The sequence below is a fragment of the Coregonus clupeaformis genome, unplaced genomic scaffold, assembly GCF_020615455.1.
Source record: "Coregonus clupeaformis isolate EN_2021a unplaced genomic scaffold, ASM2061545v1 scaf0358, whole genome shotgun sequence".
NCBI lineage: Eukaryota > Metazoa > Chordata > Actinopteri > Salmoniformes > Salmonidae > Coregonus > Coregonus clupeaformis.
In genome coordinates this window covers 102,746-165,324 of record NW_025533813.1, presented here as the reverse complement: position 1 = coordinate 165,324, position 62,579 = coordinate 102,746, and the positions used below count along the sequence as shown (strand labels likewise).

The following is a 62,579-nucleotide window of genomic DNA, read 5'->3' as shown; positions in this document are numbered from 1 at the left end:
GCCTTGATGGGTAACTGATTAATACAAAATAAACAAATAAACAGAAAAATAAATAAATGTGACTGGTCAATTTTATGAGTCAGGGGCTGGGCCCAAGACACATTTTTTATCCAACCACAGGAGCTCACGCTCAATGTTCAAAATACACCAGAGAGCTTAATTTAGCCACAGAGGATCAATAGTTTCAAAAAAATTACTGTGGATTAAGTTTAAGTTTAATCACAAGCACATACAGGTAAATGCCGAGCCCTTTCCCAACAATGCAGAGTTCAAAAGTAAGAAAAAAATTTGCTAAGGAAAATAGTAACACAATACAATATCAATAACGAGGCTATTTACCGAGACAATGTGCAGGGGTACAAGGTAGGTAATTTTGGTAATATGTACATGTAGGTTGGGGTAAAAGTGACTAGACAATCAGCACGTGTGTAATGTTGAGATGGAATTGCCAATCAGTAAAGCAGAAGCCAAGGGGTTAATAAGAACAGTGGTTAAAATCAAATGGTAAGAGAGAGAAAGGGAAGACGCCTTTATAAGATCCAGGAAAAGGTGGAGGCAGGGAGGTCCTTAGGCCGAGAGAGAAGGGAGGAAAGTGTAGTCACAAGGTTGAGACTGGGACACACAAGGCTCAATGGTACATTGAATCTGGTGGGGAAATATCAGACTGGGAGGTGTGATCATTGTGCCAGAAATATGTGAGGGAAAGGGAGCGATTGTTATTCATTTTAAGGAGTAATGGGGTTGAAGAGCCAGGATTAAGTGAACTGCTGGGGGAATCTTCAGAGGATGTAGTATTTAAAGATGTATTTCGTTTCCTTAGGGAGATGAGAATATTGGGCAGGATTTAGACCTTCACTATCTCTGGTCCACACTCCAGTCCAGTTGGTGGCGGTATTGCACTTTAAAGTTGGTTGCCAACAACTAAATAAAATGCACAGAAGATAAAACCCATATTTATGTTTATTTATTTTCCGTTTTGTACTTCAACTATTTGCACATAATATGACATTTTAAATGTCTTTATTCTTTTGGAACTTTTGTCATTTTAATGTTTACTGTTCATTTTCTTAATGTTTAATTCACTTTTGTTCATTATCTATTTCACTTGCTTTGGCAATGTAAACACATGTTTCCAATGCCAATAAAGCCCTTGAATTGAAATTTAATTGAGAGGAAGAGATAGAGCGATCTTCTGCACAGATTGTGCCAGACCTGGGCCCTGACAGTTAATCTCAGTAAGACCAAATGATGGTGTTCCAAAAAAGGTCCAGTCTCCAGGACCACAAATACAAATTCCACCTAGACACCGTTGCCCTAGAGCACAAAAAAAACGATACATACCTTGGCCGAAACATCAGTGCCACAGGTAACTTCCACAAAGCTGTGAACGTTCTGAGAGACAAGGCAAGAAGGGCCTTCTATGTGTAGTAGTGTTATGTTGTTCCCCTAGATTATGCACCAAATTGCACACAAGGACCAGTTCAAGTAGGCCAGATCAAGAGGGGATGTTAATAATTTAGTAATAATAATAATTCAATATGTTTTCTTTATTTAATTACAGCTGCATAGCTAATGTTATTTTTCGGTGTACAATATTTTTTTGATATCTATATTGTAAATATACCTAATTGTAAAAGTTTGGTATATTTTGGTTTGGTCCATCGCGGGTTATCTGTACTTACGTACCCTCTTATTATTCTCTTTTGCCTGACCTTCAACTAGCAAGGTATGCTGTCCTTGGCTCCGTAATTGGTCAATATAAAACTGTGGTAAAGTTACACAAAGTGCTGTTACGCAACTATAGGTTTTGTTACTATGTGGACAATATAAACGATTTATGTTAACAACTTTCACGAGCTTGCTAATTAGGGTACCTATTGTAACTCGTGAGTATTTGGGACAGTGTTTGAGTGAGTTTCTATGTGCCTGAGAGCTGTGACTGCACCAAGGGCTGACATATTGTGTGTTGTCTCTTCGTGTGCAGGTCGAATAAAAATGATCCAACCATCAGAAGTAAAAGTACACAACGCAGAACGAACCACGCTACAAATGCCATCAAAAGGAACATCAAATTCAACATACCAATTAGCATTACCCTCCCCTGGAATATTTTTTTTTTTACAAAAATCTCCCCCTGACTGAAATTGAAAAAGCATGACACTCCCCCGGGAAATACAGTAATTGCATACATTTCTGCTTGTCCCTAAAGTATAATGGATTTATACTATAGTCCAGTTGGTGGCGGTAATGCAAGATATTGGATGCCAACCACCATTAATGCCCACTGAAGAAGGAGGGAAGAAGAAGAAGAAGATCTGGATGTTTTGTTTTGTCGTTGTGGCCCAAATGGGAGAGCCTCATAAATGGCGTTCCTTGAGAAAGCAAGAAACGGATGTATGTCAGGAGAAGTGCAGTATTATCATAAGGAGACGTATACTTGGAGGGAAAAAGAGAGGCAGAGGAGATCTAAGAGAGAGAGGGAGGAAGATTGTAAGGTTGAGTCGGTTAAAAATGGCAGAAAAAAGGGAGAAGGTTTGTTAAAGAAGAATGGTAGAAAATGTAAGCAGAGTGAGCTGAAGACAGGAGGAGAAATGGAAGGGAATGAGGGTGAAGTATCGGAGGTGGTTGGTGTGGTGAAGTACTCAGAGGCCGAGGCTTGCACAGAGGGTCAGGATAAAGATGACAGTAGGAGTGAAGTTTTTGGAAAAAGTGGACCCTTGCCTTTTGGCTGATCCATTTGTGGTTTCAAGATGGGTGAAAAAAGCTTTGTGTATAGTGGAATCGGTGAGGGTAACCAGAAGTGGTCTAGTGATAATTGTTTGTGTTTCGTTGGTCAGAGGGAGAAGGTGCTCAGATTTACACAAATGGGGGAAACAATAAGAAAAGGGCACCATTGAAAGGAGTGATTACTGGGGTAGCAGTAAATGTAAAAGTGGACCAACTGAAGGGGAAGATTCCCGGTGTTTGTGATGCTCGTCGTTTGGTGCGACGCAAACAGGGTGGTGAGAGTGGGGAAACAGAAGAGTCATTGTCTGTTCTTTTTAGTTTTGAAGTTGAGTCTTTGCCTGACAAAGTGAAGTTAGGATATATCAGTTATCCTGTACGAGCTTATGTGCCAAATACATTACAATGTTACAGGTGTCAAACTTATGGGCATGTGGCAGCAGTATGCAGGAGGGAGGTTCCAAGATGTGAGAAGTGTGCAGAAGGGCATGAGACAAAGGAATATGGAGCATTGGGGAAAGTAGTGCTATGTGCCAAATGTAGGGGTGCCCATGGGGTCGGGGTTCAGAAATGTCCCGTGCGAGAGAGGCAGGTTGAGGTTTCCAGGGTAAGAGTAGTGAAAAAGTTGTCGTATGCTGAGGCAGTGAAGAAAGTAGAGGAAGATGGGTCAAGGAGGAGGAGTGGTGAGTAGTAGATGTGGTCCTCTGTAGCTCAGCTGGTAGAGCACGGTGCTTGTAACGCCAAGGTAGTGGGTTCGATCCCTGGGACCACCCATACACAAAAATGTATGCATGCCTGACTGTAAGTCGCTTTGGATAAAAGCGTCTGCTAAATGGCATATTATTATTATATGTACCAATACAGAGGGATAGGCCAACAAGTGATTATATGTTTCAGTAAGATTAGATTTTTAGCATTTATAACAATGATTATTAATTGTACTGCAGGGATGGAACGTAAATCGAAGAAAATGGAGGTTGTGGTGGCAGCTGCAGAGAGGTATTTGGGTGTGCGAGACATCAGAAGAGTTACAGGGAGTGTTAAGTGGTGATGTCCCATCATTTCAGGTTGAGGGCATGAGGTAGGAATGAATATATTTAAATAGTGGAGTAGGGTGGTGTTAATTATTAATAATTTGTGATTAGTGTTAGATGGTAGGGTATTTCTTTACTTTATTTTATTTTTCAAACAGAGTATAAGGGAGTTGTACTCCAGTCTAGTAGGTGGCGGTAATGCAACCGCCGTTAAACCTCAACGAAGAAGAAGGAGACGAATTTCGTCATTGCAAATATTTTCCTATACGTGAGATAATTTACTTGTTCTCTGTAATATCGTATAGCGTTGGAATCGTGACATTATCTAGTGTGGAGGAAAAGATGCAGGTTTCTAGACTCATACCCAGACTCTGAGAAGGGATTGCGTGACGATTCGTTTGGCACCCGCGTGACCCAACTTGACAACGTGAACGCGAATGTCCGACAGTCTACTGGGTGAGGCGTTATACGTTCCTCCATTCATTGCCGAATGGGATTCCTAGATCCTCCTTTCTCTAATATCTCTGCAACGAGCTCTTAAATCGAGATAGCTGTGTATTTTGCTATTGCATGACCAGTGTGAGCCAGAATGTCTGATGAAGAAACAATAATAGCTTTCCCAATGGATCCGGTAGGTCGGGTTTCCTTTTAACATTATAGGCCTGCTGTATAAAATGTACAGGCCTAGTTTTTATAATATTTGTCCCCTGTAGCTCAGTTGGTAGAGCATGGCGCTTGCAACGCCAGGGCTGTGGGTTCGTTTCCCACCGGGGGGGCAGTATGAAAATGTATGCACTCACTAACTGTAAGTCGCTCTGGATAAGAGCGTCTGCTAAATGACTAAAATGTAAATTTGATCCTCCACATTCATCTGTTTCGAGTTAATGGCTGGACAAAAAAAAGACTGTAAAACTTGATGGGATTTTTTTCCTTCAGCAAGGTAACCTACTACTATATCATGGGTAGGAATCTGTGTCTAGTACTTAATGATCTCTCCTTCCTCCCAAAGTGTGTACTTGTTCACCTCCACTGATTTGAAAATCAGATTATCCATTATATGACCAGATACACGGAAGTGGCCACTCGCAATGAAATACACCATCTTCTGTGGGATGTATCGGCGGTTGTCATCGAAAGTTATGGTGCATTACGCCACCTACTGTAATGGAGTGTGGGCCAGAGACAAGGAGCGAGGAACTAAATCCTATATGACAGCCTTGTTTCTCTTAAAAAATGTAAATATTTGAGACTGTATCTAACCATGCTCTACACAGTATGCTTATCAATCTCAATTCCTGTACCCCATTGTCCCTCATACTGTATCAGTCTCTCTCTTTCCCTATCATACTGCCCACACTGTATCAGTACATGCTCCACTGTCTCTGTTTCCTGGCAGTAATCACACCTTCCTGTTGGATGATTTCCTATCACATTTAATGACTTATTCAGCTGGCTGTGTCCCACCCTTAGCCTTGTAAGGATGGCCTCCTCTCTTCTGTCCATTCCTACCATCCTCCCCTACTTTACTCTGTACCTGGAATAGGGGCGGCAGGAAGCCTAGTGGTTTAGAGCGTTGGGCCAGTAACCCGAGCCGACTAGGTGAAAAATCTGTCAATGTGCCTTTGACCAACTTAACCCCAATTGCTGGAAAAATGGAAGGCAGTAGTTACCACAGCCACAAAGTCAAAAATATAGATCATATAAATTAATGTAACAGAAATGTGCTTTTTTTTTAAGGTTAGGGTCAGGTATAAGGTTAGCAGTGTGGTTAAGGTTAGGTTTAATATTACATTTTAAGAAAGTAAATTGTTGAAATAGGTGTGGTTTAGGAATTTGTGGCTGTGGTAACTAGTGTCGACCTGGCACTAGTGTTTTTCTCAAAGTTTCTGTCATGTCACGTGTCCTACTTTTATCAGTACACTCGTAACAACCTAATCATTACGAAATGTATTTTCAATCAAATAAGCCACAAGTCGCCTCTTCCTCTCTGTTTTGAAAGGAAATGACTGGTATAAGAAATATGGTGGAAACTCTGACTAGCCCATGCCTCCACCAACCCAATGCTATTAGATTTGTGGGAAGTAGTGAATGATTGAACATTTCAGGAAAAATGAGATATTCTAGGGATGCACCCAAATCAATCAGAGGTGTAGACTAAATTAATGAAATATTTGGTTTAATGATAAACTGTTTAATATTTATTGTGGCCAACAGGACAAAGCTAGCCCATTCCCCTCCACCCTCCCGGAGTCCCCAGGTCAAACACCTCCCGGTACCGCTTTACTGCTGGGTCTGGTCGACTGCAGGAAAACACCGGGGCAGAGTGGAACTGAGAGAGGAGGAGGAGGAGGAGAAGAGAAGGAAGATGGAGATTTGATTTCATTAAGTAAGAACCATGGTGTGTAGATTAGACTACAGTCTGCTTCTGTAACAATAGTGGAGGTGCATAAAGATGGCGGCCCGCATGTACTTACCACAAATTCCTCGTTTTGCTAAGTTCACTGTATTGTACATTGCTCTCCTTTACTGTTTTTTGGTTTAGTCATTAGCACAGTAAACATGATCCCAATTTTAGCTTCAAGACACCGGAAATGTGAAAATCCAAAGAAGTAGATTGTGTTGATTTTATTGGAACATTGAACAGTGTCGCGCACCGTAGTTTCAAAACTCAGTGGAGAGTGCTAAAACAATGGCATCATATAAGAATTCTGCCATCTTTATGCAATTTAGTCATTAATTGATTAATTATATATTGATGAAAATACCTGTAAAAACGTAATAAAAAAAACATGTTTTACCTTCTCAAGACATTTAATAAAAATATTACTACACTAAGTGCCTATGTGCCAAATAAAGTAACAGTGTTGACCGTAACAGGGGACTACTGAAAACAACAAAACCACCAGATTACATGGGTAAAATAGTCTTTTAAATCAGCCATAAAACCCCCTGTGACAGGAGTAATGGAAGGTTGTTTTGTGAAACGGAGCGGCAATTGAATACAATCGTCACAAAAAAAAGTAATTGTTAAAACATTTCTAGGATGTCTATGTATGGGTAAAAGGGTTGACTTGCTCAGTTTTCCACCACAAAACAGCAGTAAATTGACAAAAAGAGTAGAACCAGCTCACCTGCTTTTACTGTATGATTTGACTATTAGATGTTCAATATTTATTTTGGAAACATGTTTTTTTAAGGAATAGTTTCACTATATTAAAACGAGAGTAACAGGGTTTAACTTAAAATGAGGGACAGACGTAAATTAATTACTAATCACATTCATAATAATCTTCAGAAATTACTTTGTCAAAGCAACAAAATAACTAGTGCTTTACAATGAGTATGTTTGCATGTGATAGTTTTTACTCTGTTTGTTCAGGACAAACAGAGTAAAAACTCACAGACAACTAGAAAAAGCTCAAACCAAGTTACTTCACCCACTGGTTAATACAGCTGCAAAGACAAAGACATGATTACACATGCACGTATATTTATACCCTCCTACTAGGCGGAGTCAACTCCTTGCACATCTAGACAGCCAATACATCTCTGTTGCTAGGCAGGAACTTAATTGGTTCCTCTCACTGTTGTAGTCATGCCCCTGCCTGATGCTAGAACCTTTGTGGGCGTGGAAGTATATGTGTGTGAAATATGACTGTTTCTTCTCACTTCATCTGACCTGACCTCAGGATGAATTCCTCACTCCTCCCTAATCCACGGCTGTCTTACCTTATCAGTGACTGAAACCAGACTGTTGCCCTTTGCCTCCCTCCTTAGGAGCCATGATATTTAATAATAACATGTTTCGACATAATGTAAATTTTCTGCACTCCCCCTTGTCTCACTCAGTAACTTTCCAAACACTTAGTTCCTATCCACCCTCCATTGACCCCAACATATACATTCCTTATACATGGAAAGTAATCAATAAGTTCTAGTATGGTAACATGAATGGGTTTATTTCAAGCTAGAATCCAACACATGCACACTCATAATTTGACGTTAAACTAGTTATAGCAGTAGGCCGAGTATGGCATTAGTCATGTAAACACCTTACTTTGCTTATCTTAATTGGCTTAAGGTGACAATCGAAGCAACGCTGTTAAAAACACCTGGTTTTCTGAGCAATCTTTCAAATTATTTCGGACACGTAAATATTTTGTCTGCACATGTGCTAGCACGAGCAGTGCAAGCTTCCTCCTTTTGCGCGAGTGCGGTGAGTTCGGGAAAAACTGAAAGTATGCATCTTACAAAGTTTGTATGTGAAAACTATTTCTATGTCCTAAATCGGAATCAAATATGCTTCTCAAAAATTAAATGGTCGCTGTGGTAGTACGTTTATTTAGATTGGCAATTTTCAGCATTTATCAAAGTCCCATCAGGTAGCCTGATTTCAGATGTCCATGCTATTCAATATCTTTGTTTCACAGGGGAAATCCCTAACCATTGCTCTCTGAGTGGGAGGGGCTTATCATCTGGGGAGCCTCAACAACAACATGATGCTGACAAGAAGTTTCTCCAGAAGAGTCTCTCCAGATCAGAACGTCTCAATAAACACCAGCAGAGACTTCTAGGAAATAAACTTTACCACCGCTGCTTTGACTGTGGGAAGAATTTTGCTAAACATAGAGAACTGATAATTCACCAGCGGATTCACACTGGAGAGAAGCCTTATAGCTGTGATCAGTGTGGGAAGAGCTTCAAACAATCAGGAGACTTGACTATACACCAGCGCATACACACAGGAGAGAAGCCTTATAGCTGTGATCAGTGTGGGAAGAGCTTTATTAAATCAGGAAACCTGTGTACACACCAACGCATACACACAGGAGAGAAGCCTTATAGCTGTGATCAGTGTGGGAAGAGCTTCAATCAATCAGGATCCCTGATTATACACCAACGCATACACACAGGAGAGAAGCCTTATAGCTGTGATGAGTGTGGGAAGAGCTTCAATCATTCAGGATCCCTGATTTCACACCAACGCATACACACAGGAGAGAAGCCTTATAGCTGTGATCAGTGTGGGAAGAGCTTCAATCATTCAGGAGACCTGACTAGACACCAGCGCATACACACAGGAGAGAAGTCTTATAGCTGTGATCAGTGTGGGAAGAGCTTTGCTCTATCCGGAAACCTGACTACACACCAGCGCATACACACAGGAGAGAAGCCTTATAGCTGTGATCAGTGTGGGAAGAGCTTCAATCATTCCGGAGACCTGACTACACACCAGCGCATACACACAGGAGAGAAACCTTATAGCTGTGATCAGTGTGGGAAGAGCTTCAGTCAATCAGGAGACCTGACTACACACCAGCGCATACACACAGGAGAGAAGCCTTATAGCTGTGATCAGTGTGGGAAGAGCTTCAATCAATCAGGGCACCTGACTAGACACCAACTTATACACACAGGAGAGAAGCCTTATAGCTGTGATCAGTGTGGGAAGAGCTTCAATCATTCAGGATCCCTGATCACACACCAACGTATACATACAGGAGAGAAGCCTTTATGGTAGAATAATTACAAAATTGTTATCATACTGTTTATGCATCGAATGGTTGTTTTATGCAATAGAATAGGGTTCTTGGAACTCTTTCATCTGTGTGTGAACTCAGTTGAGCCTCTGAAGCTTGGGCTGGCAACGGATTAAATGATGACTAGGTGATAAAACCAACATCAACATACCATTCTATTATTAGTGGTGTATGACAGGGAGATGTCTCCGGTCTGACTGAGCCTGCATTTCATAGACTGAATTGGTGTCTGTGTGTGTAAGGTACCAAGGATGATATCTGTTATGAATAGCTGATAAGAAGAACCTCGTCTTGGGGGCTAAACCCTAGTTTCCATACAATGAGAACAGTCTTCACAGCAGGTACTGTCTGCTGTGAGTTATTCATTTCTTTCATACAAATCCTAACCTTTTGACCCATTCCACACAGCTGTTTGTTATGTATTCAGAAGGATGTGTCTTTTCAATAAAGAGCTGTAACCCAGTTCTGCTCTTTGAGTTCTCAGAGACTACCTCCCGGGTGGTTCCTGACCAACTCCATTACTACAGTAATTAAATAATAAAGTTTAATTGTTTTGAAGAAATCTAAAAGTCTCTCCTTGATTAGACAATCCCTTCAACCAGGTTTTAGTGTAGCTGATGGGACATACGGAAGAACAGAAGCCATAGGCCTATTAGTGTGGTCAAATTATGTTGTTGCATTTATTTTAAATGATTTTAATTGTGATATTTTTCTATTTCCTTATTGTATATTAAGTGTTCTCCAGAAAGATGTTCACACATTTTTATTGTGAAGCGAATGATGTGTTGGTTGTTAGGAAGAGGCATCATGGGGGCAGGAAGCCAGCTCTGCCCATCAGTACTTATAGGTCATGTCAACCACAGACCTCACACTCTTCTGTTTTCTCACGGCCAGTAAGGTCTCCTACCAAACTTCTCTCTATTCACTCTGGAAATACACTTGATAATATCTTATACCTTACCATTCTACTTTTTATTGGTAATTTGTTACACAGAATTAATGTATCCATGTGAATCTTATTGTAAAACGTTTTGTTTTGCATTGTTACTATTGTTATGAGTGGAGATCCCACCTACTGCTACTCCTACTGCTACTTTGTAGTTGATTGATGGCTTACCTGCCAATCAGAGGAGAGCAAAAACGCAACACTATTTGTTTTAGCATGTAATAAGAGCATTTAATATATATTTTTTAATGTTAATAACATGATACCGAGTTGCAGTAGTCCAGACAGGAGATGAGAAACGCCTGGGTTAGGATCTGCGCCGCTTCCTGTGTGAAGTAAGATCGTACTCTACGGATGTTGTAGAGCATGAACCTGCAGGAGTGAGTCACAGCTTTGATGTTTGCAGAGAATGACAGGGTGTTGTCTAGGGTCACGCCAAGGTTCTTTGCACTCTGTGAGGGCAACACTGTGGAGTTGTCAAATGTGATGGAGATGTCTTTGAGCGGGCAGGCCTTCCCTGGGAGGAAGAGCAGCTCTTTCTTGTCCAGGTTGACCTTGAGGTGGTGGGCCGACATCCAAGCTGAGATATCTGCTAGGCACGTGATGCCACCTGGGTGTCAGAAGGTGGGGAAGGAGAAAAGTAGCTGAGTGTCATCTGCATAACAATGATAGAGACTGTGAGGAAATGACAGAGCCGAGTGACTTGGTGTAGAGAGAGAAGAGGAGAGGGCCTAGAACTATTTGCGCGTTCTAACATGCATTTGCGTATGTCCGTTAGGGAACGCCTACTGTGGGTGTGTGAAATATCTCAATTTGCCTTTGCACTCCTAAACAACGCTATTTTTTAAAACTTTGGCAAAGGGTAAAGTCTACAAAACGTAGTCCACTCTGTTCGTAACATATTCTTGTTTTAGGAACAGAAAACTGTATGTTTCATCGATGAGAAAATTAGCAGAATGTCAGCCAAAATCCATCTCGTTCCATCTTCTCGCTTTGCCGGTCACTGGGCTTCCTCTCACTACCATATCTGTCTCATTGTTCTATCTGTGATACTACCACTGATAGAACAATTAGACATTTCATCAGATGTATAAATGTCCCAAATGGTACCTTGTTCCCTCTAGTGCCCTATGTAGGGAATAGGGTGCCATTTTGGATTCAATCAAAGTTGCATTATCGACAAGCATACTGCCCTTGAATTTTAAAGGTAATAACACTTAAGCAAGCATCTGCAGCATTTACCTCGAATGCGATCACTGCAAACGTCAGGAAAATTGTCTGCAGCTCTATCCTGGATGGAAAGCTATCTATCCAGGAGAAGGCAAAAAGTGTTCTTTTAATGGTAGCTTTTCAAAGAGTAAAGATATACGCTGTGGTGTTCCTCAAGGAAGCTGCCTAGGCCCACTTCTCTACTCTATCTTTACTAATGAACAAAGCAAGAGTGGTAATGAATGCTGATGACTCTACAATGTATAGTGCAGCATCAGAATATAATGAGCTAACAGATGTACTCAGTAGTGAACTAAGAATTGTGTCAGAATGGGTTGATATGAACAAATTGGTGTTGAACATTTCTAAAACTAAATGTATTGTATTTGGTTCAAGATATATGCTTGTTGATGATCCCCAATTGAATTTGTCGATGAATAGAACGCATGTAGAGCAATTTAAAAAAAATCAAAACCACTAGGCGCAGCTTTATCATGGTCAGAACACATAGATAATATTATTAAGATGAGTAAGGGAATTGCTGTTACAAGAGAATGTTCAGAGTATGTAACATCTAGCACTCTGAATCAGGTGATTCAATCCCTAGTCCTATCACACTTAGAGTACTGTCCAGTTATATGGTCATCTGCAGCAAAGAAAGATATATAAAAAAGCTCCAAATCGCTCAAAACAGAGCTGCCAGATTAGCTCTTCATTTCTCTAGGGCGGAGAGGGGCCACGGAGAATAGAGGATCATGGAAAAGAGAACCTCTCATGACATCACAGACTGTACTGGAGCAGGGAGAGGAGATGAAGACAGACGCAGGAGGGTGGAGCGACGAATCCTAGAGGGAGAAAGAGAGCGAGAGAGAAATGGAGTGAAAGTTGAGAAAATAGTATTTTTCATTTATCATGTTCTCTCCTCTAACATGTCTGACCAAACAACACCCTTTACATGTGACTATATTAATGATAACACAACTTATTGCGCCTTAATGCTTAATCATGCACCAATGTTTTACCTGCAGCACCGCTCCAGAGGTGTCAGGATAGAGGGTTCATCTTTAGAGTGACGTCCAAACCTGTAGTCCGCACAGAGACAATGTCAATGTTACAATCAACTAACGTTAGATAGCTAGCATTCGAGGGTTGACTGTTCTCAAATATTTGTGCAGTGTAAAAATACAATTTTGGTAATTGGTGTAGTCTGACTACTGCAGTAGGCTACTGCTTGTCCATGTGCTAGCTAGCAGCAAGAAACCCAGACGAGAGAAACGTGAAAGCATCCAGGCAGCAGAGATGAGCTTGTCATTAGCTAGCTATCGTTAGCTATATTGTAGCTATAAAGCATTTTATTGTAAACAAGTTGTATACGTAGACAGAAGGGGTTTAGTTATAAATACAGTATATTTGGCTCTAGCTTAGTTTAGAAGACGTACGTTTATTTTTGACCGGATAATTAGTTTTGATGCACCCGTTGTAAAGACTTGTATAAATAGCTCGTTGTCCTATCTGTTCTGGTAGTGTACAGCAGCTGCCATTATAGCAGCAGCGAATAACCGGAACCAGTAATTCCCAGACACCCCCTCAGGAGAGAGAGGTCTGTTGAGATACTCCCTCTTTGCGCATGTGTTCCAAATGGCTGTCAGGTTAAATTAGACGATAGCAGACAACAGGATTCTTAGTGAAAGGGGTGTTGATGAACATTTTCTTGACTTTACTCAACTTTTATAGATCACGTAAAATGTTATCCATGAACTTTCTGAAGTAAGATTAGGCTACATGACACGGCTACATGACACATGAGATGTTTATTTGTCCTAACTTAATTCAGTTTTGATATTTAAATAGATGTTTGATTGTTCAGGTATAGTGGCTCATCAGTTGCAGCCTTGAGAATGGAATTATCTATCAGCAACTCCCTAGTCATTATCTGAACACTACAACAAAGTAGTCTAACACCATTTACACAGATGGACAGAACATACTGGGTCAGCATTTGTAGTGCAGGAATGTGGGGTGGCAGTCAGGAAACGTATTACAGATCATCTGGCTGTATATACGGCGGAGCTGATGGCCATACTGTTGGCCTTGCAGTGGGTGGAGGAAGTCAAGCCAGACAGAGTAGTTATTTCCTCTGATTCATGTGCAGTGTTAATGAGTCTGCAGTCCTTTACCTCACGTAGCAGACAAGACCTGCTTCATGAGGTGCTACAAACCCATGGGAAGATTATACAGATGGGTATAAAGATACGTTTTACTTGGGTCCCAGCCCATGTGGGGCTGGAGGGGAACGAGGCAGTTGATGTACTGGCTAAACAAGCACTTAGTAGTGGGGATGTTGATGTTGTAGTTTCAATGAGCAAAGCAGAGGCAAAAAGCCTGATATGGACAGTGATGGTGCAGAGATGGCAGGAGCAATGGAATAGAGATACTAAGGGCAGGCATTTATTTCAAGTACAGAGGAAAGTCGGGGAGGGGAGGACGGCAGGAAGAGACAGAAGAGAGGAGGCTATGTTTACTAGATTAAGGGTGGGACACAGCCAGTTGAATAAGACTTTAAATATGATAGTAAAGCATCCAACAGGAAAGTGTGATTATTGCCTGTTATGATGTGTTTCTGGTATTGAAAAGTTCAAGATGCAATAATTTACTTAGACATTCTGTGGATATTTTATTTAGTAGTATTTATTGGATCACGAGCTCGTGGGTTCATCTAACACACGGACATGGTTTTGCCCTTCGTCAGTTGAACTAACCTGAACAAAGGAAACACTCTACCTTATATACCTTCTATTCCCCTCTTCCTGGCATACATCTGGTAAGTCTCCATGGGCACTCCCTGTCTTTGATGTTCATCACTCTTTACCCCAAGTCACTATCCTGCCCATCACTCATGCTATCCTAAACATCACTAATCTACCTTGACATAAGGAATGTAGACATAATGACCCCAAACCACTTATCTCGTAGCTCTACCTCTGTCCTCACAATACTATGACATGACATCATTACAATCATTTTTTCTTCTTTTGTGGTAAGTGACATGACTTAACCCCAACAATTCACATATAACTTTATATAAAATACAACATTCTCCAATCAGTAGTACATATATCTCTGACTAGATCCTAAACTATGCTAGATAACTGAGAATTGATCCCTTCAACCTTTCATACCTGAATCCAACTTGATTCTCCATATATTTAATCAACAAAGGTATACATTCTCAGTCATCTATCTTATGTGATATCAAACCTCTCAAACCTCTATAAACTCAGTCTGAGTAAAAGATAAACATAATTAACCACTATATATTCATGCTAATAATCTATGTAGTCAAAACCTTATTTTTATATATATATGAAAATATCCCACATAGACATCCCCCCCTTTCAAAATGACCCCTTTTTCTGAGCCATGCAACCAAGAAAACATACATAGAAATAAATTGTTAACATAATGACATCAACAATACACAACAATTATACATAACCATTACTAAATCACAGGAATATTATAATCTATACACATGAATATAAAAATAACAAAAACACTCGTCTTCATAATTTCTGCACCGTCAGAGGAACCCCAAGTTTTTTCCCTGGTCACAAGGGGCGCTATCTGATCTATCAAAATATTCATCTGTCCACATCTACGATCCTGTAAACCTTAAATTCCATGTTATACATTTTCAACTTAACATTCCTTTTTCTCAATCAACATTATTAATAGACTCTAAACAGGAATAAGACAACATAAAAGAAGAATGTGTCCTCTCCCTCCTTGTATTAACATTAACTGATACATCTCTAGCTGTAATCACATGCATGTTAGTAATCGTTTGTACAGATCTTAAAATCCATCCCCTAAAAATGTGAAAACAACACCCCATAACTATTGCTACAATAATGACTATGGCCACTAGAGGACCTAGAATGCTTGCCATCCATGTTCCTATGGAATTACCACTAAAAAAACTTTGAAAAGACTTCAACAGCATTTAAATGACCATATCCTCCTAATCTTAATATAATAGCATCCAATGCTATGTGATTATCAATTACACATTCTAATGATTAAAATCTCAGGCCCAATTCTTAAAAACCCATGATTGTTAAAATATACAATGTTCAACTCCGACTTTGTTCTCCTATTATTCCTGATATGACATACACATTATAACACTCTATTATCACTCCCTGTTAAATCATCACATTCCTAAACTATTCCTGCTTTAATAATTCAACCAAATTCAGATCATATGAAAATATCATAACCCCATGATAATAACCAATTAAGTACTTGCCTATCAACATAAATATTTACCACTGTAAACATCCATTTCAATATCACCCAATACTTCAAATCTATATCATTACTAATATGTTAATACTTTAACCCAATTATTCAACATATTCATGATTTCATTCACAATCCTCACATTAACTTCCATGATTCAAACAGTATGATTCAACAATGTCTACTCAAAATAAATCATATAAATGTATCCTAAGACATTACCATAATGTATCACTGTTTTAACCCATAACATCTATATAAAACAGTTCTAAATTGTACAGTCAATATCCTTCATTTTGAAAATAATTATACTAATACATACTAATAATTTACTTAAATTACTAATTAATCTTATAAATTATAACCAACCAAATTACTTAACTCAACCAAATTTAAAATACCCATTGTTATTGCTTCACTTTATCCTTATCTATTGAAAATTAAAACCCTCAACTTAATCACCCATTACAACTTTCAGAATGTATACTTATATTATCATACATTATAAACATCCATAATTCAATTATGACCTTCCTCATCCTGATAATAATAATACAGATCATTATCTCAATGCATTCTTAATACTATTGTAGTGTATTGACAATACGATGGTGTTAAATGTTTTTAAATGGAACTGAAAGTATGTTGATTTTTGGTATCAAGAGGGAAGGTTTTAGTGTGACTCCACATATGACACCGGAAGTGTGGTGTAGATACGGGGATTGGACAGTAGAGGGAGCCACCCACATCTTGGAAGGCTATATATAAGGGGGGCACAACGACGGAGTGGCAGAAAGCATTAAGATTCATTTGGGACTGCTTCTCCGGATCTCCGCGGTGTCTGTTAACTTACGCTGTAACCTCGTGGTTTTAATAAAGGCCTTTGAACACGATACAGCCTAAGCAGACTCCTTGATTGACGGTAACACCTACGAATAACCGACACTACACTATTAATTTGGCAGTGTATATACCTACTACCCAAATTATCAAATTTGGATAAATCCAATTTTATTATCAACAAACAACCCCTTTATTCCTCCCGGCACTTAAATCTTCTGGCGTCTCTACATTATGTTCTTCAGACAGCTTCATAGTTCAAAATTACTTGCCCATGACAATGTCACAACTACAATGTCTCATTCGATTCACCACCAACTCCACAACCTCAATGTCATTTCCATTTACCAACCATTATACCAACAACATGAGAAATGTTGCATTTGAACAGATCTTTCTCCATTCTCACTCAATGGTGAACTCCTTTCCCACTCCTTCGATATAAAAACATGAGAAAATCCTTTGATATCTTCAATTGGTTGTTGTAGACCAGTTGCATGTAGAAGTGGTATTTTACAAAAACATCTTCAACGCCTCTGATATTCATCTTCAGCCGGTTCATAATTTGTTACTTTTATTTATATATAGGTACACACCATTCTATGCCAAATTATCCCTTATTATGCATCAAGATACCATCTGTATTTACCTCACTAGAAGACAAAAACACAACAGTTTAATTGATTTCATTTCTAAACCAATAACTCCATATAAACATTCACCATATGACAAATTATTATGCTTTAACAATTATTCCTAATACCAATTCCTAATATACTTCCCAATTTCTATTAGATAAACCTTTTAAATACGTATAACCGAATGGAATGACAGCCAGTTCATTCCTGAAAAATCTGGAAAATCTTGAAATTATTGGAGGTCTATAGCTCTGTTCCTCCACTGAGGTAATCAGCCATAACCCACATCTCATCAGTATCATTCCTCAAACATCGTCCTCCATCACCTGATAATTGTCATCAACAGTATTCTCATCTCTAATCGTCAGTTTCCTCGTAGCCATCTGTTGCAGTGGTTGACCTGATACCTGTTCAATCTCCCCTCTATCCATACCTCCGTTGGTGTAGACTGTGTGATGATGCATGAACCTTCTTCCTTCACTAGTTCTATGATCATGCAGAGTCCTTCTCCATTTATCATCATCTCTCTGTGGATTGTGTCCTTCTATCAGCGTACCAATATTCCCTGCTTCCAAAAACACACAAACAAAACAAGACAATGCTCCGCCGAAGCGGTGCCATCTTCCTCCTCTGCGTTAGAAAAGTCCTACAATGGTACATACAGATCTAGGAATCTCTCTCTCTTACTTGCCCCTCCATCAAGGTAGCCATCAACACCTATTACTAACCTTCCCACGTGGGTGTTGTCCATCAATTACTTCCTTAATCCTTTACCACCACATAGTCACCAAGTTGCAAAAAATGTCCAGATTCTCCTGGTAGGTCTGGCAGAGAAGCCTTCACCTTTTCGAAAGAAAGTCTGCATAACATTGTTAGTTGAGACACAGCATGCTACTTCATCCTGTCTTCTTATCAGTCCTGATAAGCCTTTTAGATTAGGAAGTGCACATTCTTGCAGCTTGTTATAGTCACTAATGTCATAGAAAGGCCTCCTCTAAATTCTGCCTTATACCACAAATACATTTTCCCCTAAAACATTTAATCTAACCCATAACCCATTACTTACTACTGCTCATATTCTTAATACAATATGCAAATATACCAATAATTCCTCTTACCATCAATACTACCCCCTTTTTTGAACACGAGTCACAACGTGATTCATGCTTTCAAAAACAAAACACCAACATTGTTTATTAAACCCTAATAACAATGAAATTAAAATGACAACATTGGATAATACCTCAACTTACTTCTATCCCGTAAAGTAATCCAAGATTAGCTATCAACAGGTATCCCTCATTCAGGATAGCTCCCTCTCTCTTTAGTTATTTTATGGTTTGATTCATATATATTATTACCAAATTATAAACTTCTTCACAATTATCCTTATCATAACTAACCCCCAATTCAGCATGCCTCTAGGATTTACAGTGCGGGTGATCAAGTCACACTATAAAGCCAGGAGAAATTGCAGAGGTCATTGAAATCATTCAATGAATTGTTCCATCCAATAGTATACTAAACATTACCACATTAAAAACCTTTCATAAATGTTATGTACCCCAAGTGTACATTAAATCCTCATGACATTTATTCTCATAAGAAATCATGTATACCCAAAACTCAGTCAAAAAATTAAAACTTCATAAAATTCACTGTGTGTGCTCCTTTAAGGCATATCACCTTTGACCTGTTGAAACTCCTAACACTCAAAATAACAACCTTTTATAAACATCATACTAGGTGTGTTGTGTTTTATATGAAAACCCCAATTTAAAAACAACAAACAAAAATAGCCAGGCCATACTTAATTTAGTAGCTCCCTTTTATGACCTAAAAATAAGACTACCTAATTTTACTAACTGTTCCACCCTAGCCCTGGGCAATATTTGAATGAGATAAGGAAATCCCCTTGCTCCTGGAATAGAAATTATACATGTTGTTAACATTCAATTACAATCAATAATCCAATAGTAAGTACACACACAACATGATACAGCTATACACAGTCCTATCTCATCATTAATCGTTTATATCAAACTAATTCCTCATAACTACTCCATAAAAAGATTATATAAAACCTTTCACAATATTAAAACCACTCCAATTTCTTCAAGTATACAATGATTGTTTAATTGATTACCCTTCAGATCATATCCTCTTTAATTCTCACAATAATTATTAAACCCCACATCTGCTCCTTATTATCCAATATCAAATGATCCATTATCGTTTACATAATCAACAACAAAATAAAATCCATGTCCTTTGCCATTGTTCCTGTCACCCCTGTAAATGTCATATTTCATTCATTAGCCAATACCCTCACTTTGTGTAAGACTTTATATTTTATCCCAGGCATCTATTTAAAATGTGTTCGCTACGTTGTCTCCTACTCTCCCCTTATCATAATGCTATAGGAGACTTCCATCAATCCTGGAGAAAAAAAACGCCCCCTCACAAAACACTGGATAATACCACGTTTATTAAGTTAACTACACCTTCTACTATAAACCTATAACCCCTTTCTAGTAATTTAATCATCGCAAACTGTTGCATTGATGTTTTAAAATATAAACCTATTGTTTCATAATCCAAAACCCACAAAAAGATGTCTACTTAATCCATCAGGCCAACAGCAACAACTATCTCCCATCGTTCAACGTACTATACACAGATTATCGTTATCAGAAGTAATGAACCGTCGTCATAACTCACCTCTGTTTAAACAGACTATATAATGTCAGAATACTAATGATCAATTATCAAATATCATTCCTTATTCTACTATCTAGACATGTTCTTCATTAGTAAATCGTCTCCACAAAGCAATACTACCTAATAACATATTCTCATTCACCTAAATATAAATAATTACTTCTATTAAACAATCCCATTCAACATCAAGTCAACCTGTCTCATCACCCAATTAACTTACTTACTTTTTAAACCCTCTACAATATCTATCATACTCTACCGCTAATTTTCCTTATAACGGTACCTCAACAGATGACAAATTACTGTGAAGTTATAGTCAAAACAAATAAAACATCCAATTCAAAGCTATGCAACTTTAATTACTATGTTGTACTATTTACTATGTGTCGGTAAGAAAATCCCTTTCACAAAATGTTTATCAAGTCACCTATTAATCTATGTCAATATCCTCAATGTAAAAGTTTTGCTTTCTCTCCCTCTCTGGGTTTGAACCAGGGACCCTCTACACATATCCACAACATTCACCATCGACACACCATACAAAATCTGCAATCCTTGCAAAGCAACTACTTCCAGTTCATAGAGCAAGTGACGTCACCTAATGAAAACCGCACTAGCTCTCACCGCTAACTAGCTAGCCATTTCACACCAAACATTCAACCCCCTATGACTTCCTTCTCCACAGCAACCATTGATCCTTGTACACCTAACGTAACCCATAATGTCCCTTACAGCGCTCTCACGTTTCAGAAAGCCCCAATGGTTAACACCCACAGACAAAACATGGACATTCTTCCATGTTTTACTAGTAGACAAATTAACACACTCTCAAACAGCGTTCTACATTAACCTCTATCACAGGGTTTAAAAACTAACGTAACAACATTAACCATCCTAAATTGCTCTAGTAACGTCATGTATGTTCAGTTTATTTATTACGATAGTATGTCCATAATACTTCTAACAAAGCTATATTATCCCTAGTTTAAAAAAAAAAATATTTCTATAATTGTCTTAGTTCCCTTGCTTCACTTACCATGAATATAAGACATTCGCTTTTCTGTGCGTCCTAAATTACATTCAATTTCTCTGTAATCAACTAAGATCATAGCCACACAATGAAACCATCACTCCGCCATTATCAGAATGAATGAGATCTAGTCAACTATTCTTTCTAAGTAGGCTACAAGTAACACCAAACACTTGCTGTAGTTTACCATCATATATTGAAATCATCCATTTATCACGATCCAATTTATTTATAGACATATTCCACCATTGTCACTCGTTTAATCTAGCAAAACCTTATTCAATGCCCCAAAAAAATTACTACCACGCACTCTTCTCTCCATACCCGTTAACATTTTTACATTTTAGTCATTTACCAGATGCTCCTATCCCGAGCGACCCACAATTAGTGAGCTCATACATTTTTTTATAGTTATACTAGCCCCCCTTGGGAATCGAACACACAACCCTGGCGTTGCAAGCACCGTTCTCCACCAACCGAGCTACAAGAGTCCTGCTATTTAAACCACACACGCTTCAAATCATACATTCAACATCACCAAACCAAATACTCCTTCGTACCTATTCAATCAACACATCAGCAGTGGAATTTACACTCATAAATGCAGATTGTTACTCCATGCCATTGAAATGATAAATAAATTCCACAAATAGCGCCATTACAATGATTTCTCATCTTACCCTCTGATACAAAATGAAGTTCCATCGCTTTACTAAGTTAGCTCTACCATGATAATTAGTTCAATTGAACCCTATATTGGCTTTGTACTATATTATACATTACGTCTAAAACAACATTACTTATGGTCAGTTTATTCCACTATCACATGATCCAGCAACGGTATAAACTTAGAAAAACCATATTAATTACTTTCCCACCCATTACGTACGTCTACGTTTGGGTGAGCAAGTTTAATACAGACATGGCACTCTAATTATGATTTTGTCATTACCATTTACAAATCGTCACAACTCCTTATAGAACGTTAGAAACTTCTAGATACTCACATCAAATAATCCCTTCGTAGTGTTTTTAACCATTCCACCACCTATTTTGGCCATTTTGGTGCTATTATTCAATATGTTACATTGCATTGGCTCCAACTCCTGGCCATTTTGAGTAATTCATCAAAATATTAATTCAAAAAGGGCCTCAAACCCACTCATTTATAATGTTTTTTTTAACCATTATGAGTTAAACATCACAATAAAAGGACTGAAACCTTTATTTCTGCTCTGTTGGGGACTCGAACCTCACAATGCTGCACTAAGGACTGTAACCTTCAACCGTAGGCCTATATACATGGCCTCAAACCATATCCTTAATGTCCTTAAACATTCATGATGTCGTACTCTGTATAATCTCGTCATGTCTACCAAGGATGTTTATCGCTGAGGACTTGAACCTCGCATCTTTCTACGTTCGTCTACCAAAGATGTTTATCCCTGAGGACTCGAACCTCGCATCTTTCTACGTTTGTCTACCAAAGATGTTTATCCCTGAGGACTCGAACCTCGCATCTTTCTACGTTCGTCTACCAAAGACGTTTATCGCTGAGGACTCGAACATCGCATCTTTCTAATGTCTATCCTGTCGTCACGGGACTGACATAACCCATCTACCTTACTTTAGGACACTAATCTAACTTATCATAATAAAAGAGCCTACACCCAATGTTGTCAAAACCCATTCTACTACTTCTGTTTTATGTTTGGTCCTTTACTCAGACCAAACCATGTTTAGAATAATAGCACCCTATTATCGTCAAATTTAATTAACCCCTTACATCTCATTACATAACTCAATACAACTCATCGTCCCCCTTTAAAAATATTGAATTTTAAACGTTCGTTACAGTTCAGCTTTACCACAGATAAGCAGATTTTGACATAATCAAAAAAAATGAAAGTCTGCTTACCTGTTAGTTGAGCTGTAGATTGCATCCTGTTCGTGAAGACGCCAATCTGTTATGATGAGTTTCTGGTATTGAGAAGTTCAAGATGCAAGAATTTACTTAGACATTCTGTGGAGATTTTATACCAAGTATTTATTGGATCACAAGCTTGTGGGTTCATCTAACAAACGGACATGGCTTTGCCCTTTGTCAGTTGAACTACAGTGGGGGAAAAAAGTATTTAGTCAGCCACCAATTGTGCAAGTTCTCCCACTTAAAAAGATGAGAGAGGACTGTAATTTTCATCCTAGGTACACGTCAACTATGACAGACAAATTGAGAAAAAAAGTCCAGAAAATCACATTGTAGGATTTTTTATGAATTAATTTGCAAATTATGGTGGAAAATAAGTATTTGGTCACCTACAAACAAGCAAGATTTCTGGCTCTCACAGACCTGTAACTTCTTCTTTAAGAGGCTCCTCTGTCCTCCACTCGTTACCTGTATTAATGGCACCTGTTTGAACTTGGTATCAGTATAAAAGACACCTGTCCACAACCTCAAACAGTCACACTCCAAACTCCACTATGGCCAAGACCAAAGAGCTGTCAAAGGACACCAGAAACAAAATTGTAGACCTGCACCAGGCTGGGAAGACTGAATCTGCAATAGGTAAGCAGCTTGGTTTGAAGAAATCAACTGTGGGAGCAATTATTAGGAAATGGAAGACATACAAGACCACTGATAATCTCCCTCGATCTGGGGCTCCACGCAAAATCTCACCCCGTGGGGTCAAAATGATCACAAAAACGGTGAGCAAAAATCCCAGAACCACACGGGGGGACCTAGTGAATGACCTGCAGAGAGCTGGGACCAAAGTAACAAAGCCTACCATCAGTAACACACTACGCCGCCAGGGATTCAAATCCTGCAGTGCCAGACGTGTCCCCCTGCTTAAGCCAGTACACGTCCAGGCCCGTCTGAAGTTTGCTAGAGTGCATTTGGATGATCCAGAAGAGGATTGGGAGAATGTCATATTGTCAGATGAAACCAAAATATAACTTTTTGGTAAAAACTAAACTCAGCGTGTTTGGAGGACAAAGTATGCTGAGTTGCATCCAAAGAACACCATACCTACTGTGAAGCATGGGGGTGGAAACATCATGCATTGGGGCTATTTTTCTGCAAAGGGACCAGGACGACTGATCCGTGTAAAGGAAAGAATGAATGGGGCCATGTATCGTGAGATTTTGAGTGAAAACCTCCTTCCATCAGCAAGGGCATTGAAGATGAAACGTGGCTGGGTCTTTCAGCATGACAATGATCCCAAACACACCGCCCGGGCAACGAAGGAGTGGCTTCGTAAGAAGCATTTCAAGGTTCTGGAGTGGCCTAGCTAGTCTCCAGATCTCAACCCCATAGAAAATATTTGGAGGGAGTTGAAAGTCTGTGTTGCCCAGCGACAGCCCCAAAACATCACTGCTCTAGAGGAGATCTGCATGGAGGAATGGGCCAAAATACCAGCAACAGTATGTGAAAACCTTGTGAAGACTTACAGAAAACATATAACAAAGTATTGAGAAACTTTTGTTATTGACCAAATACTTATTTTCCACCATCATTTGCAAATAAATTCATTAAAAATCCTACAATGTGATTTTCTGGATATTTTTCTCATTTTGTCTGTCATAGTTGACGTGTACCTATGATGAAAATTATAGGCCTCTCTCATCTTTTTAAGTGGGAGAACTTGCACAATTGGTGGCTAACTAAATACTTTTTTTCCCCACTGTAATCTAGTCCGACTATTCCCAAACTGGGGCACGCGTACGCCCAGGGGTACACGCAATACAAATGTGATTCACATTTTCAAACAGTCCATTTAGATTTTCTAATGGGGTTATACATTTGGGTAATGTTTTTTTCTCGCCTGAGTAGCCTTGTTTCACTGCCAAAAATAAAATTAAACAATCTAGTGTTCAGCGAAATAATAACACAATGTCAAATACAGGTAGCCTAGTCAAATAATTAACATCCAATCACATTAACCGTTACTCTCTAGTGGGAATTCCACTAACGGTCCATATGTAGCCAAACGTAGCTGCTGCTCATTCCGTTTGCTCGAAAATGGATAAATAGTTTTGTAAACAGTACGGCCCGCGTCCATAGAGACATATACCAGCTCTACTGGTAGTACTGCTACTACCAGCAGTACTACACCTGCACCTGTCGACGACACAAGTGGTTCTGCTTCCACGAGCACATCCAATGCTAGCATCAATAATTCTACATTTGTTGCTAGCACAGCTAGCATGGACACTGACAGTTGTGAATCTGATGCAGCTGAAGAGCAACTGCCCCCTTACCCGGGAAAGCAACGAACAACAGACAGGGACATTGGACCATTGAAGAGGCACAAATATGATTGATTTGGGGTTCACTTATATTGGGAGTAGTGCCTCAGCCACAGTGTGTTATATGTGCAAATGTACTATCTCACAACTCGATGAAACCTTCACTCTTTCGCAGATATTTAGAAACGAAACATGCCAATTTGAAAAATAAACCACGGGAGTTTTTTGAGCGAGAATTAAGACGACTTATGAGTAGTAAGACATGTATAAATGCAACAGATACCATTAATAAGAAGGGGCTAGGAGCGTCTTATATGGCGAGCTACCGAGTGGCTAGGACAGGCAAGCCCCATAATATTGTGGAGGACTTAATTCTTCCTGCTGCCGCGGATATGGCTGGGACAATGCTGTGGGGAAAAGGCCAAAAAAACTATACAGACAATGCCTTCATCAAACAACACTATGGCAGGAGATGTTTTGAAACAATTACTGTTTCGCATACAAGCCAGTGAATTCTATGCGTTACAGCTGGATGAGTGATAGATTAATTTGTGTATTAAAAATAATGACTAAAGGATTTCACCCCAAATACAGTAGAAATGTGTATACGATATTCGAATTATCATGTAGTGTCAACCCACTAACAGAGGGGGTACTAAACATTCAAGGGTAAAGGAGAAGGCGGGAACTGTTTAAAAAAGCCACCTAAAGGTGGGAGGAGCATAGTGCCTTTGTTTGTCAAGAGGTATAAAAACAGTATGTATGTGTTTTTAGCGCCAGAGCTCTCCATGAATAAACTTACAAAAAATCCTTCTTCGTGGTTGTGGACCTTGAATCATTGATGATTAAAACCAGAGCCTTACAACCTCTGGTAATGATTCAAGCTTAGGTTGAATTAGAGATAGAAATTCACATGACAATGAGTCAACAGATGTGGCGGGCCTGGCACAGCTCCTGGTAATGTCCGTTACGTTTATGGGGGATCAATTAAGGAAGACATCCTCTTCTGCAAATCACTGGAAACCAGGACAACATGAGAGGATACTTTTGAAGTACTGGACAGCTTTGTGACATCAAATGGACTTTGGTGGTCAAGATGTGTTGGTATCTGTACTGATGGCACAAAAAAACATGACAGGGAGACATAGTGGAGTGGTAACGCGCGTGCAAGTAGTTGCTCCCGACGCCACTTGGGTACACTGCAGCATCCACAGAGAGGCTCTTGCTGCCAAGGGAATGCCTGACAGCTTGAAAGACGTTTTGGACACTACAGTGACATGGTTAACTTTGTTAAAGCAAGGCCCCTGAACTCTTGTGAATTTTCTGCATTATGCAATGACATGGGCAGCGACCATGTAACGCTTTTACAACATACAGAAGTGCGCTGGTGATCAAGGGGCAAAGTATTGACACGTTTTTTTTTTATTGAGAGAAGAGCTTAAAGTTTTCTTTACTGACCATAATTTTCACTTGTCTGACCACTTGCATGATGACAAGTTTCTCACACGACTGGCCTATCTGGGTGATGTTTTTTCTCGCCTGAATTATCTGAATCTAGGATTACAGGGACTCTCCGCAACTATATTCAATGTGCGGGACAAAATTGAGGCTATGATTAAAAAGTTGGCGCTCTTCTCTGTCTGCATTAACAAGGACAACACACAGGTCTTTCCATCATTGTATGATTTTTTGTGTGCAAATTAACTCAAGCTTACAGAAAATGTCAAATGTGATGTAGCGAAGCACCTGAGTGAGCTGGGTGCGCAATTACGCAGGTACTTTCCTGAAACGCATGACACGAACAACTGGATTCGTTATCCCTTTCATGTCCTGCCTCCAGTCCACTTACCGATATCTGAACAAGAGAGCCTTATCGAAATTGCAAGAAGCGGTTCTGTGAAAATTGAATTTAATCAGAAGCCACTGCCAGATTTCTGGATAGGGCTGCGCTCAGGGTATCCTGCCTTGGCAAATCGTGCTGTTAAGACACTGATGCCCTTTGTAATCACGTACCTATGTGAGAGTGGATTCTCGGCCCTCAGTTACATGAAAACCAAATACAGGCACAGACTGTGTGTGGAAAATGATTTAAGACTGAGACTCTCTCCAATACAACCCAACATTGCAGAGTTATGTGCATCCTTTCAAGCACACCCTTCTCATTAACCTATGGTGAGTTATTCACAGTTATTGATGAACAAATAAGGTTTTATATGTAAGATGGCTAAATAAAGAGCAAAATTATTGATTATTATATTATTATCATTTGTGCCCTGGTCCTATAAGAGCACTTTGTTACTTCCCACGAGCCAAAACTCACACTCATTCTTATGTTTAATAAATGTATCGTATAGTGTGTGTGTGGCAGTCTTACAATGGTGTCCAAAAACTACATTTGAGAGTGTGCTGACCCTGGTGCTAGAGGGGGTACACAGCTGGAGGTTGAATGTTTGAAGGGGTACGGGACTATACACATTTTGGGAACCACTGATCTAGTCTAAGTCATTATATTATTGGTGGAAATGAAGATGATTGTGCTCTTTTGTCTTCATTTACCCCTTTTCAGACTTGCAGGTGAAGGAGACTCCTGCCACAGAGGAAGGGAAGGTGACACTGACCTGTAGCACCACCTGTACGCTAACTGACAACTCCAACCCCACCTACATCTGGTACAAGAACAGACAACGTCTCACCAACCCAAACACCCAAGATAACTACCTCTCTGTCACGAGTTACAAAGCCAGAACCCAGAAGCAGACCAGGACAAGGTAAGTTGAAACGAAGGTGAGTGTTTATTTACAAAGTCAAGAGTGATGCTGAATAATCCAGGGAACAGAGCGGGCGGCGTTGATTAGTTGTTGGGGGTGCAGTGGTTGATCCAATCATGGCTCGGCAGCCGCCGACCACCAGGCAGAGGTTGGATGAAGGTTCCGGACGAGTGACTGCAGATGGAACAAACGGAGGTAAGTAAACAACAAACCAACAAGGTGCAAAACAACAAAACTAACGCTAGAAGCTCTAAGACTGATACTCTGGTAAACCTACTGTTCATGGCTAACGATCCGGCAGGGAATGGATGTTAGGCCAGAGCCTAAGAAGGGTGATGATCAGGACCAGGTGTGCAGATTGCTGATGGGATGCAGGTGCGGAAATCAAGAGAGCTCCCCGGAGCGTTCCAGAACCCTCGGGAAACTGGAGATCACGAGCAGAAAAACTAGTCCACAGACAGGACCCGACTCAGACTGCCGGGATCGTTACAGTACCCCCCTCCGACGCAAACGCCACCGGGCGGACTCCCCGGAGCGCCAGGATGGAGGCGGTAGAAGTCACGGATGAGGTCAGCATCTAGGATCTGTCGCCGCGGAATCCAACTCCTCTCTTCAGGACCATACCCCTCCCAGTCCACGAGATACTGGAAACCCCGGCCCCGCCGTCTGGAATCCATGATGCGTCGCACCGTGTAGGCAGGACCACCTCCGATCATCCGAGGAGGAGGAGGAGGAGGCGGAGGAGGCAACAGAGGACTGAGGAAAACAGGCTTGAGGCAGGAGACATGAAAGGTGGGATGGACTCTGAGCGTCCTCGGGAGTTTGAGTCGAACTGCCACCGGATTGATCACCTTCTCCACCACAAACGGACCAATGAACTCGGTAACAACTTCCTAGACTCAGTCCGTAAAGGAAGATCCCGTGTGGCCAACCAGACCCTATCTCCGATGGTATAGGTGGGAGCGGGGATCCGGCGACGATTCGCCTGGAGCTGATACCGGTCCGAAACTCTAAGGAGTGCCTTTCTGGCCCGATGCCAGGTCCGGTGGCAACGACGAATATGGGCCTGAACAGAAGGCACTGAGAGCTCCTTCTCCTGAGAAGGGAACAAGGGAGGTTGGTAGCCATACAGGCACTGGAAGGGAGACATCCCAGTGGCAGATGTAGGGGAGAGTATTGTGGGCATACTCAACCCAAGGCAACTGAGAGACCCAGGAGGTGGGGTTGGAAGAGGCCAGGCAGCGTAGCGTGGATTCCATCCTCTGGTTGGCTCTCTCCGCCTGACCATTGGATTGGGGGTGAAAACCAGATGTGAGACTGACTGTAGCTCCAATGGCCAAACAGAAGGACTTCCAGACAGCAGAGGTAAACTGAGGGCCACGGTCGGAAACGATATCACTGGGCAAACCGTGGACCCTGAAAACCTCCCTAACCAGGATCTCGGACGTCTCCGAGGCAGAGGGAAGCTTGGCAATTGGCACAAAGTGGGCGAACTTGCTGAATCTGTCCACGATAGTCAGAACGACCGTGTTCCCCTCAGAAGCGGGCAACCCAGTGACAAAGTCCAGGGCCAGATGCGACCATGGTCGCCGGGGAATAGGAAGGGGGTGAAGTAGTCCAGAGCTGGGCCGATTGGTACTCTTATTCTGCGCACACACTGGACAGGCAGCAACATAACCCCGAGTATCCTCGGCCATGGCAGGCCACCAAAAACGTCTGCGAAGAAACGCCATCGTCCGAGCCACGCCAGGGTGACAAGCCATCTTGCTGGCGTGGGACCATTTGAGGACCGCAGGACGAACCGACTCAGGCACAAACAACCGACCGGGTGGACCGTTACCGGGACCGGGCTGCGTCCGAAGGGGCCGCCATCACCTCCTCCTCAATCTTCCACCTAACAGCTCCCACGACGCAGTTCCGGGGGAGAATTGTCTCGGTCTTGGACCCACTCTCCTCCGTCTTGGAGAACATCCGAGACAAGGCGTCCGCCTTGCCGTTCTTAGATCCAGGTCGGAACGTCAGGGAAAAATTGAATCGTCCGAAAAACAACGACCACCTGGCCTGACGGGGAGTTGAGACGTCTAGCCGATTGCACGTAAGCAAGATTCTTGTGGTCAGTCCAGACAATAAACGGTTGCTCCGCCCCCTCCAACCAGTGGCGCCACTCCTCCAAGGCAAGTTTCACCGCGAGAAGCTCCCGGTTACCCACATCGTAATTCCTCTCCGCAGGCGAAAGGCGACGAGAGTAGTAGGCGCAGGGATGGAGTTTACTGTCCGTGGAGCATCGCTGCGACAGGATGGCGCCAACTCCCACATCAGACGCGTCCACTTCAACGACGAACTGACGGGCCGTGTCCGGTTGAGAGAGAATCGGTGCGTTGGTGAATCGCCTCTTCAAATCCAGAAACGCTCGATCCGCCTCCGGATTCCACTTGAAGCTCCTGATACTGGAAGTCAAGGCAGTTAACGGAGCGGCCACACGGCTGTAATCCCGGATGAATCTGCGGTAGAAATTCGCAAACCCCAAAAATCTCTGGAGCTGCAATCTCGTACCGGGCTGGGCCCATTCCAGAACCGCTCTAACCTTCTCCTGGTCCATCCTAATCTCTCCCCTGGAGATGATGTACCCGAGAAAGGATGTCGTGTGGGCGTGAAACTCGCACTTCTCGGCCTTCACGAACAGGCGATTCTCCAACAATCGCTGCAGAACCTGCCGGACATGCTGGACGTGGTCGGAAGGTTCCTTCGAGAAGATCAGAATGTCATCCAGATAAACAAACACAAAGAGACCGATCATATCTCTCAGGACGTCGTTCACCATACTCTGGAATACCGCTGGAGCATTGGTCAGTCCAAACGGCATCACCTGATACTCGAAGTGACCCATCGGTGTATTGAAACCCGTCAACCACTCGTCTCCCTCTCTGATCCGGACCATGTGATACGCATTGCGTAGGTCTAGCTTGGTGAACACCGTAGCACCCTGTAAGGAGTCGAAGGCAGAACTCATCAAGGGCAGGGGATACTTGTTCTTGACCGTGATGTCGTTCAACCCCCGATAATCAATACACGGTCGAAGAGAGCCATCCTTCTTACCCACAAAGAAGAATCCTGCCCCCAGGGGTGATGACGAGGGACGAACGAGACCAGCAGCTAGGGACTCCTTGATGTAGGTCTCCAAAGCCTCACGTTCAGGGCGGGAGATACTGTATAACCTTCCCTTGGGGTAGACAGCTCCAGGGAACAGGTTGATGGCACAATCATATGGTCGGTGGGGAGGGAGTGACAGAGCCTTCTGCTTACTGAACACTTCCCCCAAATCGTGATATGTCTCGGGAACCAGGGACAAATCTGGGGGTTTAGCCTCAATCACCTGACTGGGAACCGAATGGGGACAGGCAGTCTTGAGACAGTTAGCATGACAATCAAGGCTCCAACTCGTTACCTTGCCCGTCACCCAATCGAACGTGGGATTGTGTTCCTTCAGCCAGGGGTATCCAAGGACCAGAGGAACATGGGAAGACGGCAGAATGAAGAATGAAATCATCTCCGAATGATTCCCCGACAACAGCATCTTAACCGGTTCAGTCCTCATCGTGATACGTGCCAGACTACTGCCGTTCAGAGTGGTCGCTTCAATGGCTTCCGGCAATTGCTCCTTGGAAAGCCCCAGCTGTTCCACCAACTCGGCATCAAGAAAGCTTCCATCGGCACCTGAATCGATAAAAGCGTTAATCGCTAAGCTCTGATTCCTGTTCACAAGGGTAGCCGGGAAACGGGGTCTGACAGAGGTATTGAGAGGTCGAAACTGGCTCGCTAAAAGTCCTCCCAACTTTAGCGAGCCGCGCAGTTTGACGACCGCCGGGAACAGGTGGCGAGGTAATGTCCCGAACCACCACAGTAGAGGCAACAGTTAGTCCTACGTCTGAGTTGGCGTTCCTCCTTGGTTAACCCGTGCCGCCCCTACTTGCATTGGTTCCGAATCGGGAGACAGGACCTCTCCACTAATCCTGTGTGGTGGACGATGATCGACGTATTCTGGTCCAATCCCCGACCCGACTGGAACCTGAGAAGCTGATCGATTGGACGGACCCCATTGCTTCTCCCTCCTTCGCTCTCGGACTCGATTATCCACCCGAATAGACAAGGCTACCAAGCTGTCCAGGTCACTAGGCTCCGGATAGGAGATCAACTCATCCTTGAGCTGCTCCGACAGACCCTGGTAAAAGGCCGCTTGCAGAGACTCCTCATTCCACCCACTCTCCACAGCCAACGTCTTGAACTCGATCACGAAGTCGGCCACGCTGCGAGTTCCTTGGTGAAGCGAAAACAGGCGCCTAGCTGCGTCCCTCCCTCGGACGGAATGGTCGAAAAGCTTCCTCATCTCGGCCGTGAACCCCTGGTATGAAGCCATGCAGGGGTCTTGTCGTTCCCAAACGGCTGAAGCCCACTCCAGCGCTCGACCACGCAGCAACTCAATCACAAAGGCTATCCTAGCCTTGTCTGTGGCATAAGAGTAGGGCTGTAGATCGAACACTAACCCACACTGCATAAGGAAAGAACGGCATCTTCCCAGCTCCCCCTCATATTTATCCGGCGTCGGAACCTTGGGCTCACGGAAGGACACCGCTCCAGACGCGGCAGGCGAGATGGGTGAAACCGGTAGTGGATCCTCCACCGGAAACTTGCGCTGGTTCTGGACCTCCGTCAGACCGGTAGAAAGGTTCCGAACTGCCAACGCGATCTCCTGTAGCTCCGTGCTATGATGGCCCAACATCTTCTCCTGATGGGTAATGGCATGGCGAACAGAGTCCAGGTCCGCTGGGTTCATTACTGGCCGGATCGTTCTGTCACGAGTTACAAAGCCAGAACCCAGAAGCAGACCAGGACAAGGTAAGTTGAAACGAAGGTGAGTGTTTATTTACAAAGTCAAGAGTGATGCTGAATAATCCAGGGAACAGAGCGGGCGGCGTTGATTAGTTGTTGGGGGTGCAGTGGTTGATCCAATCATGGCTCGGCAGCCGCCGACCACCAGGCAGAGGTTGGATGAAGGTTCCGGACGAGTGACTGCAGATGGAACAAAACGGAGGTAAGTAAACAACAAACCAACAAGGTGCAAAACAACAAAACTAACGCTAGAAGCTCTAAGACTGATACTCTGGTAAACCTACTGTTCATGGCTAACGATCCGGCAGGGAATGGATGTTAGGCCAGAGCCTAAGAAGGGTGATGATCAGGACCAGGTGTGCAGATTGCTGATGGGATGCAGGTGCGGAAATCAAGAGAGCTCCCCGGAGCGTTCCAGAACCCTCGGGAAACTGGAGATCACGAGCAGAAAAACTAGTCCACAGACAGGACCCGACTCAGACTGCCGGGATCGTTACACTCTCCCTAGACCAAATCAGCAGTGAGGATGCAGGCAGCTACTCCTGTGCTGTAAAGGCTATGATAATCTCTGTTCTGCTGTTACGTTTGTTGGGGAACCAAAGTCTTTGTAGAATGCAGTTGTAGGAATCATAGTGGTTGTTCTGATTCTCATCCTCTGTCTCTCTGGGTTCATGTGGTTCAGGTGAGTGAGAAGAGGAAGGAAGGAAGGAGAGAGAGACAGAAAGAAAGAGGGAGAGAGGGTGAAAGGAGGATCATTGTTTTACCTGCAGCACTGCTCCAGAGGTGTCAGGATAGAGGGCTCTCTATAGAGTGGTGTCCAAACCTGTACTCAGCACAGACACAGTACACAAGGTTCAAGATAACAAAGAATAAGCCAACGCAATAATTCCACGCAATAATTCAAATGATCTACAGCCACGTTATTACTAGATTTCACGACCGCTGGTCACATTTTCAATGCTAATACTGTAGAATCAGCAACGACACTGGTCCAATTAATGTTTTTATTTTCAAACACTCAGCATATAATTATTATGTTTTCTTAAACTGTTTTTTTAATCCTAACTCAACCCCAGAAACAGGAAGAGGATTTCCAGTACGCTGCTGTGGAATTCAACCTCCCCAGTGCTGCTCCATAGACTGTGTTTGAGTCAAATTAATGGCTGTTGTTGTTGTTAAGATGCCAGTAGAGAGCGCTGTAGTACAGTACACTGGAAACACCAGGTTTTAGTGTAGCTGGTGGGACATACAGAACTACAGAGATACCATAAGTCTATTAGTATGGTCACATTATGTTGTTGCATTTGTTTTAAAGGATTTTAATAGGGATCTTTTCCAACTTTCCTTCTAGTAGGAAGAGGCATCATGGGGACAGGAAGCCAGCTCTGCATTACCCTTCAGTCCCTCAGTACATCTAGTTAGTGTCAACCACAGACCTCACACTCTTCTGTTTCACACAGCCAGTAAGGTCCCCTACCAAACCTCTCTCTCTTCACCAGGTAAGTACACTTGATAAGACATTATACCTCACCATTCTAGTTTTTATTGGGAATTTCTTCTGCAGAACACATGCTTGTATGTGAATGGTATTGTAAAATGTACTGGAGTGTGGTTTCATATATTTTGTTTTGTTTAGCATTGTTTTTTAAACAATTTATTTTTTTAATATTTAGTTTTATTATGTAGAAGAGACCAGGATATGTTGTTGCCCTGTGTCCCAACACTCAATGTTATAGTCATGGTCCTGAGAATAAAACAGGTTTAATACCAACCATCAATAGAGAAACACGTGTCTTACAGTGCTAAAGGTCTGTTTTAATATGGGATTTTTCCTGCTTAATTGGAGTATAAGGTTTAGTTATTCACCAGTTATAAAGTATATTTTAGTTGTTTACCTTCATGTTTCTAAGACTGCAGGGAGGGAGATGCAACAATGGGCTTGAGAACAGCAGGAATGGATACATAGGCCTGTGGTTTACACACATCTCTCAGCAACTGTGTAACAAACTGCATCAGAGTTAGCCTAACCATTTCCGGTACGCTACCCTATAATAACCACAATATAGTTAGCCTATCCATTCCCAATACGCTAGCCTATAATAACCACGATACAGGCCCTATACACCGGTACAGGACTAATGATGATACTAGTCTATAATAACCACGATACAGGCCCTATACACCGGTACAGGACTAATGATGATACTAGTCTATAATAACCACGATTCAGGCCCTATACACCGGTACAGGACTAATGATGATACTAGTCTATAATAACCACGATACAGGCCCTATACACCGGTACAGGACTAATGATGATACTAGTCTATAATAACCACGATACAGGCCCTATACACCGGTACAGGACTAATGATGATACTAGTCTATAATAACCACGATACAGGCCCTATACACCGGTACAGGACTAACGATGATACTAGTCTATAATAACCACGATACAGGCCCTATAGACAGGTAGAAATATAAAAAGCTGTATAAAAGCAATCTCAGAGGTCAGCTTCAGGTGCTCCTCTAACGAATTGGATGGTCTCACTTCCCTTCGTCAGGGCCTCATCCCTCTTTTGCACAGCCTCAGGATCGGCACTTGGCAGTTGCAAGTTGGTCGCTAGTGGGATGACAGGGATTGAAGCCCTCAACGTCACCAGCCACTCCATTGTCAGCCGTCTCCTAACTGCATCTAAAGCCTGTCTCCTCTGTGCTCTGTTGAGCTCTATGTGTGAGTCCATGTGCCGGTCCAGCCTGCTGAAATGGGTGGAGCATCCCGTCCCTGCACACAGCTCCTGCCTGATATTGACATGTCCCAACTGCCAATGACAAAGGAGCACCCTCTCCTCTGTGTTCCTCACATTGTGGCCAGACATGTATCCATGAATCCATTGTGGTTGGAGTCCTGGGTCTCTTCAAGGGTTGCCTGGGTCTCCTCAAGGGAGGCCCGAGTCCTCTGGAGGGTGGCCCCATGTGGGCAAAATGAACCATACGCTACAGATTAGCTATACTCACACCCCTGAGAACGTGTGCCAAATTCCATCACTCAGAGTCAAACGGATCAAGAGATATAAATATGTGCTTGTTGTAGCGCCACCGTGTGGTCGATCTGAATGTGCTTAGATATGTTGAGTCTTGACAGTATTTGGAACATGTGTATCAATATCCATGTCTGATTTATAAGCGTATATCTGCCACACCACGCCCAAATGAATGCTGATTGGTCAGTAGCGGCCATTTTGTTAATCCACAATAATGGCATTATTTAGTGCATGTAGCTGTACTCAGTCTCTCCTTTACTTTTAGCCAAGAGAGACTGGCATGCATAGTATTGATATTAGCTCTCTGATTACAGTAAAGAGAAAGACAATAACTGCTTAAGCATCCTGTTTTGAATTCATGATGAAATAACTGAAATTGTATTAATCACATGCACCAAATACAACTGGTGTAGACGTTACCGTGATATGCTTGCTTATGAGCCCAGAGTTATAAAACGTAATAGTAACACAAAAGGAATAAAATACACAAGATGGAGCTATATACAGGTTGGTTGTCAACCACCATATAAAATCCACAGAAGATAAAGAGTGAGAGACAGAGACAGAAACAGACACAGAGTGAGAGAGAATACACTCACCAACCGAGAATTCACAAAATGGGACAAGCATCAAATTGAGAATCTGCATGCTGAATTCTGCAAAATTATCCTCTGTGTACAACGTAAAACACCAAATTATGCAGGCAGAGCAGAATTAGGCCAGAATTAGGACAATACCCACTATTGATCAAAATCCAGAAAAGAGCCGTTAAATTCTACAACCACCTAAAAGGAAGCGATTCCCAAACCTTCCATAACAAAGCCATCACCTACAGAGAGATTAACCTGGAGACCCATGTGGTCCTCTGTAGCTCAGCTGGGAGAGCATGGCGCTTGTAACGCCAAGGTAGTGGGTTCGATCCCCGGGACCACCCACACGTAAAAAAAAATGTATGCACGCATGACTGTAAGTCGCTTTGGATAAAAGCGTCTGCTAAATGGCATATTATTATTATTATTAGAAGAGTCCCCTAAGCAAGCTGGTCCTGGGGCTCTGTTCACTATCACAAACAGACCCCACAGAGACCCAGGACAGCAACACAATTAGACCCAACCAAATCATGAGAAAACAAAAAGATAATTACTTGACACATTGGAAAGAATTTACAAAAAAACTGAGCAATTTAGAATGCTAATTGGCCCTAAACAGAGAGTACACAGTGGCAGAATACCTGACCACTGTGACTGACCCAAACTTAAGAAAAGCTTTGATTATGTACAGACTCAGTGAGCATAGCCTTGCTATTGAGAAAGGTCACCGTAGGCAGACCTGGCTCTCAAGAGAAGACAGGCTATGTGCACACTGCCCACAAATTAAGGTGGAAACTGAGCTGCATTTCCTAACCTCCTGCCAATTGTATGACCATATTAGAGACACAGATTTCTCTCAATTTACACAGACCCACAAATAATTTGAAAACAAATCAAATTTTGATAAACTCCCATATCTATTTGGGGGAAAGCAACAGTGTGCAATCACAGCAGCAAGATTTGTGACCTGTTGCCACAAGAAAAGGGCAACCAGTGAAGAACAAACACCATTGTAAATACAACCCATATTTATGTTTATTTATTTTCCCTTTTTTACTTTAACCATTTGCTCATCGTTACAACTCTGTATATAGACATAATATGACATTTGAAATGTCTTTGTTCTTTTGGAACTTTTGTGAGTGTAATGTTTACTGTTAATTTTTCACTGTTTATTTCATTTTTGTTTATTATCTATTTCACTTGCTTTGACAAAGTAAACATATGTTTCCCATGCCAAAAAAAGACCCATGAATTGAATTGGTAATACATTATGTAAATTCCAAAATGGTGACAAATACTGACATTTAATCAATTACAAATTACATTACCCTCTCCTGGAATAAATAAATAAAATACTAAACTCTCCCACTTACTGAAATTGACCGGGAAATACAGTAATTGCATACATTTCTGCTTGTCCCTAAAGTATAATGGATTTATACTATAGTCCAGTTGGTGACGGTAATGCAAGATATTGGATGCCAACCACCATTAACGCCCACTGAAGAAGAAGAAGAATTTCGTCATTACAATGTAAACGCGATTGTTCGACAGTCTGCTGGGTGAGGCGTTATACGTTCCTCCATTCATTGCCAAATGGGATTCCTAGATCCTCCTTTCTCTAATATCTCTGCCATGAGCTCTTAAATCGAGATAGCTGTGTATTTTCCTACTGCATGGCCAGTGTGAGTCAGAATGCTAACTAGTCAGCTACATTTCAGTCAGTAGTTGTACTTCCAAATGCGGTGGTCACTGGATAAACTAGCTATGAGTTGAACATGTCATAAAACGAACTAGTAGCCAGTTGTTGCCGCCCATGGTGGAATCATATCTAACCCACTAGCTCTTGAAGCATATGTTATATGTTCCTACACGAGCTCTCATCTAGCTAATGTCGCGATTGAGCATTTCGCTACGTAGCTAAGCTGTTTTATAACAAAACGATGATATGAATCAAACACTAGCTAATTTCCCCCCAACATCGGACACTCTCTAGCGGTTGGGGGACTAAATCACCTCGAGCTCAACATTTAAATGGACTGGAAAATAACGGTAAGTTTTGCGACTAGAGACACCCTTCTAGCTAGCTGACCACCGATTTTCAGTGCAATTTATGTAAGTTAAGTTAGGTTTTAGAGTTTTCAAAAAAGTTATATATGTACACATTTTGTGGGACACGCTGCATATTGTAAAATTCGACTGCGCGACAGACCACACCATTTCATATCCAACTTTTTACCTCTGAAATATAGCTAACGGATTTTCTAATGTTGCTAGCTTAGTTGCTAAATGTTGATAGAACTGCTAAGACAGCAAAAAGGAAAGAAATTGTAAGCATAGATAATACATATCACGAAAACAGCTGAATGTTGTCAAGCTTTACCGTATCAAAATTGGAGTCCTCTGACGGAGGCGTTTTGCACAATCTGCAAAAATGTATTTGGAACTTTGAACCATGAACTTTTTGACACCTATCACTGTTGGCTATGTTTCATCTTACAACAGCTACATAGAGGCAGTATTTAGTCAAATGTTACAATGTATGCATCAATATTCCCTATTCCCCCTCAGGAGACTGAAAAGATTTGGCATGGGTCCTCAGATCCTCAAAAAATTCTACAGCTGCACCGTCGAGAGCATCCTGACTGGTTGCATCACCGCCTGGTATGGCAACTGCTTGGCCTCCAACCGCAAGGCACTACAGAGGGTAGTGTGTACGGCCCAGTACATCACTGGGGCCAAGCTTCCTGCCATCCAGGACCTCTATACCAGGCGGTGTCAGAGGAAGGCCCTCAAAATTGTCAAAGACTCCAGTCACCCTAGTCATAGACTGTTCTCTCTGCTACCGCACGGCAAGCGGTACCGGAGTGCCAAGTCTAGGTCCAAAAGACTTCTCAACAGCTTCTACCTCCAAGCCATAAGACTCCTGAACAGCTAATCATGGCTACCCTGACTATTTGCACTGCCCCCCCACCCCATCTTTTTGCGCTGCTGCTACTCTGTTAATTATTTATGCATAGTCACTTTAACTCTACCCACATGTACATATTACTTCAACTACCTCAACTACCCGGTGCCCCCGCACATTGACTCTGCACCGGTACCCCCCTGTATATATAGCCTCCCTACTGTTATTTTATTTTACTTCTGCTCTTTTTTTCTCAACACTTTTTGGTTGTTTTATTTTACTTTTTTATTAAAAAGTTAAGGGCTGTAAGTAAGCATTTCACTGTAATGTCTGCACCTGTTGTATTCGGCGCATGTGGCCAATAAAATTTGATTTGATTTGATTGAGTATTAAACTAATTGGGAGACTAATTTTCATTACAGATAACATCAAACAAAAAACGTGGGTACACTTCCAGTTATATTTTCTTATCTACCAAGGTGCATGGTGGACCTCGGAAGACCCTGGCGGACAGGCTGAGGGGCCGGGTGACCCATGGTTGTCGCAGTGGACCACCCACATTGCTTGCACCAGAGGATGAAAATTCTCTGCTGCAGTACTGTATCTACTGCGCCAGCCATGGGTTCCCCTTCACCAGACAGAAGCTGATGAAATACGCCGACAAAATACGCAGGTATTTGGTGTTCTATGTGTTTATGTATGTAGATTGGTGGACTGACTGTTCTCAATGTGTGTGATGTAAATGTGGATGTGTATGGTGATGCCAAAACAAACATTTTCATCCTGGATGGACAATTATATATTCTATTCTATTGTAGGTTTCGGCACCCAGGGGAAACAATCCCACCACTGGGGAAAAGGTGGTGGGAAATGTTCAGGAGGAGGCACAAGAACCTGAGCATGAGGAGGCCGGACACCCTGGACAGGGGGAGAGCTGAGTGTGCCACACGTCCGACGATGGACACCTTCACTTCTTATGAGAAGCACTTGGAGGAGAGTGGGTTGAGGGAGAAACCCAGACAAATCTATAACTGCGATGAGTCTGGGTTTCGTAGCGACCAGAGTAGGCACAAAGTGCTGGCTCCCCAGGGCGCAAAACACGTATACCAGCAGGCTCCTGGGACCAAGGAGCACATCACAGTGCTGGCCTGCTTCAACGCAGCTGGTGAGGATGTCCCTCCGTTTATCATCTACCCCAAGTGTTTCCCCGGTGGCCACTACACACTGGGAGGCCCCCCCCCAAGCCTTGTATGGACGGTCAAGCAGTGGCTACATTGACGGGGACCTGTTCAGGAAGTGGTTTAAATAACATAACATAACATGCCATTTAGCAGACGCTTTTATCCAAAGCGACTTACAGTCATGCGTGCATACATTTTTTTGTGTATGGGTGGTCCCGGGGATCGAACCCACTACCTTGGCGTTACAAGCGCCGTGCTCTACCAGCTGAGCTACAGAGGACCACAAGCATGCATTGAAACACCACATTAAGCATGCAGTGAAAGAGCGCCCTCTCCTTCTCTTCGATGGGCACAAGAGCCACATGGACCCGGAGGTGCTCGCGGCGGCAATAAGGGAAGGGGTTATACTTCTTTGTCTTCCACCACACTGCACCCATGTCCTGCAGCTGCTGGATGTGGCATACTTTGGCCCTTTAAAGGCTGAGTTCTCCAAGGTAGCTGGAGACCTTAGCCATTTTGACCACTCCTACATGGTAAACAAATCAGAATTTGCCAGAGTATTCCGCCTCCCGTACCAGCGATGCAAGGACATGCGCTATGTGGTGTAAGGGTTTAATAACTGTGGCCTCTTCCCTTTTGACCCTTCAGCCATTGAAGGGTCCCGTTTAATGCCGTCTCAGTCACTACCGGGTCCCACCACCACCTCTCCTGGAACCAGCAGCACTGTGCCGTCCATCAGCACCTCCTCCCCAGCGACCACAGGAGGACCCTCAGCCCCTGCTCCAGTCCCAGCCCCTGCTCCAGCCCAAGCTCTAGAAGAGCACCCCCTAATAGAGGGGAGGCTGATAGCGAAGGACCTGGGGCACATCCTTACTGTCCTGAAGTATCGGCTGGACTGATACAGAAGACTCCCTGTGGTTGCCACATGCCTCACCAGGGAGGAATACACGCGCCAGTGGCAGGAGAGGGGTGAGAAGGAGAGGGCCGAGGCAGAGGAGAAAGAGCATCGGGCAGCCCTCAGAACACAGAGGGCACAGGAGAGCGCTGCCATGGATGAGACCATTGACGCCATCGCTTCTGCTGGACCCCCTGCTGGAACCACTCCTGACAGCTGCATCACCACTGCCAGTGCCTCCCAGTGTGCAACACCTGTGGGAGCTGCCGGAGTCCCCAGCTGCAGAAGAAGGCCACGTGCCTACTCTCCCGGCCACACCATTGTCGGCACCTCAACCCCACCATTCCAAACACCAGCTCCTCCAAGCCATCGTCAGCGGTTTTGTCCACCACCACCACGATGCACACCACCCCCCCTGTCTGACACCACCAACACGGCCTCCTCTGGACCAACTGCCTCCTCCGTCTCCCCTGGTCACACCACCATAGCAGCCTCGTCTGGTGTTCCTGCCCCCTGCAATTTGAATAGCGCCTCCTCCACAGGTAAACACATGTTAAATGACTAACAAATTACTGTTTGTTATCTGTTTTATAAAACAGCAATGTACAAAAATAATAATCTCTCTTTAAATATCTACAGTACATAGCACCAGCCCTCAAGCCATCTCCACCTCCTCCAAAACCTCTGCAGCTTCCTCCAGAGATATTAATGTAAAAAAAAGTTGAAAAGGGTTTTCATGAAACATGCTCTGTCTATCACTACTTTTTCTCCAACTGCAGAACAGAAAAGGAAGAGAAAAGCTCCACCGGTCACGCCACCCATGACACCACTCTCAGGTACTTCATCATCTGTTTTTCTCTCTCTCTCAGTTGTATCAATTACTATTGTTGTTGAAGAACTTATACATTTTGCAAAACCATATTAATCAATTTGTATTATTATTTTATTTTTTATAAAAGACACCACCTGCTGTGCTCGCGGAAGGGAGCATGATCCGCCTGCAAGCTCCCCTCAGGAGTGTAGATCCGAGGTGCCATGGGAGTGCTGTGACTTCTGCCAGCACTGGTTCCACTGCAGGTGTGTGCAGTGGGATCCAGAGGTAGCGTGGAGCTGTATTTTTATTGTGATATTTGTGACAATATAGAGATGGAGGTCGAGATTTAATTTTTTGTTTTGTTTGTGTTCATATGAAATTATTTATTTGTACAAAAAATAAATGTCTAAAATATAATATATATATATATTTATTGAACCCATCTTGTGTATTTATTCCTTTACTTTCCAAGTGCACCTCTGCAACACAAACTCCAACAGTGTTTTCATTGTTTGTCAATGCACATAACTGAAATTAAAGTTTTATTTGATGTAAATTATTAATACTCATATTTTAGTATTCAACTGTTATCTACTTTCTCAAAACATAAGACGAATCTGTAAAACAAATTATGAGACATTATTTGGATACAACACTTGGATTTTGGATGTTGGTGAACGTTGGTGAATTTGGATGTTGGTGAACGTTGGTGTATTTGGATGTTGGTGAACAATTTTTTAAGAGTCCACAGGAGGGCGCACCGGGCTACGCAATGAAAAGTTGACAGGCAAGTCATTATTTTTTACCGGAAGGCTAGCCAACTATCTAGTAAACAATTCGGGTACGTGGTTGGTGTCTCTTAACAAAATTAAACGGATATATCTTGTAATTTAACAAAATAGTAAGGTGGCCAATACCTGGGGATAATACGGGACGTATTTTTTTGCTAAACCGCTTATCAAAAAGCTGATAATAGAAGTATTTCCACTGAAATGTCAAACATGCTAATTGCTAACCCGTTAGCTAACATTTTTACGACACCAATAGTCACATAACATTGATGGCTTTCACAAGGTAACACTGTTGAAGGTAATATTTCTTAAACGCTGTTGAATATGCCGATAATTCGGTTCCACGCTAGCTAGCTAGCAAGCCATCCTCGGCGACAATGTTAATGTGGCGCAGGAATGTCCGATTCATGTTTTAATTGTGTTAACTGTCATTGAAGTTGATGGTTACTACTGGTTTCAGATCCGAAGTAAGATACTTTTATCAGTACACTCGTAACAACCTAATCATTACGAAACATATATTCGATCAAATAAGCCTCTTCCTCTGTTTTGAAAGGAAATGACTTGTATAATAAATATGGTGGAAACTCTTGACTAGCCCATGCCTCCACCAACCCAATGCTATTAGATTTGTGTGAAGTAGTGAACGATTGAACATTTTAGGAAAAATGAGATTTTCGAGGGATGCACCCAAATCAATCAGAGGTGTAGACTAAATTAATCAAATGTTTGGTTTAATGATAAACTGTTTAATATTTCTTATGGCCAACAGGACAAAGCTAGCCCGTTCCCCTCCACCCTCCCGGAGTCCCCAGGTCAAAAGCCTCCCGGTACCGCTTTACTGCAGGGTCTGGTCGACTGCAGGAAAACACCGGGGCAGAGTGGAACTGAGAGAGGAAGAGAAGGAGAAGAGAAGGAAGATGGAGATTTTATTTCATTAAGTAAGAACCATGGTGTGTAGATTAGACTACAGTTTGCCTCTGTAACAAAAGCGGAGGTGCATAAAGATGGCGGCCCGCATGTACTTACCACAAATTCCTCGTTTTGCTAAGTTCACTGTATTGTACATTGCTCTCCTGTACTGTTTTTTGGTATGGTCATTAGCAAGGAAACCTGATCCCAATTTTATCTTCAAGACACTGGCAATTAGAAAAAACGAAAAAGTTGATTTATTGGAACATTGAACAATGTCGCGCACCTTCCTTTCAAAAATTCAGTGGATCGTGCTAAAACAATGACGAATTCTGCCATCTTTATGCACTTTGGTCATTTATTGATTCATTATATATTGATGAAAATATATGGGTCATTCCACCCATTTTAAAAAAGTTTAACTTGGTCCAAAAAATATTTCACGTAATTTTTACATTCTGGTCATCTTCATAAAAAACATGTTTTCCCATCTCAAGACATTTAATAAAAATATTACTACACTAAGTGCCTATGTGCCAAATAAAGTAACAGTGTTGACTGTAAACAACAAAACCACCAGATTACATGGGTAAAATAGTCCTTTAAATCAGCCATAAACCCCCCTGTAACAGGAGTAATGGAAGGTTGTTTTGTGAAACAGGGAGTGGCAATTGAATGCAATCTAAACAAAAAAATATAATTTTTAAAACCTTCATGTTTCTAAGACTGCAGGGAGGGAGATGCAACAATGGGCTTGAGAACAGCAGGAATGGATACCCAGGCCTGTGGTTTACACACATCTCTCAGCAACTGTGTATAATAACCGCAATATAGTTAGCCTAACCATTCCCAGTACGCTAGCCTATAATAACCAAAATAGTCCTTTAAATCAGCCATAAAACCCCTTGTGACAGGAGTAATGGAAGGTTGTTTTGTGAAACAGGGAGTGGCAATTGAATGCAACCTAAACAAAAAAATGTAATTGTAAAATCTTTCTAGCATGTCTATGTATGGGTAAAAGGGTTGACTTGCTCAGTTTTCCACCACAAAACAGCAGTAAATTAACAAAAAGAGTAGAACAAACTCACCTGCTTTTACTGTAGGATTTGAGTATTAGATGTTAAATGTTTCTTTTGAATACATATTTTTAAAGGAATAGTTTCACCATATTAAAATGAGTTCAGTTCATGTAACAGGATTTACCTTAAAATGGAGGGACAGACGAAAATAAATTACTAATCACATTCATAATAATCTTCAGAAATGACTGTCAAAGCAAAAAAATAACTAGTGCTTTACAATGAGTATGTTTACATGTGTTAGGTTCTGAACAAACAGAGTAAAAACTAGAAAAAGCTAAAACCAAGTTTATTCACCCAATGGGTCATACAGCTGCAAAGACAAAGACATGCACATATATTTATACCCTCCTACAAGGCGGAGTCAACTCCTTGCACATCTAGACAGCCAATACATCTCTGTTGCTAGGCAGGAACTGAATTGGTTCCTCTCACTGGTGTAGTCATGCCCCTGCCTGATGCTAGAACCTTCGTGGGCGTGGAAGTATATGTGTGTGAAATAGGACTGTTTCTTCTCACTTCATCTGACATGACCTTGGACCGAATTCCTCACTCCTCCCTAATCCACGTCTGTCCTACCTTATCAGTGACTGAAACCAGACAGTTGCCCTTTGCCTCCCTCCTTAGGAGCCATGATATGAACAATAACATGTTTTGACAGAATGTAAACTTTCTGCACTCCCCCTTGTCTCACTCAGTAACTTTCCATACACTTAGTTCCTATCCACCCTCCATTGACCCCAACATATACATTCCTTATACATGGAAAGTAATCAATAAGTTCTAGTGTGGTAACATGAATAGGTATATTTCAAACTAGAATCAAACACATGCACACTCATAATTTAAAATTAAACTAGTTATGGCAGTAGGCCGAGTATGGCATTAGTCATGTAAACACCTTACTCTGCATATCTTAATTGGCTTAAGGTTGCAATCGAAGCAACGCTGTTAAAACACCTGGTTTTCTGAGCAATCTTTTGAATGATTAGTACACGTACACGCCTTAATTAGATTCATAGAGGTATATTTAATCTGCACATGTGCTAGCATGAGCAGCGCAAGCTTCCTTTTTTTGCATGAGTTCGTGAAAAACGTAACGTCTGCATCATGGAAATAACTTTCACATACAAACTTTATATGTCCGAAATCGGAATCAAATATGCTTATCAAAAATAACATGGTCTCTGTGGTATTACGTTTATTTTGATTGCCAATTTTATCAAAGTCCCATCAGGTAGCCTGATTTCAGATGTCCATGCTATTCAATATCTTTGTTTCACAGGAGACGGCACTAACCGTTGCTCTCTCAGTGGGAGGGGCTTATCATCTGGGGAGCCTCAACAACATCATGATGCTGACAAGACAGAGAAGAGTCTCTCCAGATCAGATCACCTCAAGAAGCACCAGCAGAAATGTATAGGGAAGAAACCTCACCACTGCTGCTTTGACTGTAGGAAGAGTTTTGCTAAACAGAGGGAATTGATCATTTACCAGCGGATTCACAATAGAGAGAAACCGTACAGCTGCTCTCAGTGTGGGAAGATACAGGGGAGAGGCCTGACCTCTGCTTTGATTGTGGGAAGATCTTCAGTCAATCAGGAGCCCTGACTGCACACCAACGCATACACACAGGAGAGAAGCCTTATAGCTGTGATCAGTGTGGGAAGAGCTTCAATCATTCAGGATTAATGACTAGACACCATCGCATACACACAGGAGAGAAGCTTTATAGCTGTGATCAGTGTGGGAAGAGCTTCAATCATTCAGGACACCTGACTAGACACCAGCGCATACACACAGGAGAGAAGCCTTATAGCTGTGATCAGTGTGGGAAGAGCTTTGCTCAAGATTTCACCCTGACTGAACACCAACGCATACACACAGGAGAGAAGCCTTATAGCTGTGATCAGTGTGGGAAGAGCTTCAATAATTCAGGACAACTGACTACACACCAACGAATACACACAGGAGAGAAGCCTTTTAGCTGTGATCAGTGTGAGAAGATCTTCAGTCATTCAGGATCCCTGACTAGACACCAGCGCATACACACAGGAGAGAAGCCTTATAGCTGTGATCAGTGTGGGAAGAGCTTCAATAATTCAGGACACCTGACTAGACACCAGCGCATACACACAGGAGAGAAGCCTTATAGCTGTGATCAGTGTGGGAAGAGCTTTACTCAAGATTCCACCCTGACTGAACACCAACGCATACACACAGGAGAGAAGCCTTATAGCTGTGATCAGTGTGGGAAGAGCTTTGCTCGAGATTTTACCCTGACTGCACACCAACGCATACACACAGGAGAGAAGCCTTATAGCTGTGATCTTTGTGGGAAGAGCTTTGCTCTAGATTCCACCCTGACTAGACACCAACACATACACACAGGAGAGAAGCCTTATAGCTGTGATCAGTGTGGGAAGAGCTTCAATCAGTCAGGACACCTGACTACACACCAACGCATACACACAGGAGAGAAGCCTTATAGCTGTGATCAGTGTGGGAAGAGCTTCAATCGTTCAGGACACCTGACTACACACCAACGCATACACACAGGAGAGAAGCCTTATAGCTGTGATCAGTGTGGGAAGAGCTTCAATCATTCAGGATCCCTGATTACACACCAGCGCATACACACAGGAGAGAAGCCTTATAGCTGTGATCAGTGTGGGAAGAGCTTCAATCATTCAGGATCCCTGATTACACACCAGCGCATACACACAGGAGAGAAGCCTTATAGCTGTGATCTGTGTGGGAAGAGCTTCAATCAATCAGGAGCCCTGATTAAACACCAGCTCACACACACTGTAGAGAAACCTTAGAGCTTTGCTCATTCAGGGTCTCTGAAAAAACACCAGAAAGCTCAAACCTGTATTATTTTATCTCCCTCCTCTCCGGCACCGGGTCCATATCCCTAAATAAAGTTGAAATACATTACTCTTTACAATATCTTTTAAATCTCCCATTCTCAAACTGTTTACTAGGTCTGATTACCATGGTACCCTGTTTAGCATAATATGCAGCTCTGGATCCATATGTATCAACTGTGTTGGAGTAGGAGTGCTGATCTAGGACCAGGTCCATTGTCTAGTTTTTGTCATGCATTTTGATCTAAATGGCTAAAAGTCATCATAGAAAATGTCATAGTGAACCATTTGTGTGTAGAGGGAGATGTTGAGGTGGGTGGGGGTGTTCAGGGCTGTATCATATTTAATTAACTCCTATTATCCATTAAATAATTGTATAATGTAGGATAATGTTTCAACAATACTAGGTATGTATTGTGGGGTGGAAATCAGAATTAGCTAAGTAATATTGACATAATTAAGGTTGTCTCATTTGCAGAATATGCTTACATGTTGGTGTTGGTGGCTGCACTTCCTCCCTCTTATGGGCCTGTGGTTAGGCGGGGGTGAAAGCGTCTTTCACATCCTCCTCAGACGCCACTCACAGTCTATTTGACCTCAGTCACCTGGGGCCCAGAGAGGGGAGAAGTCTGGCTTGTCTATCACATGTCCCTGTTGCTATGCAGAATATCAGAAAGACAATAGGCCAAAGGTCAGAAGGAGACATTGTTTCCATATGTGAATATGTGTCTTTACCTATTGCAAACCATGTGAAGGGATGGTGTGAGTAATGGGAATCAATCACTTGTCTCCACAATGTCTGTGCGTCAGTCACTCCCTCCTTGGGGGAGATTGTTCTTTCCCCTGGTTCCCTTTTTAGCAAGGTGGAGACTAAGTAACAACAAATGTCCTTTTAAGTTCTCAGTACTGAACAAAATAACAAGTTCTTTGTATTTTGGGCCAAGGTCTGGCACAGGATGTGTGGGGTTAGTGTTTGGAACCATTGTATGTCATCTCTGAGGTTGCACCTATCCTGAGCTAGTATATAACCCAGAGGCTCACTCCACTCAGTGGGCTCTCACTCTATTCACTTTGTGTGTGTATTGTGACTTGCTCCTTTATTGATACGTTTTTAATAAAGTAATAATCCTGATTGGTGATTGACCTTATCTCTCCTCATTATTGATTAAAATATCCACCACAGTATTCAATTATCAATACATTTGCTCAACAACATCTGCTTATCACATAGTTTTTTAAATCTTGAATAATAATCTATTTTTTATAAGGATCATAGGCCTCTTGTATAATTAGTTTGGTCCTAAAAGATGTTCACATATTTATTGTAAATCCCTTCACCAGGTTTTAGTGCAACTCTGGCCATCAGTGCTTACAGGTCATGTCAACCACAGACCTCACACTCTTCTGTTTTCTCACAGCCAGTAAGTTCTCCTACCAAACTTTTTCTTTTATTTAACTAGGCAAGTCAGTTAAGAACAAATTCTTATTTACAATGACAGCCTACACCGACCAAACCCGGACGACGCTGGGCCAATTGTGCACCGCCCTATGGGACTCCCGTAAGCAGTATATAAGAGAACTAACGGGACTGCCCCGAAAGAGCTCCCGACCGATGTGTACTGTGGTGCATTAAGTTTGTTGGAACCTCTCCAGCTTGCTGATAATAAATAATTATTCATTTAAGTTTGACTTCAATACATCAATAAATTAAATCCGATATCTTATGTGAAGGAAATGTCGCACTGCATGAGGCAAATGGTGGTCACACCAGATACTGACTACCTTTAAAAAAAAGTTATCTGTGACCAACAGATGCATATCTGTATTCCCAGTCATGTCAAATCCATAGATTAGGGCCTAATTCATTTATGTCTATTGACTGATTTCTTTATTTGACTGATTTCATTCATTTATATTTTTGTTGAGTGCAATAATAACTGAAGAAACTAATTGAATAAATGAATGGGCCTACTAATGTTTTAGGTGTTCTGAGTCAGAACTGTTTCAACGTGACTTACACCCATCAGAGTATCTGTGCTATGAAGGGCTCAACAGTGGAACTGCCCTGCACATATCAACATCCAAGTCTCAGAACCAAACTGGTATATCCAAGAGAAATGTAATGAGGTGCCTAAAATCCTGGGCTCAGTGCCAGAGTATGCAGGTCGTGCTGAGTACCCTGGGACTAAAGAGAAAGACTGCACCCTGAGAATCACAGACCTGAGAGAGAGCGATTCAGCTGAGTACAAGTTCAGATTTAAAACACAGTATTCAGAATGGTGTTACAGCTTCCTGGAACAACTCTGACTGTCACAGGTAATATATAATATCTAATTCTAATAATTCATTAGAATCATTTAGACCTGCAGGTGAAGGTGTCTTCAGCCACAGAGGAAAATAAGAGAACACTGACCTGTAGCACTACCTGTCTTCTGACCGACAACCCCAACCCCACCTACATCTGGTACAAGAACGGACAACATCTCCATGACCGTACTTCCCAACAATACTCCTGTAATACTCTAGTGGTCTGGCGTTACTCTGCAGACAGTTTCTCCTGTACTGTAAAAGACCATGAGAATTTTCTCGCTCCTACAGTGTAGTCTGGACTCACCTATAATAATCATCTTAAGTATCAACCATTAAGGCCTGTGGACCAATAGTAGAACATGTGGGGAAAAACAGACAAATCTGTGAACTCTTGGATAGTAACACTAGTAGAAATTATACAGTATAATATAAAAGGTAGAAAATGGCTGATGGTATGTTATCTTGTTATTACATTTTTTAAAAACATTTTATAAAATCAATTTTAGAATAAGGCTGTAACATAACAACATTTTGAAAAAGTCAAGGGTTCTGAATAATTTCCGAATGCACTGTATGTGTCCTATATATTTAATTTAATTTTAAATAGCCCAGTCCAATACATCTAAAACACTTGAAAATAGTCTCATTATCGTTTGAGGATTTGATCAGATACATTTTGTTTCAGGTGTTCATGGTCAGGGCTGTTTGAATGTGACTTACACCAAGAGGAGTATCTGTGCCTTGAAGGGGTCAACAGTGGACGTTACCTGCACTTATAGACATCCCAGCTGGCATAACGTCACAGAAGTATCCTGGTTCAACAAATGGGAGTCTGGAGTACTGCAGATCTAAGCCAGGACCCAGAGTATGCAGGTCGTGTGAAGTACCATCCAACTACAGACAAAGACTCCACCCTGAGAATCACAGACCTGAGAGAGAGAGTGACTCTGCTGAATACAAGTTTAGATTTACAAAAACTGAGGTAAAATGGGGATACAGCTTCCCTGGAATAACTCTGAATGTCACAGGTAATACTGCCCTTACAGTATTATATAATCTAGTCCGACTATTCCCAAACTGGGGCACGCGTACGCCCAGGGGTACAAGCAATAAAAATGTGATGCACATTTTCAAACAGTCCATTTAAATTTTCCAACAGGGTTATACATTTTCTTGCCTGAGTAGCCTCGTTTCACTGCCAAAAATAAAATTAAACAATCTAGTGTTCAGCGAAATAATAACACAATGTCAAATACAGGTAGCCTAGTCAAATAATTAACATCCAATCACATTAACCGTTACTCTCTAGTGGGAATTCCACTAACGGTCCATATGTAGCCAAACGTAGCTGCTGCTCATTCCGTTTGCTCAAAAATGGATAAATAGTTTTTTTAACAGTACGGCCCACGTCCATAGAGACATATACCAGCTCTACTGGTAGTACTGCTACTACCAGCAGTACTACACCTGCACCTGTCGACGACACAAGTGGTTCTGCTTCCACGAGCACATCCAATGCTAGCATCAGTAATTCTACATTTGTTGCTAGCACAGCTAGCATGGACACTGACAGTTGTGAATCGGATGCAGCCGAAGAGCTACTGCCCCCTTACCTGGGAAAGCACCGAACAACAGACAGGGACATTGGACCATCGAAGAGGCACAAATATGATTGATTTGGGGTTCACTTATATTTGGAGTAGTGCCTCAGCCACAGTGTGTTATATGTGCAAAAGTACTATCTCACAACTCGATGAAACCTTCACTCTTTCGCATATATTTAGAAACGAAACATGCCAATTTGAAAAATAAGCCAAAGGAGTTTTTTGAGCGAGAATTAAGACGACTTTCGAGTAGTAAGACATGTATAAAAGCAACAGATACCATTAATAAGAAAAGGCTAGAAGCGTCTTATATGGTGAGCTACCGAGTGGCTAGGACAGGCAAGCCCCATACTATTGTGGAGGACTTAATTCTTCCTGCTGCCGCGGATATGGCTGGGACAATGCTGGGGGAAAAGGCCAAAAAAAAACGATACAGACAATGCCTTCATCAAACAACACTGTTTCACGACGCATCAGTGACGTGGCATAAGATGTTTTGAAACAATTACTGCTTTGAATACAAGCCAGTGAATTCTATGCTTAGAGCTGGATGAGTCAACAGACGTGGCGGGCCTGGCACAGCTCCTGGTAATGTCCGTTACGTTTATGGGGGGTCAATTAAGGAAGACATCCTCTTCTGCAAATCACTGGAAACCAGGACAACAGGAGAGGATATTTTTAAAGTACTGGACAGCTTTGTGACATCAAATGGACTTTGGTGGTCTAGATGTGTTGGTATCTGTACTGATGGCGCAATAAACATGACAGGGAGACATAGTGGAGTGGTAATGCGCGTGCAAGTAGTTGCTCCCGACACCACTTGGGTACACTGCAGCATCCACAGAGAGGCTCTTGCTGCCAAGGGAATGCCTGACAGCTTGAAAGACGTTTTGGACACTACAGTGACATGGTTAACTTTGTTAAAGCAAGGCCCCTGAACTCTTGTGAATTTTCTGCATTATGCAATGATATGGGCAGCGACCATGTAACGCTTTTACAACATACAGAAGTGCGCTGGTGATCAAGGGGCATAGTATTGACACGTTTTTTTTAATTGAGAGAAGAGCTTAAAGTTTTCTTTACTGACCATAATTTTCACTTGTCTGACCACTTGCATGATGACGAGTTTCTCACACGACTGGCCTATCTGGGTGATGTTTTTTCCCGCCTGAATTATCTGAATCTAGGATTACAGGGACTCTCCGCAACTATATTCAATGTGCGGGACAAAATTGAGGCTATGATTAAAAAGTTGGCGCTCTTCTCTTTCTGCATTAACAAGGACAGCACACAGTTCTTTCCATCATTGTATGATTTTTGTGTGCAAAGTAACTCAAGCTTACAGACAATGTCAAATGTTATATAGCGAAGCACCTGAGTGAGCTGGGTGCGCAATTACGCAGGTACTTTCCTGAAACGGACGACACGAACAACTGGATTCATTATCCCTTTCATGCCCTGCCTCCAGTCTACTTACCGATATCTGAACAAGAGAGCCTTATCGAAATTGCAAGAAGCGGTTCTGTGAAAATTGAATTTAATCAGAAGCCACTGCCAGATTTCTGGATAGGGCTGCGCTCAGGGTATCCTGCCTTGGCAAATCGCGCTGTTAAGACACTGATGCCCTTTGTAATCACGTACCTATGTGAGAGTGGATTCTCGGCCCTCACTAGCATGAAAACTAAATACAGGCACAGACTGTGTGTGGAAAATGATTTAAGAATGAGACTCTCCAATACAATCCACCATTGCAGAGTTATGTGCATCCTTTCAAGCACACCCTTCTCATGATTGTGCTCTTTTGTCTTCATTTACCCCTTTTCAGACTTGCAGGTGAAGGAGACTCCTGGCACAGAGGAAGGGAAGGTAATACTGACCTGTAGCACCACCTGTACGCTAACTGACAACTCCAACCCCACCTACATCTGGCACAAGAACAGACAACGTCTCACCAACCCAAACACCCAAGATAACTACCTCTCCCTAGACCCAGTCAGCAGTGAGGATACAGGCAGATACTCCTGTACTGTAGAAGGCTACAAGAATATCCACTCTCCTGTATTGTCTGTGGGGGAACAATCGTCTTTGAAGGAAGCAGCTGTAGGAATCATAGTGGTTGTTCTGATTCTCATCCTCTGTCTCTCTGGCTTCATGTGGTTCAGGTGAGTGAGAGGAATTTACCCTTTTTCACATTCTGTTTTATAATCGATCAAAATATGTATATTCCTTGATTGATTGATGATTGATTTATTACTTCATTTATTAATTAACAAAACAGGAAGAAGGCCTCCAAATCCACGTTTGACACACAAGACAGGAGAGACACAGTAGAGAATGGACAGGTGAGTCTGTTGGAATCAGCTGACTGAGAACTACAGTGATCTGTGTATAGATGGACTCAATGACTGTGGTAATATTTAACTTTTCACCCCTCATGTTGTCTGTCCTCTCTCCCCATCAGAGAGACTCTAATCCAGTGTATGACAACATCTCAGGCATGGCCATGGCCCCTACTGCAGCACAGAGACCGATCACAGACGAGCAGGATGACGTTACCTACGCCAGCATCCAACACAGAAACCAGGAAGTGCCTCTGTACTCCACCGTCCCACCGTCTCATCCCCAGAAACAGGACCAGGATTTCCAATACGCTACTGTGAAATTCAACAGCCCCAGTGCTGCTCAATAGACATTGGGTTGGATTTAATCAAATGATGGGTTATAGGCATTGCAGCTTTTAATGTAATGTAATTTAAAAAATGTTTTTTTATGCTTTTTGAAAATGCTATATAATTACTCAATTAGAATTACTTAGATTTTGGCTTGAACTTTCCCTTTAAATACAATTATTTTTTACAGGAACATCTTTAATTGTTGTAATATCCCAAACGGACAGTTTCAGCATTAAGGATTCCAGCTTTAAATAACACAATATAACCAACTTTATTCATGAGGTCTAATAGTAAATGTACATTACACAGTGATTTAAACATCCCATCCATACACCACACTAAACCTACACATAGTCTGTGTCTGAAATGACATCCTACTCCCTATATACTGCCAGGTGTGGTCCTCTGTAGCTCAGCTGGTAGAGCACGGCGCTTGTAACGCCAAAGTAGTGGGTTCGATCCCCGGGACCACCCATACACAAAAATGTATGCACGCATGACTGTAAGTCGCTTTGGATAAAAGCGTCTGCTAAATGGCATATTATATATAATTATTATAGGTGACATTTTGGACACAGATATCCTCTTTAACTGTTAAGGGCCAAACAAATTATGCCTGTGTAACAGATTGAAGGTTGTAGCTGCTACGCCACCTTGTTTAATGAGGTGAGGTCCTTGAATAAATGACTAAATACAACTAAACATTAACAAAACACAAGTTCTTTACATCAGATGTGGAGCATGGAAATGACAGAGTGATATGTTGCAATAGAAAGCTTCTGTTTATGTTCTGTATCTAGGCAACAATATATAGCAGCTTAAATCAATCATCAATGGAATGCTCCACACAAACATAACATAATCTTTGGCGCTGTCGCTCATACAACAAGCTGTCCAATTATACAATTAAATGTTAGTGTTCCAATAAATGGCAATAATTACAGAAGTGCATAGTTGAGGAAGGTGTGCTCAGGAAGAGAGAGAGGATCTGGAGATGGGAACACTTACAAAGTTCCACTGAATTTAGATTAGGCCACACGGTCCCCGCTCTCATCCTTCCAGAGCAAGCCAACCTGTCCATGGATAAAAGGGATCTTTGGACACAAAGAGACAATGGACATTAAAACACAAAACCCCGCCCCACACATAGGCAGCACCTGGAACTAATCAAAATTCATTGATGCATGTCACACCAGGAACTCCAAATGTCATTTAAAAAATGTTGTGGATTGCCACTGCGATGACATCACACATAAACCGTCATCGCCACAGTGATGAGCCATGATTTAATTTCCTTTGACAGTTAAATTGTTATTGTGTTGTGTCTTGGGCGTGGCCACACTACCCTGCAGCGGTAACAGGTGTAACCGGGGACCTATAATTAGTGACCTCATCATAGATAACCTCATCATCGCCTCCTCCATGGCGACTAGGCGGTCGTTCCTGGAAACGGCTCACAGTTCTGAGCACGGTTGCTAAGTGACGGTCAAGGATGGAGAGGAGAGAGGCCATGGAGAAGCAAGGATCATGGGAAAGAGAGTCCCTCATGACATCAATAAGGCGGTACTGAGAGGAGCCAGAGAGAGGAGACACAGACGCAGGAGGGTGGAGCGACGGATCATAGAGAGAGAGAGAGAGAGAGAGAGAGAGAGAGAGAGTAAAAGGAGGATCATTGTTTTACCTGCAGCACTGATCCAGAGGTGTCAGGATAGAGGGCTCTCTATAGAGTGGTGTCCAATCCTGTACTCAGCACAGACACAGTACACAAGGTTCAAGATAACAAAGAATAAGCCAACGCAATAATTCAATGCAATAATTAAAATGATCTACAGCCACGTTATTACTAGATTTCAAAACCGCTGGTCACATTTTCAATGCTAATCCTGTAGAATCAGAAACGACACTGGTCCAATTAATGTTTTTATTTTCAAACACTCAGCATATAATTATTATGTTTTCTTAACCTGTATTTTTAATCCTAACTCAACCCCAGAAACAGGAAGAGGATTTCCAGTACGCTGCTGTGGAATTCAACCTCCCCAGTGCTGCTCCATAGACTGTGTTTGAGTCAAATTAATGGCTGCTGTTGTTGTTAAGATGCCTGTAGAGAGCGCTGTAGTACAGTACACTGGAAACACCAGGTTTTAGTGTAGCTGGTGGGACATACAGAACTACAGAGATACCATAAGTCTATTAGTATGGTCACATTATGTTGTTGCATTTGTTTTAAAGGATTTGAATAGGGATATTTTCCAACTTTCCTTCTAGTATAATACTTGTGCTCCAAAAGTTCACACATTTATTGTGAAGCCCTTTGGTTGTTAGGAAGAGGCATCATGAGGACAGGAAGCCAGCTCTGCATTACCCTTCAGTCCCTCAGTACATCTAGTTAGTGTCAACCACAGACCTCACACTCTTCTGTTTCACACAGCCAGTAAGGTCCCCTACCAAACCTCTCTCTCTTCACCAGGTAAGTACACTTGATAAGACATTATACCTCACCATTCTAGTTTTTATTGGGGATTTCTTCTGCAGAACACACGCTTGTATGTGAAAGGTATTGTAAAATGTACTGGAGTGTGGATTCATACATTTTGTTTTGTTTAGCATTGTTTTTTAAATACTTAATTTGTTTAATGTTTAGTTGTATTATGTAGAAGAGACCAGGATATTTTATTTTTTATTTTACCTTTATTTAACTAGGCAAGTCAGTTAAGAACAAATTCTTATTTACAATGATGGCCTACACCAGCCAAATCCGGACGACGCTGGGCCAATTGTGCACCGCCCTATGGGACTCCCAATCACGTCCGGTTGTGATACAGCCTGGAATCGAACCAGGGGGTCTGTAGTGATGCCTCAAGCACTGAGATGCAGTGCCTTAGACCGCTGAGCCAATCGGGAGCAGCGGTCGTCCGGGTTTGGCCGGTGTAGGCCGTCATTGTAAATAAGAATTTATTCTTAACTGACTTGCCTAGTTAAATAAAGGTAAAATTAAAAATTAAATAAAATATTGGATATGTTGTTGCCCTGTGTCCCAATACTCAATGTTATAGTCTTGGTCCTGAGAATAAAACAGGTTTAAAACAATCAACAGAGAAACACGTGTCTTACAGTGCTACAGGTCTGTTCTAAGTTATTTTTCCTGCTTAATTGGAGTATCAGGTTTAGTAATTCACCAGTTATAAAGTGTATTTTAGTTGTTTACCTTCATGTTTCTAAGACTGCAGGGAGGGAGATGCAACAATGGTCTTGAGAACAGCAGGAATGGATACATAGGCCTGTGGTTTACGCACATATCTCAGCAACTGTGCAACAAACTGCATCAGAGTTAGCCTAACCATTCCCGGTACGCTGGCCTTTAATAACCGCGCTATAGTTAGCCTAACCATTCCCGGTACACTAGCCTATAATAACCACGATATAGTTATCCTCACCATTCCTAATGATGATACTAGCCTACAATAACCACGATACAGGCCCTATACTGAAGCATGCATGAGAGCACCAGCTTTTCCGGATGACTATGTGATCACGCTCTCCATGGCCGATGTGAGTAAGACTTTTAAGCAGGTCAACATTCACAAGGCCGCAGGGCCAGACAGATTACCAGGACGTGTACTCCAAGCATGTGCTGACCAACTGGCAAGTATCTTCACTGACATTTTCAACATGTCCCTGCCTGAGTCTGTAATACCAACATGTTTCAAGCAGACCACCATAGTCCCTGTGCCCAAGGACACTAAGATAACCTACCTAAATGACTACCGACCAGTAGCACTCACGTCTGTAGCCATGATGTGCTTTGAAAGGCTGGTCATGGCTCACATCAACACCATTATCCCAGAAACCCTAGACCCACTCCAATTTGCATACCGCCCCAACAGTTCCACATATGATGCAGTCTCTATTGCACTCCACACTGCCCTTTCCCACCTGGACAAGAGGAACACCTACGTGAGAATGCTATTCATTGACTACACCTCAGTGTTCAACACCATAGCGCCCTCAAAGCTCATCACTAAGCTAAGGATCATGGGACTAAACACCTCCCTCTGCAACTGGATCCTGTACTTCCTGACGGGCCGCCCCCAGGTGGTAAGGGTAGGTAACAACACATCTGCCACGCTGATCCTCAACACGGGGGCCCCTCAGGGGTGTGTGCTCAGTCCCCTCCTGTACTCCCTGTTCACCCATGACTGCATGGCCAGGCACGACTCCAACACCATCATTACGTTTGCCGACGACACAACAGTGGTATGCCTGATCACCGACAACGATGAGACAGCCTATAGGGAGGAGGTCAGAGACCTGGCCGTGTGGTGCCTGGATAACAACCTCTCCCTCAACGTGATCAAGACAAAGGAGATGATTTACGGGGCTGTAGTGGAACAGGTTGAGAGCTTCAAGTTCCTTGGTGTCCACATCACCAACAAACTATCATGGTCCAAATACACCAAGACAGTCGTGAAGAGGGCACGACAAAGCCTATTCCCCTCAGGAGACTGAAATGTTTTTGGCATGGGTACTCAGATCCTCAAAGAGTTCTACAGCTGCACCATCGAGAGCATCCTGACTGGTTGCATCACCGCCTGGTACGGCAACTGCTCGGCCTCCGACCGCAAGGCACTACAGAGGGTAGTGCGTACGGCCCAGTACATCACTGGGGCCAAGCTTCCTGCCATCCAGGACCTCTATACCAGGCGGTGTCAGAGGAAGACCCTCAATATTGTCAAAGACTCCAGCCACCCTAGTCATAGACTGTTCTTTCTGCAACCGCACGGCAAGCGGTACCAGAGTGCCAAGTCTAGGTCCAAAAGGCTTTTCAACAGCTTCTACCCCCAAGCCATAAGACTCCTGAACAGCTAATCATGGCTACCCGGACTATTTTTTCCACATTGAGGAACCATCTCCTTTCGACTGCAAAATTCCATTTAACTTTTCTAGAGGCTCTTCAGCGGACAGAGACTGCAAAGAAACCCTTAAAATATTGTGAAGATAGATTTTTTAATGAGCTGTGGTCCTGGCATAATTGTGTGACGCCATCAGGGCCGGATTAATGCAGAGGCTTTCCGGGGCTGAAGCCCCTGGGCCCAGGCCCGTGGGTGGCCAAAGAGGCAACAAAAAATGTACAATAATAAAACAATTAACACATATACACAGTACCAGTCAAAAGTTTAGACACACCTACTCAGTCCAGGGTTTTTCTTTATTTGTACTATTTTCTACATTGTAGAATAATAGTGAAGACATCATAACTATCAAATAACACATATGGAATCATGTAGCAACCAAAAAGGTGTTAAACAAATCCAAATATATTTTTTATTTCAGATTCTTCAAAGTAGCCACCCTGTGCCTTGATGACAGCTTTGCACTCAGGAGCTCGCTCTCAATGTAAACAGCCTGCTGCTGCTTGCTGCCGCTTTGATAATCGTTGTAACGTATACACCGGGAGTCAGAAAGCAGGTGCAGAAGGTGAGTTTCAATACTTAACAAATACAAAATAACAAACATGCAATGTTATACATTCCTAATTAATGACATAATTACAATCTGGGTTTATTTTGGAAATGATCTTTTATGATTCTATACTCCACCTTCGCCGTCCGGACCGGCCCGCACCTCACCCTCGGGGCCATCCTTCTGGCCGGCGACATCGAGCGTCGGTGTAAGGTTCTGTATTTATTTTCTTAGTTCACCTTGTGTTCTTGAACGTAGCCCTGTTTCTTTGTGTTCTTGAACGTAGCCCTGTCTTTCATTTTTGTTCATTGATTTCACCTGTGTTAGTTACTCACCTGGTCTCAATTCGACATACCAATTAGGATCTGGCAAAAAATACTTGAATCAATTATAGAACCCATTGCCCTTTATGGTTGTGAGGTCTGGGGTCCGCTCACCAAACAATAATTCACAAAATGGAACAAACACCAAATTGAGACTCTGCATGCAGAATTCTGCAAAAATATCCTCTGTTTACGATGTAAAACACCAAATAATGCATGCAGAGCAGAATTAGGCCGATACCCGCTAATTATCAAAATCCAGAAAAGCGCAGTTAAATTCTACAACCACCTAAAAGGAAGTGATTCCGAGACCTTCCATAACAAACCCAACACCTACAGAGAGATGAACCTGGAGAAAAGTCCCCTAAGCAAGCTGGTCCTGGGGCTCTGTTCACAAACACAAACAGACCCCACAGAGCCCCAGGACAGCAACACAATTAGACCCAACCAAATCATGAGAAAACAAAAAGATAATTACTTGACACATTGGAAAGAATTAACAAAAACACAGAGCAAACTAGAATGGTATTTGGCCCTAAACAGTGAATACACAGCGGCAGAATACCTGACCACTGTGACTGACCCAAACTTAAGGAAAGCTTTGACTATGTACACATTCAGTGAGCATAGCCTTGCTATTGAGAAAGGCCACCGTAGGCAGACCTGGCTCTCAAGAGAAGACAGGCTATGTGCACACTGCCCACAAAATTTGGAAAAAGTGGAGCCTTGCCTTTTGGTTGATCCATTTGTGGTTTCAGGATGGGTGAAAACAGAGTTGGGTACAGTGGAATCGGTGCGGGTAACCAGAAGTGGTCTAGTGATAATTGTTTGTGTTTCGTTGGTCAGAGGGAGAAGGCGCTCAGATTTACACAAATGGGGAAAGAATTGTGAATTGTTTTGCTCTCAAGATAAGGGAGCCATTGAAAGGAGTGATTACTGGGGTATCAGTAAATGTAAAAGTTGACCAACTGAAGGGGAAGATTCCCGGTGTTTGTGATGCTCGTTGTTTGGTTCGATGCAAACAGGGTGGCCTGACAAAGTGAATTTAGGATATGTTATCCTGTACGAGCTTATGTGCCAAATACATTACGATGTTACAGGTGTCAAACTTATGGGCATGTGGCCGCAGTGTGTAGGAGGGAGGTTCCAAAGTGTTAGAAGTGTGCAGACGGGCATAAGACAAAGGAATGTGTAGCATTGGGGAAAGTAGTGGTATGTGCTAATTGTAGGGGTGCCCATGGGGCTGGGGATCAGAAATGTCCCGTGCGAGAAAGGCAGGTTGAGGTTTCCAGGGTAAGAGTAGTGAAGAAGTTGTCATATGCTAAGGCAGTGAAGAAAGTAGAGGAAGATGGGTCAAGGGGGAGGAGTGGTGAGTAGTAGATATGTACCAATACAGAGGGATAGGCCAACAAGCACCAGTCTCAACGTCAACAGTGAAGAGGCGACTCCGGGATGCTGACCTTCTAGGCAGACTTGCAAAGAAAAAGTCCAGTGTCTGTGTTCTTTTTCCCATCTTCATCTTTCATTTTTATTGGCCAGTCTGAGATATGGCTATTTCTTTGCAACTCTGCCTAGAAGGTCAGCATCCCGGAGTCGCCTCTTCACTGTTGACGTTGAGACTGGTGTTTTGCAGGTACTATTTAATGAAGCTGCCAGTTGAGGACCTGTGAGGCGCCTGTTTCTCAAACTAGACACTCTAATGTATTTGTCCTCTTGCTCAGTTGTGCACCGGGGCCTCCCACTCCTCTTTCTAGTCTGGTTAGAGCCAGTTTGCGCCGTTCTGTGAAGGGAGTAGTACACAGCGTTGTACGAGGTCTTCAGTTTCTTGGCAATTTCTCGCATAGAATTGCCTTCATTTCTCAGAACAAGAATAGACTGACGAGTTTCAGAAGAAAGTTTTTCGTTTCTGGCCATTTTGAGCCTGTAATCGAACCCACAATTGCTGATGCTCCAGAAACTCAACTAGTCTCAAGAAGGCCAGTTTTATTGCTTCATTAATCAGCACAAGAGTTTTCAGCTGTGCTAACATAATTGCAAAAGGGTTTTTTAATGATCAATTAGCCTTTTAAAATGATAAACTTGGATTAGAAAACACAACGTGCCATTGGAACACAGGACTGATGGTTGCTGATAATGGGCCTCTGTACGCCTATGTAGATATTCCATAGAAAATCAGCCGTTTCCAGCTACAATAGCCATTTACAACATTAACAATGTCTACACTGTATTT

At 42.3% G+C, this 62,579-nt stretch overlaps 1 protein-coding gene and 1 long non-coding RNA gene across 2 annotated transcripts; both read left to right on the top strand.

Annotated features, from left to right (window-relative positions):
• The first annotated feature begins 7,002 nt into the window (after positions 1 to 7,002).
• Positions 7,003 to 49,116, top strand: LOC123484558 (zinc finger protein 91-like). Its single transcript, XM_045215042.1, has 3 exons — positions 7,003 to 7,015; positions 8,120 to 9,253; positions 46,737 to 49,116. The coding sequence occupies exons 1-3, from the start codon at positions 7,003 to 7,005 to the stop codon at positions 47,930 to 47,932; spliced, it is 2,343 nt and encodes a 780-aa protein (XP_045070977.1). The 3' UTR covers positions 47,933 to 49,116.
• Positions 49,117 to 53,920: 4,804 nt separating this feature from the next.
• LOC123484563 lies at positions 53,921 to 54,494 on the top strand. The gene is made up of 3 exons (XR_006658581.1): positions 53,921 to 54,053; positions 54,170 to 54,233; positions 54,353 to 54,494. It is a non-coding gene; the product is annotated as an uncharacterized LOC123484563 (long non-coding RNA).
• Positions 54,495 to 62,579: the final 8,085 nt, after the last annotated feature.

Excerpts from the sequence above, each read along its gene's own strand:
- LOC123484558 (XM_045215042.1), top strand. Across the intron at positions 9,254-46,736 it reads GATCACACACCAACGTATAC|ACACAGGAGAGAAGCCTTAT; the intron begins ATACAGGAGAGA and ends ACCAACGCATAC.